This window comes from Paramacrobiotus metropolitanus, unplaced genomic scaffold (genome assembly GCF_019649055.1).
Source record: "Paramacrobiotus metropolitanus isolate TYO unplaced genomic scaffold, Prichtersi_v1.0 Parri_scaffold0000091, whole genome shotgun sequence".
Classification (NCBI taxonomy): Eukaryota; Metazoa; Tardigrada; class Eutardigrada; order Parachela; family Macrobiotidae; genus Paramacrobiotus; species Paramacrobiotus metropolitanus.
This window is the reverse complement of record NW_026570311.1, coordinates 82,238-150,130: the sequence shown is the minus strand read 5'-3', so window position 1 is coordinate 150,130 and position 67,893 is coordinate 82,238. Positions and strand designations below refer to the sequence as shown.

At 44.9% G+C, this 67,893-nt stretch overlaps 12 protein-coding genes and 1 long non-coding RNA gene across 13 annotated transcripts; 8 read left to right on the top strand and 5 right to left on the bottom strand.

The window, feature by feature from the left end:
* Positions 1-11,806: 11,806 nt before the first annotated feature.
* On the top strand, positions 11,807-12,992 carry LOC129596543 (uncharacterized). Its single transcript, XM_055493852.1, has 4 exons — positions 11,807-11,891; positions 12,125-12,314; positions 12,422-12,651; positions 12,731-12,992. The coding sequence occupies exons 1-4, from the start codon at positions 11,807-11,809 to the stop codon at positions 12,964-12,966; spliced, it is 741 nt and encodes a 246-aa protein (XP_055349827.1). The 3' UTR covers positions 12,967-12,992.
* An 8,771-nt stretch (positions 12,993-21,763) lies between these two features.
* Positions 21,764-23,741, top strand: LOC129596525 (uncharacterized). Its single transcript, XM_055493834.1, has 4 exons — positions 21,764-22,018; positions 22,232-22,421; positions 22,558-22,796; positions 22,880-23,741. Exons 1-4 carry the CDS (start codon positions 21,934-21,936, stop codon positions 23,536-23,538), a joined length of 1,173 nt encoding a protein of 390 aa, XP_055349809.1. The 5' UTR covers positions 21,764-21,933; the 3' UTR covers positions 23,539-23,741.
* Positions 23,742-24,857: 1,116 nt separating this feature from the next.
* Positions 24,858-26,801, top strand: LOC129596485 (uncharacterized). The gene is made up of 5 exons (XM_055493784.1): positions 24,858-25,012; positions 25,215-25,407; positions 25,484-25,728; positions 25,791-26,024; positions 26,179-26,801. Exons 1-5 carry the CDS (start codon positions 24,925-24,927, stop codon positions 26,280-26,282), a joined length of 864 nt encoding a protein of 287 aa, XP_055349759.1. The 5' UTR covers positions 24,858-24,924; the 3' UTR covers positions 26,283-26,801.
* Positions 26,802-29,969: 3,168 nt separating this feature from the next.
* Positions 29,970-33,987, top strand: LOC129596501 (uncharacterized). The gene is made up of 11 exons (XM_055493799.1): positions 29,970-30,230; positions 30,504-30,681; positions 30,793-31,052; positions 31,236-31,403; positions 31,532-31,765; positions 32,105-32,120; positions 32,262-32,434; positions 32,517-32,718; positions 32,837-33,072; positions 33,225-33,404; positions 33,470-33,987. Exons 1-11 carry the CDS (start codon positions 30,149-30,151, stop codon positions 33,649-33,651), a joined length of 1,911 nt encoding a protein of 636 aa, XP_055349774.1. The 5' UTR covers positions 29,970-30,148; the 3' UTR covers positions 33,652-33,987.
* A 639-nt stretch (positions 33,988-34,626) lies between these two features.
* On the top strand, positions 34,627-35,277 carry LOC129596500 (uncharacterized). The gene has a single exon (XM_055493798.1). The coding sequence runs from the start codon at positions 34,627-34,629 to the stop codon at positions 35,275-35,277; it is 651 nt and encodes a 216-aa protein (XP_055349773.1).
* Positions 35,278-39,268: 3,991 nt separating this feature from the next.
* On the bottom strand, positions 39,269-43,266 carry LOC129596475 (uncharacterized). Its single transcript, XR_008691437.1, has 3 exons — positions 42,872-43,266; positions 39,551-39,739; positions 39,269-39,494 (listed from the first exon to the last, which is right to left on the bottom strand). It is a non-coding gene; the product is annotated as an uncharacterized LOC129596475 (long non-coding RNA).
* Positions 40,935-42,872, top strand: LOC129596474 (uncharacterized). The gene is made up of 2 exons (XM_055493766.1): positions 40,935-41,493; positions 41,701-42,872. Exons 1-2 carry the CDS (start codon positions 41,373-41,375, stop codon positions 42,486-42,488), a joined length of 909 nt encoding a protein of 302 aa, XP_055349741.1. The 5' UTR covers positions 40,935-41,372; the 3' UTR covers positions 42,489-42,872.
* Positions 43,267-43,584: 318 nt separating the features above from the next.
* LOC129596529 (uncharacterized) lies at positions 43,585-44,959 on the top strand. Its single transcript, XM_055493840.1, has 5 exons — positions 43,585-43,816; positions 43,885-44,062; positions 44,120-44,355; positions 44,433-44,591; positions 44,668-44,959. The coding sequence occupies exons 1-5, from the start codon at positions 43,717-43,719 to the stop codon at positions 44,766-44,768; spliced, it is 774 nt and encodes a 257-aa protein (XP_055349815.1). The 5' UTR covers positions 43,585-43,716; the 3' UTR covers positions 44,769-44,959.
* Positions 44,960-45,911: 952 nt separating this feature from the next.
* Positions 45,912-46,598, bottom strand: LOC129596542 (uncharacterized). Its single transcript, XM_055493851.1, has 2 exons — positions 46,501-46,598; positions 45,912-46,354 (listed from the first exon to the last, which is right to left on the bottom strand). The coding sequence occupies exons 1-2, from the start codon at positions 46,544-46,546 to the stop codon at positions 46,092-46,094; spliced, it is 309 nt and encodes a 102-aa protein (XP_055349826.1). The 5' UTR covers positions 46,547-46,598; the 3' UTR covers positions 45,912-46,091.
* Positions 46,599-47,518: 920 nt separating this feature from the next.
* LOC129596539 (uncharacterized) lies at positions 47,519-48,167 on the bottom strand. Its single transcript, XM_055493849.1, has 2 exons — positions 47,895-48,167; positions 47,519-47,801 (listed from the first exon to the last, which is right to left on the bottom strand). Exons 1-2 carry the CDS (start codon positions 47,935-47,937, stop codon positions 47,521-47,523), a joined length of 324 nt encoding a protein of 107 aa, XP_055349824.1. The 5' UTR covers positions 47,938-48,167; the 3' UTR covers positions 47,519-47,520.
* A 397-nt stretch (positions 48,168-48,564) lies between these two features.
* On the top strand, positions 48,565-49,042 carry LOC129596538 (uncharacterized). Its single transcript, XM_055493847.1, has 2 exons — positions 48,565-48,650; positions 48,730-49,042. Exons 1-2 carry the CDS (start codon positions 48,602-48,604, stop codon positions 49,029-49,031), a joined length of 351 nt encoding a protein of 116 aa, XP_055349822.1. The 5' UTR covers positions 48,565-48,601; the 3' UTR covers positions 49,032-49,042.
* A 12,689-nt stretch (positions 49,043-61,731) lies between these two features.
* LOC129596499 (rhodopsin-like) lies at positions 61,732-62,742 on the bottom strand. Its single transcript, XM_055493797.1, has one exon. The coding sequence runs from the start codon at positions 62,740-62,742 to the stop codon at positions 61,732-61,734; it is 1,011 nt and encodes a 336-aa protein (XP_055349772.1).
* An 852-nt stretch (positions 62,743-63,594) lies between these two features.
* LOC129596497 (uncharacterized) lies at positions 63,595-64,523 on the bottom strand. The gene is made up of 2 exons (XM_055493796.1): positions 63,939-64,523; positions 63,595-63,774 (listed from the first exon to the last, which is right to left on the bottom strand). Exons 1-2 carry the CDS (start codon positions 64,521-64,523, stop codon positions 63,595-63,597), a joined length of 765 nt encoding a protein of 254 aa, XP_055349771.1.
* Positions 64,524-67,893: the final 3,370 nt, after the last annotated feature.

The window sequence follows — 67,893 nt, the reverse complement described above, 5'->3', positions numbered from 1 at the left end:
AATTTTAGGGGTGGTCTTCCGAGGGGCGTTTATTACAAGGGGGGGGGGCTCTTATTGCGGTGGAGCCACAAATTCGATAATTACGGTATATATTATAACGCGGGGCCGTATGGGCGCCACGCGTATCCTCGACAGCGAACAGCGGTGAACCCGGATGAGGCTTTATTGCCGAAACTAATGCGCACCGTGGCGCAGCAACACCAGACTAATGAGGAAGGATCCTGCAGCCAGTGCAACTGTGCTGCAGGTCCGTCAAAAACAGCGCAGCAATGTGCGGGGTTGAAATCCCCAGAAACAGCGAATAGCTTCGCAGGAGGGCGGGGCGTCCCGCCCTTACAATATGACAACAAAAGCAATAAGGACAATATACAGTATTGTTTAATTGGTTTCCTTCATGTTTAACAACAACGATTATACTACGGTTACAAATTCCAAAAACAACCAAAATCCTCAAATTTACTTCTGCCCGGCAAAGTGCCCAACACAGCGGCAGCATTTCCCTTCATTATCGCTAAACTAATGCGTTGTTTCAAGAAGGCGGTCGATCGGCTTTCTCCAGTTTTTCCCCGAATCAGGCGTCCAATGAAGCTTACCATGTCTTTTGCGGCTTCTCCGAGCACTCCCAGCGTTTCCACCGCGAAAGGGTGGAACAGATACTGTTCTCCGAGGTAGCGGTACTTTTGTCGCTTCCGATTTTCTGCTTGCCTAGCTGCTTCACCAGCTACTTTGGCTGTCCCTTTGAGGTATGACTGTGCCAAAGTGTCTGCGCATGTGGCATCCCATGCCAGCTGTTTCCCGTCACGGACGGGAACCAGAGTAACTCCATCCGGCCGTATGCCACTATCTCCTGACATTCCCTTTGGCTCTAGTTCACTAGGAATACCGGCCACGAGAAATCCCCGGTGAAGGATGCTGTTTACTTCGGAATGCAAACCCCATCTACCTTTGTTGTACAAACAGGCCAAGCCGTGGTGACCATCCGGGGTCACTGGAAACGAGCATGCCTGACAATCATGACGAGGACAATGGAAAATGTTGTGAACTGAATGCATTGGCATGTGGCTAGACGGTCTCATTTTGTGGTAGTGTGCTTCTGGCGGAAATGATGGAATCATTCTGTCTTGACGATCTGTGCAGAATACAGCTTACGGTATTAAACGACTAAACATCGTTGTTGCGGAATATCGTAAAGGTCATAGACGTAGCCGTGTAAAGATACGGGTAACAAACTGGTGCCGAAACCAGTTCAGGAAACGTACGGAGTTTGGGATTTTTATAATTGCCATTAATTCCTGATACGCGGTACGTCTGTTTTTGCTGTGTATACGATACGCAGCAGCGGAAATTTTCAGTCTAATAAATTGCGGTATATTCTAGTGATTGTGTTCCTGTGTGTTGTGACACACTGTGGATTATCATCAGGCTGATTTTGTGGTTTTATCTGCCCTTTGTTCCCAACGTTGTCCACAGTCCGGAACGAAACGTGAGTAAATACCTTGCCGTTTCCCTGCTAATTACATGTAGGTTGCCGCAATGTCCACCAGTGGAACCACTCCATTTACCCACACGCCCACCTACACCAGCCAGCCAATAACGACGGCAACGCATACATCATCAAGCACGGGAACCGCGCAACTGCTCAGTCCTCGTGAGCTGGCGGCGGAACTCGACACGTTACACCTGGCGGACCAGCACGGACATTGGAGCTGTTCCAGGGACTCGCGAAGGACGATGTTGTGGCGTGGCTGCGACGCTTCGAGACGATGGCGCTGGCGCAGCGCTAGGACGACGAGCGGAAGATAACGCAAGCGTCCATCCTACTGGCGTCAACTGCCGCTATCTGGTGGGACAGAGTCACCGATGACGGCACCAGACAGCCATACAACACCTGGCGGGAATTCAAGACGGCAATAACCACGCGCTTCCAAACCGAGGATTACAAGAACCAGCTGAAAATCCAAATTGCGCAACGGAAGCAAAAACGGGATGAAGCGCTGGAGGATTACTATAACGATATTGTGACTTTATGTTACAGATATGACCGCGCCATGGAAGATGACACACTCATTTCTAAGCTGCGTAACGGGCTGCTGCCGGAGTATCTGTCACGTGTCGCGCTGTCCAAAGCGAAGACGCCGATGTCATTCCTGTCCGACCTTCAGTGCGTTTCGGAGGCTATCCGCTTGGAGCGGAAGAATCGCGGAAATGACGGTCGTGGTGGATCGTCTCACTCCGAATCAAGTGGCGCAGGCGGCGCACAGCACGGTGGCAACCGCTTCAACAAATGGAAGCGGCACGGCAGAAGCGGACGGAAGTGCAGACACAAGCGGCGCCGGAAACAGCGACCACAGTGGTGGCAGCAGTGGCAGCGGATGGCGCGGCGGCAGCGGCGGCAGGTTCAGAGGCGGCCGCGGAGGTCACGGCGGTAACGGCGGCGCAGGCGGAAGAGGCGGCGCTAAGCCGGTCAGTGGTAAGGACCGGCACAGGCACGGTCAATGATCGTGACCGAAGCAGCGGAAGTTGGCACTACGGAACGGTGCGCAACAGGAAGAAACACCACGATCGGAGCCACAGCCGGCACAGTTGACAGATGTCTTGAAAGAGAGGCGTTGTCAGCAATGTCGCCGGCTGCCGGCGGGTCACCTGGGGGTGGTAAGGATACGGCAAGTATCGGATTTTACGGATGGAATAGTTTACCGCTTCATGGTAATGAAACATACATGTATAACACCATACATGTTCAAAGCAGTGCAGCGCCACGAGCGTATGTGCGCGCGTGTATGGATGGCGGACGACAACGGGCTGAGGAGGGAGCCGCGCAAGGAGGCGCACGTGGAGGCGCGCATGGAGGCGCACGTGGAGGAGGCGCGATGCGGGCCAACACCCGGTGGGAGCAGCACGTCCAATGCATGCTGGGACCGGCAGCAGCTCAGCTCAGGGGAGGTCGTCGAAGCGTCCCAAGGGACACCGCATCCAAGGTCACGGGACATACAGCAGAGATGTTGGTCACCAGCCGAGTGGCCACCGCGTGGTCCATGTGGTACACGTCACAATTGGAGAGCAACGTCGCAGTGTATTTAAGCGTCTGGGCTCAGTGGATTGGCAGCGTCACCAAGTCCCGCGACCACGGAGGACGCTGAAGCGACTGCAGGACCACGATGTTGTTGTTCGGGTACGCAACAGACATGTGGTGGATCGGAGTGGTCCCAGTGGATCTGGAAATCGGCGCCGAAGCGCGTGGCGCAGCGAACGGTCAGCACAGGGGACAGCACAGGTATCACGACAAGGGAGAGCGCGACCAGTGTCCAGCCGGATCGGACCAACCGGCGTATTCAGTTTCAATGATCGGAAGCTACGTATGCTGATCGGTATCAGCAAGGACTACGTATGCAGCGTCAAAGAGGGCGTCGGCAGAATCCATGGCAGACATTTGCAATGATGACCGTGAAGCACCACAGGGCGGAGATGCAGTCGGACACAAAGGCGTTTGGACCGGCACAAGAACCGCTACAGATGTCAGGGTCAGTACCCATAATGCCCATTCGCATAAACGGACGACCTGCTACTGCACTGGTCGATACCGGTGCCAGCTTGTCTGTGGTCAACATGAGCTTTGTGCGTGGCATGGGATGCGAAGTGATGCCGGACAGCGTCGAGGTCACGATGGCTGACAACCGCGTAGTGCGCACAACTGGCCGTGTCTTCCTGGAAGTGGAGGTATGTGGGTTGAAGGGAACCATACCATTCCAGGTATTCGATGGGTTCAACAGTGGCAAATATGACGCAATGATTGGGTGCAATGTGACCGGTATACCCGGCATATTAGTTGATGTTGCAAACAACTGGTTGCTGGGACCAAGCGACTACGTGTTGACGAAGGGGCTCACCGAAGTGCAACGATCAACGCTCGGACTGTCCAAGGAGGAGCAGCTGAAGCGGATGTCCACACTGAAGAGCAGCAGCGGTGCCAGACAGCCCACGTCTAGCCGTGGTCAACCAGCAGTGGCAAAGGTCACCGGCAAGTTCGGCAGCACCGCTGTGGGCCGCAACGGACAGTCACAGGGGCAACCCAAGGGGCAAGTCACCAGTGCCGCAGCAACAGTCCCAGCCCAGCGGGAAGCGGCAAGGCTGCAGCCAAGAGTGAAGGCATTCATGATGGCACTTCTTCATCAGCAGACTGGTGGTGGACAAGTCCTTCAGCAGCGCAGACTGGCCGTCGCAATGGACGGTGCCCATGAGTTGGATATGGACAACTGGGACTATTCTTGGCCTAAAGTCCCGATTACCCAATTCTATATTGGTGACGCTCGTACACAGGATAAAGTGGAGGAGTTTTCAGCCTTCCTGGAACAGTTTGCCGAGCTGTTCCATACAGATGACAAGATGATGGGAATGGCCAAAGTGGAGCCATTCAAGATTGTACTGCAACCCGGCACGAAGCCACGCTACCAAGGTCAGCACCGCCGAACTCCGAAAGAATTCGAAGAGATGGAGCGGCAGATAAAGGACATGTTGGCGAAAGGGGTGATAAGGCGGTCAAAGAGCAGCTGGTGCTCGCCCTCAATGCTGGTCTACAAGGACCACGGCACAGCCAAGCGGATGTGCTCTGATATGCGAGGGGTCAACGCGGTCACGGTTGCCGACCGGTACCCACTCCCCAACGTGGATGACTGTCTGCAGGTGCTCTCCAAGGCGAAGTATATTACCACAATGGATCTGCAGTCAGGTTTTTGGCAGATGCCATTAGCGGAAGAGTCGAAGCCCATTACAGCATTTCAAGCAGCCGGTGGTTTGTACGAGTACAACGTGGTATGTTTCGGTTTGCGCAACGCCCCGGCACATTTTCAGCGGACGATGAATGATGTCCTGCACGGAATGCTGTTCAAAAATATGTTTTGTTTCCTCGACGACGTTGTGTGTGGGCACGAAACACTGAAGGAACACAAAGAAGTCGTCGGTGAGATTTGCATTCGGTTCCGTCGTTACGGATTGATTCTGAAGCCCAGTAAGTGTCACTTTTTAAAGTCACGCTGCAAAGTTCTCGGGTTTATTGTCACACCAGAAGGCATTGAACCGGATCCCGAGAAGGTCACAGCGGTCCAGAATTTCCCACGACCGGTGACATTGAAAGCGTGCCGTTCCTTCTTGGGCCTCTCCGGTTACTATCGCCGCTTCATCAAGGGATTCTCGGCGATAGTGGAGCCGCTAACCCGGCTGACAAAGAAAGATGTTCCGTTCGAGTGGTCCCAAGAACAGCAAGAGGCGTTCGACTCGATGCGGCAGGCTTTGTGCACTGCCCCTGTGCTGGTCCACTTCGATGCTGACCGTGACATTGAAGTCCATCCAGATGCGTCAGCCTACGCAATCGGAGTTGTCGTAGTGCAGAGAGATGAAGAGGACCGGGAGCGTGTGGTGGCCTACGGAAGCCGCAGACTCAACAAGGCGGAGTGCAACTACACCATCACCGAACGCGAGTGTCTTGCGATTGTGTACACCTGTGAAAAGTTTCGGTATTATTTACTGGGGCGTCTGGTGACTGTGGTAACGGACCACCACAGTCTGTGCTGGCTCATCAATGTCCAGGGACCCAGCTCCCGCCTTGTACGATGGGCACTGAAGCTGCAAGAATTCGACCTACGAATTATCCACAAAGCGGGAAAAATTCACGCCGACGGAGACTGCCTGTCCCGCTACCCTGTGGAGCCGCTGCAGTTTAATGCTATTATTGCGGATGAAATTGGTATGGACATTGACATTGCAGCCGAGCAAAAAGAAGATGCGTTTTGCAGCGATATTGTACAGCGGATGCCACACGAGAAGAATGTGCGGAAGACATACGTACTCCAGGAAGGCATACTGTACATATGGTGGAAGACACAGGGGACGAGGCGCATGTTGCTGGTGCTGCCAAAGAAGTTGCGGTTTGAAGTCCTGGCCTTCCTACATGATGACCCGCTGTCTGGTCATCTGGGATTTGACCGAACTTGGGAAAAGGTCAGTAAACGCGTGACCTTTCCAGACATGCTGAGTTTCGTGAAGACATACGTTGAGTCATGCGTCAAATGTCAAGCCACAAACCGTCCTACTGTGAAATCTGCTGGTCCAGTCCAGAGCTTTTGTCCGGATGTGCCGTTCCACACGGTGGCGACGGATATCCTCGGACCACTGCCCCGGACCCGTGCTGGATACAAGTTCATAATTGTTGCCACTGACTTGTTCAGCAAGTGGACATGTGCAAAGGCGCTGACCGAGCAGAATGCGACCAATGTTGCAAAGTTCCTCCTTTACGAAGTCTTTTTGAAGTTTTCGATGCCCGAAAAGTCCTGAGCGACAGGGGAACGCCGTTCCTGGACAACTTCAGCGCTGAACTGTACGAGTTGCTCAGCATTCACCGTACGACTACGTCAGGATATCGGCCACAGTGCAACGGCACTACCGAACGCTTCAACCAGACTTTAGCTCACATGCTTGCGAAGTATGTGACGCCTACGCAAAAGAATTGGGATGAACTGCTACCTTTTGTTGTTTTTGGATACAACACGAGCCGCCATGACAGCACTGGTTATTCCCCGTTTTACATGCTGTATGGGCGCGAGCCGACTCTCCCGGTGGCCCTGGCACTCCCAACGGTAAAAGAGCCGTTTGTCCGTAATGTGGCAGACCGGCTAAGGGACGTTCATGCAGAGGCCAATGCCCGGATTGAAGCAAGCCACAACCAGACATGGGCGCGAGACGATCACCCGGAAGTAGAGTATTTCCCCGGTGACATAGTCTGGTGTATTGCCCCGCGGGAGAAGTCGGTAGGGCAACGAAACTGCTGAGCAGATGGACCGGTCCGTACCTGGTCTTACGGCGTACAGGACCAGTGAACTACAAAGTGCACACTCAAGGCCGGAAGCGTCGCAAAACGTTTGTGGTACATGTGTCAAAGTTGAAATTGTTCAAGGACAGAAACGCCATGTACGATGACCCGGATGACGATATTCCGACCAAGAAAGCCACCTTCTACATCGGCGACGGAAATGAGTCATCTGATGCAGAAGACGTCGATGGTCAAGAAAACGTTGGCAGTACGCATGGAGGCTGGGAAGAGCCGGCCGGAGGTAATGCGGAAATGGACCATGACAATGGTGGCTACCATGAAGTTAGTGGTCAATCAGTTTCCGACGATGAGGAGCTGAGCGATACATTGGTCAAAGATGAAGAGGACATTGTGGTCGTGAACGGCGATCGTGTTGGTAACGAGACCATCGATCACCGGGAGTTGGAAGATGACATTAATGATGAAACGCGGTACTTTTCGAACGATGAGGAGTTTGGCAGTGACGCCGGCGACGAGATGGACGGTGCAAACACTGTGGATACCTACCCGGTTGAAGCCACAGGGGAAGTCCAAGGGGAACCGGCAGGCGGGGTGGACATGTATGGCCAACCGTACAACAATGTTGGACCGGTGCCGGTGGTCGAGACACGCCGCTCAGGCCGTCCAAACAAAGGCGAACGCACCACGAAGCGCTACATTGAAGAGTACGGTACGTCCTTGGCGTATTACATGAATGGTCATCAGCAACAGCCGGCCGGTAACCACAACACGTCAACGGTGTTTAACTCGCGCATTGAGCCGCAAGCGACGATGTCCCGACTGCTGTTTATGTCGATGTTGGTGCTCAGCATCGCCAGCGGAAGTTTGGTAATGAAAGTGGACGTCTGCAACTGCAACCAGCCGCTGTATGTGGGAGTGGCCAGTTTCCAGCAACTGTTCAACTGCAAGGCACAGAATACGAGCCTGAAGTCTATGCCAGTGAATTTCGACTTGTGGACTCGGAAGCTGGATGGGAAAACCTTCAAAGGTTATGTATGCCGGCGGTGGGACAACCAACTACACATTGCGGAAAGCTTTTTGTGGCAGACGGATACCACAAGAGACGTGGCGCATGTGCCCACCAGTGCACAGGACTGCTGGACGATGGTGCAGACCATGAAATGCGGTAACTCACCTATGGTTAAAGCAGGACGCGTATGGAGTTACACAGCTACGCCAACTGGCGAAGGAAGTTGGAATAGCGTAAAAGATTTCACAACCAGAAACTGTGAAATGGAAGAAGTAACGTTGGAACAGAATTGTGACAGCTGCCCGGTGGTAAGCGTGATTGGAGAAATCAGCCATAAACGTTCGGATGGATACTCAGTTCAAGGGCAGCGTACGTTCGTATGGAGAGAAGTGGAAGCAGTAAGGAAGCCATGTGAAGTGAAGAAAATGGCACAGTGGCAGGGAAGCCTTCACGCTGAAGCGGATGGACTGCGATTACGCGACTCAGTTCATCAGCTGGATTTCATCCTGGGAAATGTCACAGCGGTGTGCGGTACAGTACGTTATCAGTTGATTACTATAGCGCAACAACCGGACTTGTTTGTTACACTGTACACTGAAGACAGGAAACCGCTGAATGTCAGTCAAGCACGGGATCAGCTGAACGGAGTAAAGAAACCGGCGCCCAGCAAGTTCAAGAGAAGGAGGCCACTGCGCCGCGGCAGACGGGATGTTGGTGGTGACAACTTTACACTTGACCTGGACCAGATCCTGCAGCCGCATCTGCAGTTCGAACAAGACATGCAAACCGAATACCTGAATGCTGTGGGCGACGCGGTGAACACTCTCGACTGCCAAGTAGCCCGTGCGCGCCTGAGTAATGTTTACGCGCTGTCGCGGTTGTCCGGTGTCCTGGCGGCGCGCGAAATGCAACTTCGGAAATGCCAGTCACTGGAGAGCATGGGAACGTTTGGTATTATACGCCAGTGTCGAGCAGCGGTAATGGATTTTGAAGTACACAACGGCTCCAAATGTGGACCACAGCCTAGGAGCGGAAACTTCACAATTGCTACCGACGGTTACACCCTTGCCAGTTACACCGAGTGCTACTGGAAATCTGCGGTTGTGAATTTCAACGGTAAACCGTATGAAGCAAGAAACGGACAGTGGGTGTTGGTGAAATCGGTCAGTAGTGTCAATCACCTGCTCCTGGCGGCACATTTCAAAGAGTCCACAGACTTGTCTGGATCGGCACTGCAAGCGGTGGTTGAAAAAGATCACTCATTCCAGTTCAGCCTGCTTGGTCAACTTGCCGGCACGATGGATCAGCATGGGATCGCTGATGTTGGCCAGATTGTGCAAAGTGTGTCCACGGTTTCGGCACCAGTTTGTTACCCGTATCTTTACACGGCTACGTCTATGACCTTTACGATATTCCGCAACAACGATGTTTAGTCGTTTAATACCGTAAGCTGTATTCTGCACAGATCGTCAAGACAGAATGATTCCATCATTTCCGCCAGAAGCACACTACCACAAAATGAGACCGTCTAGCCACATGCCAATGCATTCAGTTCACAACATTTCCAAGGACATTCCTCTCCGTTATCACACTTTCCAACATACCACCCAAGACTATCGATACACTTCCCATGACAAATGAAAGTTAGTTATGCAACAGCATGAACAACAGGTGCACGCGCCGGTCATGCGCATCCATGCATCCACACGCGACTGGCAGCGCGTTGTTAGTATTATGCGGTTCCCCTTGGGAAGCGTTATCAGCGTTATGCGGCTAGCACCCTGGCTCGCAGTTGCGGGCAACCAGATGACTGGTTTCGATTTTGTTTCGACATCCGGTACTGACTGACTTGCTGATTTTATATGAGGTTTTCTTTGCCGTAGCCTGTCAAATCTCTGTAGCGTATCCATTCAGTACATTTACTGAAATGTTTTCCAGAAAATTCTACCTTCCCACAAATGACTATCTCAAAATCTACGATATATCTTAAAACGGATTGGAATCCCCGCGAAAGCATTTAACCGGTAGTCAACCCGCGCAATCAAACCCTGCATCCGTGGCACAAACAACGGCAGCGTACTACAGACAACCATCCGTCAAATTCGAGTACTTTCGCAGCTCGTCGCAGGTTATCAACTCCCATGATGCGCTTATCGATTTCGTTATCTTGGAAGGTAAATGAAGGCATTCGTCTTTTGTAATTACAGCTGACAATAGCCACTAATTGTGAAATGCTTTTAGCGTACGTTTGTACGGCTAGGAGACACAATACTTACTGCGCTGCATTATCGGGTTTATTTATTTGCGATACGCAAGGATCATTGGATCGTGTGAACTGCCCGTCCAGTTTTTATAATACAATATATGAACTCGACCCGGCAGTCGGGCGACAATGCCAAAACCAGCCAACGACACCGGCATGGGTTTGGAATACGACGACCTTCCGACCATTCCCAACGGCCGCTCCAGTGAACACGACCATGTTTCAGCCTCCCTTCACTGCTCCTCCAGCTGAGCTCCCAGCATACCTCGTTAATCCGCTGAACATTACGTGCCGCCTCGGCCGCGTGAACCTTCCCGAACCGGATCTGGATCTGGCAGACGCGGTGACGACCGTGTTTGACGGCGATAATACCTTAAACTGCCGCGTGATTCTCCACGATCTGCACTCGTGGATTGTGGCGAAAACCGGTGAGACGCGACAGAAGCGAGCATCGTTCTACGAACCCATTAAAGTGGAATGTACACGCGGAAATTTAACCGCGTCCAACGTGGATCCCGGTACATCGGAATCAACAGGGTTGGTCTTCCGCACCGGCGGATCAAAGAAATGTATCGAGATTTATAGAGATTTTCTGGACTATGTAACGGGGTTTGCGGCAAACTGAGTTAAATAATCTTCCCATATTTTTGTTTTCCATTGTCCGATGTGTTCGCAGTTCCTTTTATCGATAAACGAATGTAAACACGTCGATGACATAATATGTACTAATGCTGATTGTGAACAAACGCCGGGCGCGCAAGTGCCGGGCGCTTGACTGCTCCTGTACCCGTTTTGAGCTCTGCATTTTAGTCTGACGATGTCATTACATTTTGGGGTTTCATGTGCGCGTGAGTGTTTAGTTCTTGACCACCCGCCACACCCTTCTGGTTTTCTGCTGTTATTTTGCGTTTGCTCGATAAAGGCCTTAGGTTACGCAGGGCACCGGCCGCTCTTTTCCACCGATCCCCGGTCGGCCACCTTCTCGCTGACCAACCGTCACCGCACACAGGCAATCGCCGAGAGTACCAGCTTTCCAGCAGATGGAATTCCAGCGTAAACAGTGGACTTCGGAAGCGGTGACATTACCCAAGGAGATTTAATTCGCCGACACCGGCTGCCAATACGCATCAGCTGTATTCTGAATTTTTACACCTTTACGTTAGTACTTAGATTCTAGATAAAAAGTAAAGCGTAGGTGCCAGTTTTATAATTCGCCATCCTGCACTGCTTCGGCAAACAATGCAAAATGTTTGTTTTTGCTTAAATGATTGTTAATTCAATGATATTTATTGGGCAATGAAAACTGCGGGACATTTATCTTCTCCGTTCATTTTCGTAAATAACAATGCAAAATAATGCCGTGCAAGGTGCACCGAGTTTGCAATATAAAACCGTATTGAACATTGCCTCTGTACTACAATAACCGCATGAAACGACAAAACTGATAATGACAAAAATAATTGTGGTTGCATTATGCGATGCTGAAAGAATATCCAACGTGCATATTTCAGCAGGTATACAAAACACCTTGGTGATACGTTATCTTAGTGAAAACCTCTTTTCTCCCAAGACAACCATTGTTTTTGCATGTTATCTGAATGACAAAAGCACTCGAACCGTTTAAGGCGATCATTACATGAAACTTTTAGCAGTTTTGCTTGCGCAGTGCTACGAGATTCTTACGCTAGTGCTACGAACTTACACAGATACAATGGGTTACGGATATGTCCTTCTTTTTGCCCTTGGATGGGGAATAATCTCTCTCTCTAAGAGTTCATCGGCTCCATACTATCAATGTAAGCAGAAATACGTTATATAATAATTCCTAAAGTGAATAATTTAGAAAAGTTGTAAGAAAATTTAGCGGAAAATTGCATCCAATACCGGTAGTGAAACTGTTCTATCAACTAAAATGTTTTTTGTCCCAGCATATTCAAATTGTAAATCTGAGTTTAAAAAGGATAAAGAAACTTTATTTACCGTAGCGAACTTCCTAAACTGGCTGGTTTAAGCGCTTCTTGGATTGCAGACGTGGATTTAGAAAAGTCATGCAATAGTAGCGTGATCTTAGAATGCCCAGTCCCGGAAACCGGGAGAGCCGGTACATTCCGTTATTTTTTGATCTATATGTTGCCACTTGGGCTGTGCTCCTTCGAGGCCACGCTGGCCCACAACTGCGGGGGCTGGACGGACCGGTATAAATTTTATTTAAACATCCGGTAAGGAAAAAAGTCAGAAAAGAAAAGATAAAGCCGTTCCATGTGCTTGTGTCTTTTATTCGCTGAATTCTCTAGTTTTCGATAACTGTTCGGTAAATGGTTTTTAGAAAACTCGACTTACCTGCCAATGACTATCTCAAGATTTACGACGCCGGTCTTACCTACAACTTTATAAAGCATTTAACCGGCAATCACACCGCAGCCGTTAACCCCGCATCGGTGGCACAAGCTGTGACAGAGTACTTCCCAATACCATCCGTCAAGTTTGAATACTTTCGCAGCTCATCGACCGCTACAAATTTTCATGATGCGCTTATCGACTTCGTTGTCGTTGAAGGTAATGGAAGACATTGCATCTGTGCTATTATAAAAGACAACCAATAGTCGTGTTCAAATGCATGCTATGTTTGTTTCAGAACGACCCGGCTCACACAGTGGATACTGCAATGCGGTATCTGGATACGTGAACAGTAACTTTCTTTGTGATACGGCCGGATGGGTGGATCGTGTGAACTGCCCGTCTAGCTATATTGATTCCACGGTAACTGGACTCAACCGGCTAGCGGGCGACAATGCGATATCCAGCCGGCGACACCGACATCGGCTTGGAGTACAACGGCCTTCCGACCAACCACTACCGCCGTTCCAGTAATTACCGGTACGACCACTTTTCAGCCTCCCGTCACTGCACCTCCAGCTGAGCTTCCATCGTATCTCGTTAACCCGTTGAACATTACGTGCCGTCTTGGTCGCGGGAACCTTCCGGAACCAGATTTGGATCTGGCGGATGCGGTGACGACCGTGTTTGACGGCGACAATACCATAAACTGCCGCGTGATTCTCCATGATCTCCATTCGTGGATTGTGGCGAAAGCCGGCGAGACGCGACAGAAACGAGCATCGTTCTACGAACCGATTAAAGTAGAATGTGCACGCGGAAAGTTAATCGTATCGAATGTTGATCCCGGCACATCGGAATCAACAGGTTTGGTCTTCCGCACTGGTGGATCAAAGAGATGTATCGAGACATATAGAGATTTTCTGGACTATGTGACGGGTTTTGCGGGAAATCTATTTGGATAGCCTGCCGATATTTTTGTTTTTTTTACTGTCCAATGCGATCGCGCGGAATACTTTTATCGATAATAAACATGTAGACGACCTACCTCTCTGTTCAGAGCAATTATATGGACCTTTAGAAAGCTAAGAACGGTTAGTGCTGATAAGTTGCCAACACTGCTGGAACACCTTTAGCAAAGTTGAAAACATTAATAAATTTTGTACCGAAAACGTTAAATTGCTTGTGTTTACGTTCACATGATATCTAAAGTGCAAAAAGCATGAAAATTTATGACTAGTTCATAATCTTTATGTTTACCTTGCCTGAACAATTACTTGCCTATATATTTTCATCTTAGTACCATATTACGAGTGATTGTAGATTTTTTAGGTGGATAACGGGAAAATTGTGATTTGCCGAAGCTCGCTGCTAATTTACACCAAGTTATTCTGCATTTTGTAGGCTAACAATCAAAAGGTTTGTTTTAAAACAAATTAGTCAAAAATTTAAAAACGTCAATACCTGTATTTTTCTATTTTCTGTATTTTTCCATTTTTAGAATTTAATAACTTAATTTCTTATGAATTAATATTATGAATGCCACACCTCAATTTTTGGTTAGCATCACTGGACTAAAAGGTTGTTTCTCGCGTAATTCTCGTGTCAGCGGCCGAAAGCCAACATCGAATCAATAAAAGAATTTTAATAAGTAAAAGAATTCTAGTCACAGCTTTTCATTGTCTTGTATGCCGCAGACATGGCAGTCTAGCTGCTAACTTTCATCTGCTTGGCATAAGACCACCATAAACAATTAAGGGAATGCAAAGTACAGCGTGCGTAATAATATCGCACTGTATATTTTCTCTATATCACAACAACTACCTATAACAACAGTAGTGATAAATTTAATATTGTACATGTTGTAGCTGCATTATGCGATGCTGGAACAAAATCTATTGTGCATCCATTAGCAGGTATTCGGAACACCAAACCGATTTAAAGCTATCTACTGCAAATCGCTTTTCTCTAAAGGCAATTACAGTTTTGTCTCGTATCTGCATGACAAAAGCTTCCACATGCCAGGACCGCGGTGTATAAAACGATCTTGTTTGCTCAGTGGTCCGGGATTATTTGTATTACGCTAGTGCTACAAACTTATGCAGATACAATGGGCTACGGCAGAGTTCTTCTTTTTACCCTTGCACTGGGAATCGTCTACTTTGCTAAGACTTCGTCCGCTCAGGATTATCAATGTAAGCCGAGACACCCTAAATTACTCGTATTAATTTTTTAGTCTAATAACATAAAGAGGTTAAAATAATAGCCAGCGGAAAATTACCGGCAACATCGACATAAAAGAGTTCTATTAACCATCATTTAATGTTGCAACATATTCCAGTTTTCAGAGGTTCCATAAGGAGAAATCTGAGTTCAGAAGTAGATCAAGAAATTTGATTTACCTGTAAAACACTGGCAGAAATTGGCTAATTTGATCACTCTTTATACTGTAGACTCGGATCTGGAAGACTCGTGCCCTGGTATTTTGACACTGGAGTGTCCCCGTCCTGACACCGGGAGAGCCGGTACATTTCGTTACTACCACATCAGTCGGCTGCCAGCGGGACTGTGCACCTGTGCCATTGCATTAAATCCAGAGTGTGGATTCTTTTCCCCTTGGACAAAGGAATACTACTCACTTTATCTAAACATCCGGTAGGGAGAAAACTCAAAAATAGTTGAGAAAGTTTGTCCAAGTGTTCGGGTCTTGTATTCAATGAGTTATGACGTCTAATGTTGTGTCCTGGATTCCCTTGGCTAATTGTTCGCTAAAATATGTCTTAGGAAATTCAACTTGCCCTCCGGTGACTATCTCGAAATCTACGACACGTCTGACGGACAGTACTACCGTCTAAAGAGTTTATCTGGCAGGCACCCAGCCATCAACCAACCCTAAATCGGTGGCACAAGCACAGACAGCATTTTACGGATAACCATCCATCACGTTCGAGTGCTTTCGCAGTTCGTCGCCGGCTACGAGCTACCATGATGCGCTTATCGATTTCGTTATCGTGGAATGTAAATGAAGACATTAGAGACACTTCAGTACTGTAGAGTTTTGTTATATACTGTATAACAATATCCAGTGACTGTGAGTCTGTCTAATGCCTTTGTCTTGTGCTTATTATAGCAAAAGCCCAACCGTACAATACAGAATGCAGTGCGCTATCGGGCTACGTGAACAACATCTATGTTTATGATACGGACGGATCGGTGGATCGGGTGAACTGCCCATCTCGCTTTGTTAATCATAACGAAACGGGAGTCAACCCGGCAACCGGGCGACAGTGCAGCAACCAGTCAACGACGACACCGACTTGGGCTTGGAATACGACCACCTTTCGACCAACCCCGACGACCGTTGTAGCGAATACGTCAACCTTTTCGCCCCCCATTACTAGTACTTTTGCTCCCGTTGTGATCCCGCAGTATCTGGTAAATCCGTTGAATCTTACGTGCCGCCTTGGACGGGTTAACCTTCCGGAACCTGAGTTGGATCTGGCGGATGCGGTGACAATCGTGTTTTACGGCGACAATACCTTAAACTGCCGCGTAATTCTCCACGATCTCCATTCGTGGATTGTGGCAAAAACCGGCAAGACGTGACAGAAACGGTCGTCGTTCTACGAGCCGATTGACGTAGAATGTACACGCGGAAATTTGACCGTATCCAATGTGGATCCCGGCAAATCGGAGTCCACGAGTTTGGTCTTCCGTACCGGTGCATCCAAATATTGCATTGACACTTACAGAGAATTTTTGGACTATGTGACTGGCTTTGCGAAAAATCGTACTGGCTAGCTTTTTTTCAATGGAAGCCATATTACCTATGTGCCTGTGCCGATGCGCCCTAATTGAATTGATTTTTCAAATTGACTGCTTATTTCGATTTTTCTTGACGGTAGATCTATCATCTCTGTAATTGTAATTGTGATTCGCTTGTGCCTTTGGAGAGTTGGAGGAAATGCTCGAAATTCTGAAAAAATAACAGTTCCTGTAGACAGTGCAAGGCAATGTGGATGCAAAATTGCACAAACCTTTGCAATGTTTAACGAGTGCAAATCGCTTTTCCTTAATGAAAGTCATGTTTCTAATGACAAACGCTTCCACAGCGCATAAACCGATTCTGTTTGCGCAGTCCGGGATTATACGATAGTACTACAAACTTTTGTAGGTACTGCCACAAGGTGAAATGATAAATACGGAAAATGACGGAAAACCTTACTGCAAAATCGTGATCACTGACAAATACCACCCTATTTGGACCGTATCTACACGGAAATCGCTAAGAAATACTCGCGAAGTCCCAGATCCCGATTTTCCAAATAAAGTGAAGCTTTATTCAAAACGCGAGAAAAAATACGAAAATGCTCCGGTCTGGCACAGACGCATAACACGCAAATACAGCGCTAATGAACAGAAATGAACTACCAGTCTACCACTGAAAAGAATCAACCATCTCTAAACAACACTGAAGGCGCATTCTATGCTACAATAACCGTGTTGCGGCGATCCTTAAAAGTTACATATCACAGAACGGCCGTCATATCACAACCGCCGCTGCATGATATGAAAAAGCATCACTGGCCTTCTTTTTACCAGATCGTTGCGAAAAGAAATTATACACATCAGCACCATCACATACACAAAAGGTAGTAAAATAAAGGAAAGTAGACTGTCCCGTTCATGTGGTGATTTAGACCATATGCATCTTGACCAGTTTGACGAAATCTGCCCTGTCCTGTGTCTTTTTATAGGAAGTGGATAGGTTTGCAGGTGACCAAGACCTATCGGTTCAAAAAGGCGAGTTGGGCAGGGATGCAGAGCAAACAGCGAACGGTTATCGCACACGAATGGGTCTGATTCGCTTGCCATTTTTATACATGTATTGCCATTTTTATAGCGCTTGCCATTTTTATAGCGCTTGCGATGATAAGCATCGGTGATATGTGGCGGTTTGATAGTCATCGCAACACGGTTAATAGAATGTGTTACGGAAGCGCCTTTTTGCCTTGGGACTAGCAATCATCTACCTCGTTACGAGTTCATCCACTCAATATTCCGCGATGTTGCGCATACGCACACATACGTTTTTGCTTTGTCTCGGAAAGACCGACATGCGGTAAAGTGGGGTGTTATGTGGGATTTTACCAGTGAAAAGAGACGGGCCACGTTAATTGCATCTTTATTGATCTTGTCATGCTCTTCTATTAACAGGAATCACATATCCCGCGGTGAAGCTGTGCTTTTCAGTTGGATACTGAGATTCTCCTCCTTCCGGCTGCCGCACCCTAGCTTTGCTAAGAAAATTTTCCTCGTCGCCGGAGCACAGAAGACAAATACCGTCGCGTCCAGTACACAGTTCAGGTTGCCAAATAATCGACCGATATCCGTCAGAAGCAGCCAGTTGGGGTAGATATTCACCGTAATAAACAGGAAAGTCCAGACAACAAAAGTGATGGCTGTTGAGGCCAAGAACACAGTGTTTGTGCCGGCTGTCAGTGTTCTGCCTGTCCTCCCCGGTTCCGGTTCTGCATTTCAGAATAGCTTATTGAGTAAACTTCAGCGCTTTTAGTTGTTCTCGATTCCGTATATGTACATACATCTATTGGAAGGAACTATCTGCTGCAATGTAGGCAAAAGATAAAAGCCATATTGTTTGAGTTCATTTTAAATCAAGGCTGGTACACCCTACACATCCGACTGAAACCGTTTCTGTTGCCAGGCCTTAGGAAACTAATATAGGGTAAGACAAAATAAAGTGAACAAAAGGTTTAAGTGCAGTTGCTTTGGCGTTCGAGCTTCCGTAAAACAGGTATGGTTTAAAGACAGATAGGAATCTAGAGAATCTAGAACCGTCTTACAATTTGCAATGAGCGAAGGCTTTCAAGCCTTAGAAACATAAGGCCTTATAAAGGAACATAAAGGTCTTAAAAACCGCATCATAACTAACCAGGTAAGCGAAGAGTAATTAGCTATGCCGCCAAATAACTTGTAGAGGTCCTATTACACAACGCACCGTGGTCGAAAGGAACGACTTGTTGTCGCCTAATAGCGCGCATGACGAAGACGTATGGTACTGCTCCAAATACGATCACAGCCCCGACAACAAGGGTTTCCCGTTACCTCCGACGCGTTCGCTGATGGTCAAGATAAAATGCGGCAGGCGCGTGCCATACAGAACCGCATGCTGAACAATGCAGGCGATAATCGCCACCCGTTTGGTGTGATGAGCGCGATAGTGAACAGGAAAGGTCACAGCCCAGATTCGGTTGAGTGACAGCAGATAGTGCCCCGAGGCGCCCAGCGGGTCACCAATCCACAGGTAGTAAATCCGCGTTGCACACCATGCTGCACTGGTTCCTGTCGAGCGTCCGTTAATCTGTAAGTTGACAAGGGTGGCGCATTTCAACATGAACGATGCTATCCAGCACAGGCACATGTTGATTTGGTAAATGTTGAAGGGCGTTTGCAGCCGTTTATTTGACAGAAAGACGCTAACTATCACGATGAGATAGATGGTTGCCAGCGGAACCAGTGTGGTCAGAATATGATTAAGCCATCCGATAGAGGCCATCCCATAGGCAGCGGTCACATTAGAGGAGTTCAGTGCAGTTATGTTAGACATTATAGACTATTTATTAGCAGAAATCAAAGACTGCTATTTGTAATAACTTTATCCCGGAGCCAGCGCGCAGAATAACCGGTTCAGTTGACTGTCAGGAGCCACGGGAGCCCCAGCTATATCGGCTGGCAACTGGCATGGTATTTTGGTAGATGGGTGTAAGATGCAACTAACAATCAGATGATGCCAGCGCCACGGGCTGCACTAATGAGATCTTCACGTGAATGAATTATTTTCCATGGCATTGTGCACAAACCATCCGGAAGTTATTAATACCAGGAAGACTGCAGCGGCAAACATACTGCATCGCTGAACAGCATTATTCTCCATATAGTCCCTGACGATAAATTATAATCACCTGGCATTGGCAAACGATCACCTGGCCTGATACTGCAGCATCCTGTGAGATCGAAATTAATCTACAACTCCACACAACAGCACAAATTAGCAAGCATTGATTACTTCCTAATTTTCGGTGTTTTGCGAATAACTGTGATACTTTCTTCGTATGTCCATGAATGATTGTGGAGGCAACAGTAAATGACATTTTGTGCGCTATTTACTGAACGTTTCAATCCTTTTGCTTACGAAATTTTTACAGAATTGTATCAACATAATTTTACAAGTGTCTTCAACAGAATCAATATAATTTTACAATCAATATAATGTCTTTAGTGAATGGTAGGTAGCTCAAAAAATTCACTTCTTCGTGCATTGAATAGACTGGAGCGCAGCTCGGATCAAGAAATACGATTTTTTGCATTCGTAGGAATTTTATTTTGATCTCGCAGGCAACCGGCAAGAATTAATGCAGAAACCAGTATTCGTTAACGTTTAACATGGTTAAGTGTATGCAGCGTTGTACATTTTAAACAGTTCAGCAGCTGTTCTTCTTTAATACGTTCAATAGCGGTTTTTTTTTTAATGCTAGTGAGTGAGTATTGAGAACGGGAATGTTGGTTCTAAAACCTAACCATTCCAAGGCTTGATTCGGGATTAGGGCAATGTAGATCAGTCCGAAGGCGAATTCGCGGGGTCCAGGATGGACAACAGCGTTAACACAAGTGCTGCCTAGGACCTTATGAACAGTTATCGCCTACGAGAGGGCTAATGGAAATTGGGTGTGCGCACACGTTGTTCAATCTCGATCCACTCGGAAGTTAGCTGACAGATAGGGAGACAGTTATTAGCAGAGGTTGACCCTTTGTGCTTGTCCAGCTCGACAAGGACAGCCAAAGGCACCGCGTCCTCGGGCGATGTTCCTGGCGCATGAAAAGTTTCATGCACAGATAGTCAGATACCAAGGATCCGTTTACGAGTCCCGCATCAGTCCACAAGTTTCGTTTAAGCATAACCATTGAACCGCTTGACAAATACAGTGCCGCCTCCATGCCGATCGCCTGCTGGTCATTTATCGAATAAAAGTTAAATTTTGCAGAAACACGTCAGATTGTGTTGTAATATGGTGCTTTCATACCTCTGGCGGCTGTCTGGTTATTAAGTTGCTTTGATCTTTTGCAACTGGCATCCGCAAATCCGTCAGACTTGATTTTATATTTTCCCGTGAGCACAATTAATGGATTTAAAGGAAATGCCGAAAAGGTGGTGAACGGAATCAAAGCTAATGCCAAAAGGTAGAACTCGGAGTGAATCGCTATACGGAAGGTTGTGAACCGAGTGAAAGAGTGTGACAGAATGGTCATCTTTAATTTAACCGTGATTGTCCGCCAGATGTTTGACAGAGTTAGGAAGCACGCGAGACTATATTCTTTTCATGGAAACATTGCTAACCGTACGTCAAAATTTAGTTACACTAACATTAACATTGTTTGCACATTTTTGCGCTTGAAAACACTTGTAGCATGCAAGCAGAAGCCGGCATTAAGAAATTTAGTTTTTTTTTAACACGATCTTGAGCTGGGAAATAAGGGTCGAAATCTGGAAACCATATAAAAACAGAAACCTTACATTGAAGTGTCCGGAAAGGACGGCAGACAAATCTGATATGTTTCGCTTTTCAGATATTTGGCAATCCGGTTGCCACGCTGTGTTTCTCCACCGGGGTATCCCACTCTCACTGTGACAGGTCGCTGAAACGTTTGTGCTGTTCTTGAAAGCATATCATTGCGCAGGGCCATTCGAAAGCCGCGGAGCAGATGCAATAATAAGTATTGTTATGACGAGAACGTGTATTTGTACTTACGAATATCATTCTCATGTACTCTAACTTTACATTGACGTTAATGTTGTTCTAGCTTACAAGCAACTTGCTGTCCATAATGTACAATCAGTGTTGTACATTATGCACAATCCAATCAGTGAGTGAACATAAATAAAAAGAACACATCCAATCAGTATTGTACAATATGCATTTAAACTGTTTTTTTAACACGTGTTTAAGGGATGGTTTGGAAGAAAGAGTTGGAGCAGTATTCCGTAACATCCACTGGCGTTACTCTACCATTAAAGAACCCAGCTTTACACATTCACTACTTAACAGTCTAGCCGAAAGTATACTCCACAACGCAACAGCGAAAGATAAGGAGAGTTGGAGCAAACGCGGAGCAGTATGTGTTCATATCTAAACTATTGTACATGCAACAAAGGAAAAGATAAATGCTGGCATCGCTTTGTACTATATTGTATGAAAACCTGCTCAACAGAAAATGTAAACTGACACCAAGCGGCCAAGTATGTAATCTAAAACAGGAATGCGTTTCTTCGAAGACAACAGTATTAGTTTTTAGAGTAAATGCGCTTCTGGCAAACGACACATACCTGCTAAGACCCCGTTGAAGAATAATATTCTATTTCCGAAACAGCCTCGTCTGTGTAGTGCGGGAAGGAATATTGCGACACCAGCTTAGATAAAAACAATGGATTGTGGTAATGTCTTTTTCTGTGCCGTGGGATTCGGCTTACTTTTTTTGATCGACAATTCATGCGCTCAGTATTATCAGTGTAAGCATGGAGAACGGTTTGTTTAAAATAGCTTATCCTTTACTGGTGTAAAGCTATTTCTTAGCGGATTTAAACCAAAAGACTTAAATTTCACCAGCGGCATGAAACTGTTCTGTTAACATTTTCAGTTTTTTTAAGTTTAATGAGCATGGGGGCGAAAATAGTGACTGAAGGAGCAAAACAAATGAGCATAAACGGTATCGCGATTTGCAGATGCGGACTTGGAGAACTCCTGCAACGGCAGCTTGTTACTAGATTGTCCGTATCATGAAACCGGCAAAGCCGGTACATTCCGCTATTACTACATCACCTGGATGCAACCGGGGCTGTGTTTCTTCAATGTCACCCTGGTTCCCAGTTGTGGGACCGATCCGGATCTGTTTGCGTTTTATTTCAATATCCGGTAATGAGAAAACCATTTGAAAATAAGTTGCTGACAATTCGGAAACTTCTTTACCCCCGTTGAAGGTCCTTAACGTAAAACGACAATCGGAATGCTATTTATTGCGTTTGCTAACTGTTCGCTAAATAATATTTAGAAAACTGGACCTGCCCTCGGGTGATTATATAAAAATTCACCAAACCACCTCTAATGGACAGCAGTTTCTTCTCAAACACCTAACCGGTTCCCAGAACCCCTTCTCCAACCCGTCATCGGTGGCGCAAACAATGACATTCCCGTACGAGAAACGGCCAAAAATATCGTTCGAGTACTTTCGCAGCTCGTCTCCCGTCAGCAGTGCCCATGATGCGGTTATCGATTTTGTTATCGTTGAAAGTAAAGAAAGACATTCTTTTTTGCTCGTTATAAAAGGCGTCTGACAGTGGCTGTAATACGCTTTTGTGCCACGTTGGTTCTAGATAACGCCTATTCGCACAATACGCGCTGCGAAGCGTTCTCGGGTTATGTGAACAATATCTTCATTTGTGATACGGACGGATCTATGGATCGCGTCAATTGTCCATCCGGCTCTAATCCAGTTTTTGGGCTTGGCTTTAATCCGGCTCTCGGGCGACAATGTACAGACCAACCACCAACGTCCGCATGGATTTGGAATACAACAAACATTCTGCCAAATGCTACTTCCGCACCCGTCAGAACAACGACCTTCCAGCCGCCCGTAACTGCCGCACCAGGAGACGTTCCGTTGTATCTTCTCACTCCATTGAACATCACGTGCCGACTAGGACGTGTGACCCTCCCGGAACCTGATCTGGATCTGGCAGACTCACTGACAACCGTATTCGACGGCGACAACACCCTCAACTGTCGCGTGATACTCCACGATCTGCATTCGTGGATTGTAGCGAAAACTGGAGAAACAAGGCAGAAACGCGCGTCGTTTTACGAGCCGATTAAAGTAGAGTGTGCCCGAGGAAATTTGACCGTATCCAATGTGGACCCCGGCACATCAGAATCAACGGGTTTAGTCTTCCGTACCGGCGCCTCCAAGAAATGTATGGAGACGTATAGAGATTTCTTGACCTACGTCACTGGGTTTCTGCAAAATTTGAGTTGAATTAGTAATGGATGTGGAATATGCTAAAATTGTACTATGCGCGGGAGTACTGCATACATTTACCTTTTTGTGAATCTGGCTGCCATAAATATTACTTTCCTATGTATTGAGCAAACCGAGCAGCTGGTCACTGAGCGGCCAAAGCGAACTGTTGTACGAATTTTTGTTTATATACTTGCTGAACTGGACGTTAAATACTTAACAATTAAACACAGTCTATTATTTACCTGGGTGGCTATGGTGTAATACCTCGCCTGTACACGACAGTATGACAAGTTATTGACAACCATATTTCCAAAATCAGTATTAAGTTCATAAAATTGATGTTGATTGCTGTTGGACAGCAAATATTAAATCCCAGCCAACAGTTCGAAGTTTTACCGTCAAAAGGTCTCCATTGGCCTCGAACTGATGATAGATCCCAGAGATACGTGCCACTGCAGAGTTGAAATTACGGTGCGATCGCAATTGCACAGCCAAAAATTCGAAAACGCAGAATACGCAAATCGGCGCGAAGTTCTAAGCACACCTATGAAAATTCAGTTGAGTTTCTCAGCATAAGAAAGAAGAAACTGCAAAACAGTCCCGCTTTTTCAGTCATTGCGCAGATAAGCCGTTGCCATAAAGGTCACAGAGCTCCATGAAGCCGCCGAACTCCGTGCAAACGCATCTACAAACTTACAAAATATCGATCTTTAGCTGGTCGAAAAAACATCGTTGCTCCCGCTGCCGCATTGGTTCGAAAGCATTTACGAATGTACGGTGGAGCTTTTTCAGTGCACATGCCACTGTTTACCCATTTCTTAATAATTTTCTCTGGAGTTTGTGCGAGACTTGAATCCTTGGTGACCTTTGAATGTTAATGGTGGTGAATGTGAAAGCTGTATTGGCATGTGCTGTTACGAATAAACTGCCAGACACAACGGAATTATTTCCAGAAGTCTGGTTCAAATGATCCAAAAAATTCATAAAACTCATTAAAACAAGCTTTTCAAAATGTATGGTTGACTTTTGAATGTGCGTGGTCTGATCATTTAACGCACGAAAAATGCTCTCACACACATTTTACGTTGCACTGCACGCGACTGCTTTGTAATCTCGGCTTAATCGCCGATAAAGAACAATACTTGCTCCGTCGGTTTCGGATACGGTCCGATAACATAACATAGAATCGCGTCGTAGCCCAGCGATGAAATCATTGTAGCAGACGTTAGCGCGATACGCTATCTTTCGCTCTTTGTTTTGCTGCGCTTTTAATTGTCATCGTGATTACAATATACCTACCGTAATTATAAAAGTTGCTCTGCAATACAGAAAGTCGGAGCATATTGCGCTAGAATTTAAATCTGTTGCGATTAATTTAAGTCAGCACCTGATCACAGGAAAATGTGTGCTGGAAGAGTTGTTATTCTTATTTGTGGATTGGGATTTTTGTGTTTCGTTAAAAGCGCCACGGCTCAGTATTATGATTCATGTAAGTACCAGCAATTTAACTTTGGTTCCATTTAGTAAGTAAACACATCAGCCTGAAACAGCTATTTCGCAGTTCGCATACAAGTGTCACTATGGATAACGGAGTAAAACTAAAGGGCCTCTTCCAGCTATACTGCTGTTATATCCGTAGCGTGCATTATGGAAATAATTATTTTAAGTATTATAATTTCCGCTTTTTGCAGACCGGGATTTGGAGACAGCGTGCAACGAAAGCCTCACAGTAGTCTGCCCATATATGTACACCGGCAGAGCGGGAACCTTTCGTTACTACTATATCGGCAATCTGCCTGCCGGACGTTGCTCGTTTAACGTAACGTTAGACTCGAACTGCGGAACATCGGCGAGTAACCAGTTTGCGTTTTATTTCAATATCAGGTACGTGCGAAGATTCTGGAAGACCGCCTGCACAACTGAATCTACAACTGCAAATAACCTTTTTTATAAAATTAAGGAAATTTATTCTGCCATCCGAGGACACCCTGACAATTTACCAAACCCGTGATTCCGTAATGGGAAACTCGTCCACCATGATCAAGAAATTAACCGGCTACCTCGCCCAGTCATATAACCCTACGTCCGTCGCGCAAGCCAGGACAGCATTTTCTAGACAGCCGTCTTTCACGTTCGAGTACTTCCGCAGCTCATCTCCGTACAGCGGCCTTCATGAAGCGTACATTGACTTCGTTATCGTAGAAAGTACGCTGCTGGTATTGTTTGTCAAAAAGTTATCGATTTTCATTACTAACTCTTTGTTATAGGCACTTCTCACATACGCAACGCCTTTTGCGCTGCGCTTGGGGGATATGTGCACGATGACTTCATCTGTGATAAGGACGGTTTGACTGATCGTGTTAACTGTCCGTCCAGTTTCAGTCCCTCCATAACGGGACGGAATCCGGCGCTTTGGCGACAATGCCAGACCGCATCGACAACACCGTATTACTGGGATCGGTCGACGCGCTACTGGAACAACAATAATAATTATGATTACGGTAGGCACTAGGCACATACGGCTGCTTTGTATATTGGTTGTTGTTCCCTCCAGGGCAGACATGCATAACCTGTGAGGGAAGAGAACGTTTTATTACTTTTATAAATGCACCTGCACGTGAAAGACGGAACCTAGTTAACCAATTTGTTTTGTAGAAGATGACCTGAGTGCTGGAGCTATTACGGGCATCACTGTGGGAGTTGTCTTCTTTGTGATCCTGATCATATATAGCCTTTGCTTCCTCTGCCTGCTCTTCTAATCGAAGGACAGCCCCTAGCCGACCCATCGTTTTGACTTCAACAGGCGGCAACGTCAACACCAGCCGTCCGGTTGTGGTGGGCAACCAAACATTCGCTGAGTTGCATTCGTCGTATGTGGCAACCCCAGTACTTACTGGGCCGGCTCCACCCTTTATGGGTGCACCGCCGTCCTATGAGGAAGTCACTGCCTCGTCGCCCCAAGTTACTCTTACAATGCCACAGGCTACAGTGCCAAAATACTGACCCTCGCAATGCGGCTGCATGCCGATGCTTAATGAAGCGATCTCTCATAAAATTCCTCAGGTGCTATTTCAGCCTTAAATATCTTTTTGTTTATAAAAATTATGTCACAGTTTCATGTGAACATGTAGACTTGAACGTGGGCTTGCGGTGTACTGCAGTAATGCGCATGTTACTGCACGACAGCGGTGAAAACAAAGATTGCTAGTAAAGCCCGCGCAAACTGCGGAGAACCAACCAGCGATGGATTACTACAAACTTACAAAAAATAAAACCCGCATCTACAAGTACGCATTTATTGACTACCGAAACGCGGAAAAGTAATACTTTGGCTTTACTGGGAGATTTTGCACTCGCAGAAGACTTTATAAAGGTCCATTGCACATATCCATTACGCGAAATTATTAATTTTGTTGGTTACTGGAATGAAAAGTCTGGAGTATTCCCGGAAACATAGGATGACACCGCAGCTGCTGCTTAATTTCTGGCGATCGTGGAGATGAAGACACTGCTGTCTTGCGTGAAAACTGCCGCTGCATCTGCATAAGTCGCTGTTTAATATCCTTCTTCTGCTGCGGGCACCGGTACTTGAGGAATACCATCCAAGCGGACCAATTAAATTATCGATCTGCCGTGCATGTGTATGTTCGCATGATTATCAAGCAACTCAATCCGATACTACTGCAGTATCTTTAATACATGTATTGAATGTTTTTGTTTGCACAGTTGAGTTGTTTAATTCACGCTGTATTTACATTGCACACTTCCGGTGTACTTCTCATATCTCCTTGCACCGAGAACATTTACAGCATGCCCCACATTGTGCGCTTTATTAGCCGTGAAGTCGCAGAATCAGTTGTCTATTTGCACCAAAACCATGTGGCTACTTCTTGGAACGGCACAAATTAAAGAAGCTGTCACGCAGATCCTTCAAGCTGATCAGGAGAAAAATCGGATCCAGGAGTGTCTGAAAGCCGCTGACGAGATTGGCAATGGGATATGCCGTGAGGATATACCTCTCCCCGCCGGCCATCTGCGTCACGATGATCACTTGTTCCGGCAGCCAGCAGACAATAGTGAACGCCGACAGCAGCGTGACAATGCGGAAGGTCCGGTTCTTATTGGCCGATGACTTGGTCAGGCCGCGTGTCGGTGCCCAGCTCTCCGAACGGGCATCCTGTAGCACCTTATTTCGGCCCTGCATATACTTGTAGAAAAGGTACGGATACGCGGCTACAATACACAACGGGAGGATGTAGAACATGATGTAGGCGATGCCGTTGATGGCCGAGTCGGATTGCACTTTGTACCAGCAGCCGTAGCGCTCGACTGGCCGCGGCCGGGTCTTCTCGTTGGCTAGAATCGCCGGGATACCAAAACCGTGGACGCTGACAGCTAGTGCCACGCACAGACCGCTAGCGAACCGCGGTCCGTGGTGTTCTTTGTAGCTGAGGGGAAAGGTCATAGCCCATGCACGGTTTAACGTAATCAACGCGTGGGAACACAGACATAAGCTGCGGATGATCGTTGTTCCGTATATGTTAGCGACGCAGCCGGTTTCGCTCAAGAAAAACCGGTTTTTCGGCGTTCCGAGATTGGCGATTATGGCAAAAGGGAAATATAAAACGGTTTCTAATAAATTGGAGATTAACAGTGCGATGAGATAAACGGAAAACGGCGTGCGCAGGTTTGGACGGATTAAGTAAATTGTCAAGACGTTGGTGTTGAAAAGGAAACTGCCGATGGCCACGATTAAGCGGGTGATGGCGAAAGCATTCCACTTAATATCAAAAGGAAATACTGGTGATGTGAAATTACTGTGGGAAGAATTCATATTAGAAAATGGTAAGGCGTTAAAAGCGTAAATGAAAAAAACTGTAGAGCGTAAAAAATGTGTCACATACAAAAATGTGCTACCGTATAAATATCCTGGCACTCAATAAAGAAGTCACAAAGATCGCCAGGCCAACCACAATGTGCTAATGCGCTGAATAGTGTACAGTTTCCATCATCGTCACATCCATTATGCGCTCTACTTCAGCGATACTGAAGGCGGCTGGGATGCGTAATTTATTGAATTTACGTTGAATAAATGATTACAAAAGGCATCTTAAACGGAGACTGTCACAGCGTTTCAATGCTAAAGCCCGTCAAGAGGCACTGGTAAAGGGAGACTGGGTGGAAACCGGGAAGAAGAGGAGTATTATGTTGGAGGTCGCGTTGCATTGTCGTGTGGCAGCAGCAGTTAACATCTGCGCAGTGTTGGTACATGTAGTGTATACAGTGGGTTTAGTAGGATTGTACTGTATCAACATTGTTACAAGAAAGTTCGTGTTGTTGGTGATGTTTATTTAGGGAATACGGGATCAATGGATGCAGAGGAAAACCCAATAAAGATGCTCAACAACTTGGAAGATAAAGTATTGTGTAGTGTGTACAGTGGACGTGAAAGGGATCGAACACAATCTGTAATACTTCTACATACAATATTATTCTGATACACTTGTCTTTCGCACATAAGTAATTCATTGATTGTTTTGAATTAATGTGGGAATAATATTGATTTTTATTTTACTGAATTTCAAGGAAGTGAATGGAGTTTAATTCCGTTAAGCCGACAAACCGCGTTTGAGTTTCTAACAGTTTAACTGAATATTTATATGTAATTACGCCTATCATACACATGTTCCGCTCAGAAAAAATACGTTTCATGGGCAACGATCCATACATACTGTACATTCATCATACGAACACTCGTATATTCATCATCATATATAATATGAATGGTAAACAAAAATTATATTAACAAGAATATGATGAATATATGATGCATGTAGGAATGAATATATATGATGATCTTATCATATATTCATCCTCATATACTAGTACATATATTGATTTATATTCATCATATACATGGCCCGTTAATGGGTTTGGCTCCTTAATAAACCATGAAAGCGTTACCAGATATTTTTGAAATGAAATTGCGAACACCTGCTGATACTGCAGTGAAAGACCGCACATCGGGTTGGCGAATCTCATGCTCAAAAATTGAATAAATATATAAATACGATGCCGCTTTTGATGACCTTTTAAAAAGATCATCAACACTACTCTATAGCAAAAATAATTATGACGGCTAATGTTTATGAAAGATGACAGCAAAACATAAAAACATGAGTGAAAAAAAGTTAGAAAGGTAATGCTTAAAGATTATGCACACCGGCAAGTTAAAAATATCGGAAATTAAAACTTACGATTTTTTATATCAAGTTATTGGTAATGTGTAATGCATCCGCTGTGCCGAGCCTACTTCAGTTACTACGATATGACAAACTTTACTTCCGTTATCGCTTGAAATTTTAACAGAGGACTTTGACCGGCTATTTATCGATTAGCTTGATTTCGCGGTCATGTTTATCAAGTAGCAGGTGTTAAATGTATGTGCAAGATCAGCATTTATAAAGTGTGTACAGAAAGACCGTGCATAAACGTTTGAATCGTGTGTGCAAGGTTAAACGGCATTTGTAAAGCAAGGCTTAGTGGCGGTATTTCCTCATCGCATGACTTCCTGTACACATTTAAATTACGACATTAATTTGAAATTTTGGGAACACCTTTGGAAATGGAAGCCTCTGCTATTCACGTCGGGATACTTTTAGTGGCGATAGGATGTCCCAGCGTTTTCGGTGTTTATTACCCAACAGGTAAACTTAGATTAGTACGGATAACTGGCACAGTTTCAAGCAGTCGAGCTTACATTCTGTCGATATTTGGCGGATTATTTTTTGAAAATGTTTTTGTTCCATGATAGTTTGGACTACAGTATAACGTACAAAAGCAGGGAAGGTTTTAAAAAGCAGTATGACAAAAAAAATTTTTTCAAACGAGCATGTAAAAATATTCTATAAATAAGCCCAGTGTATTTTTACAGCTGAATTTTTGCTAGAAAATACAGGCATGATAAATTTTGTTTACAGTCGATCTGCAGATGTGGTGTGGGAAGAACTTTACCGTTTCCTGCCCATCGACCCTCAACGGCCGCGCGGGAACTCTCCGCTTGTCGCCCCCTCCGGATTATAACTGCCAGGTTAACTTCACGCTGGAAAGCAACTGCGGTTTCTCCTCTGACCGATATGCTATTTATTTCAATATCCGGTATATGCAGCTTCCGCTAATAAATTACATAGAAAACAGCGATATTCGGAAGTTTTTTTCGTGGTTTTGATGTTTGAAACTTTGAAATGAAGTCTTCTTTCTGTTTGGCAGCAAGTTTGATCTTCCGTCCAGCAGTGGTGTTAATCAAGATACCATGATGATCTATGAACAGCAGCTACCGTGGCCGTTCACTCCCACCCTGGTCAAGCAGTTAAGCGGTTACCAGACGGCGATGACCAATCCGGCATCCGTGGCCCAGCTGTTGTCTTCGTACTCTCGTAGACCTTCTTTAACCATTCAGTACCTGCGACAAGCGACGACGGCACCGGTCTACGGGCACGAACTGCTCATCGACTACGTTATCGTGGAAGGTGAGCGATAAGCAGCGGTGATAAGGATGACAGACATCAATTATGACAGAATCGAGTACTCTGTGGTATTCTGTACAATAATTTATAGCAGCCACATCGTGGTACGCTGACTTTAATGTATCGATTGCATTATAAGAACTAATACAATGTTATCACGAAAATGCTAATGCGGATCATTTCTAGAGTCTTCCACTGTCGGTAACACATACTGCAGCGCTCTATACGGCTACGTTAACGATGATTACATTTGTGACCATGACGGCGGGAATGACCGCTGCAACTGTCCGTACACGTACACTGCCAGTCTGGGCAGCAATCCAGCATACACCCGCGGCTCGAACTGTGGCACCCGTAAGAACTTATTTCAATAACTGCGAAACTATTTTAACTATTTTTATTCAAACCCGTTTTGATAAAAACTTTGGTCGTAATTTTACACGGTTTGTCGAACGTTGTACATAGGCGTGTATGTTTTGCAGACGGCGGCTCCATCGGCTTAATTGTCGGAGCCATTATGGGCAGCATTGGTTTCATCATTATCATTGTGGTGGTGGTTCTCCTGGCGCGCCGCCGACACCACCGCATCCTGGTGGCCCGCACCTGTGTCCACGAGCCGACGGTGGTGGGACCGTACCAGCAGATGCCGTCCTACCAGAACGCCCCGCCCGCTTACAATCAGCAGTGTTATACAGAGCCGCATTGCGGTGATAAATGCTGAACTGCTGTCTGAAAAATTAAAATTACGATGTGCAGATTACGGAAGAAATAACTAACGCAGTGCTGTTTGGTAAACTTTCGACAGACTGGAGTTGCTCATCTCAATCACGATTTCTGCTACAAATTTATCTAGTCTGATCGTATGCTGGTTATGATGGAGAAATTCTGTTTAGTCTGTGTTCTTTTTATAAAACAAAAACGTTTTACTAGAAAGCACTGGATATGGGAAATGATGTCATGCTGCTGCTATTAGTTTATTATCGCTGCGAATGTGCGCCGCAAGTACAGATTGATTGCATTTAACACCGATTACCGGCGATATATTGTATATACAGTTAGAATTCCACAAGCGTGACTATTTGCATGGCCATAATGCATTCCGCTGTTCATTATCGTGCAAGGCTTTGTCATGGCATTCGCTGATTAACCTGGTTGTTGTTCACATGCCCGCTGCGCATATATGACCAAAATCCACGACAGTTTGACTTGAAGCACCACTTTGAACGTTTCCAAATTTTATTGCGAGTACTTTAGTACGCAAAACGCTTTATTTTTTCTGCACACTTGGGACAAAATGGATGCTCTTCGATATGTTTATGTAGGAATTCTCTTGGCTGCCGCAACATTGACGAATGTTTCTGCGGCCTACGTATACTACTCCGAAAGTTAGTATGTATTTCATACCCACAGCCAACGTTTACTGAACAGCAGACAGAAATTCGTGTATTTTGCATTCTTTAATTGCAGTAAACCTTGATCTACCACGTCGATGTGGAGAACAGATCGTAATCCCATGCCCCTTCGATGATGCCGGGAGATTCGGTACACTGAGATGGACGCCACCCAGTAACAGCTGTACGATCCACCTGGCCCTGGAGGACAAATGCGGGTTCATTTTTGACAGCCGCGGCCAGAAAACGGATCGATATGCTATTTATCTAAATTTTCCGTACGGTTCGGACTTATTTGCTATATAAAAATACATCGGACTTCGTTCTTAACGGAACATGAGAAAGCGCTGTTCAAAGCAGCAGAACGGGATAATTAAAAGGCTGGTTTATTTACAGGAAACTGGAATCCAGGCATCATGTTGTGGAAGTGTATGAAGACAGAAATGACGTTCGAACCCTCGTCAAACACCTGATCGGAGGCATGGCGGGCTTCAAGAATCCGCGCTCTGTCGCGCAGCTGCTGTCGCTGTATTCCAATCAGCCCAGTTTGACACTACAGTTCAGCAAACCCAGGAACCAAACGAACGTCTCAATGGCTCTACGTGAATCTATCGATTTTCGTATTATTGAAGGTCAGTTCTGTAGATGTTGTCGCTCTACTTTATTCGGTCCCACCTTTATGATTCGCTGCAGCGTACTCCTTACTAAGAAGTTCTCAGTACATATGCGTGCTGAAACGGACGATAGCACACGGTTGTTTGTGCCACTAAACGGTTCTTTGTAGAGTTTCCCAGTCCGGACCGAACGTACTGTGACGCGCTCGGCGGATACCTCATGGATAAGTACATGTGCGATCACGGCGGAGATGGCCGGGACGACCGCTGCAACTGTCCGTCCAACTACGTAGACAGCATTGCACGAAACCCGGCAACCGGCAGACAACGCTGTTCCTCAGCCAATACGTGTACGTGGAAATCGTTGGCTTGCTAGCATTGCGTAGTAAAAAATAGTATGGTGTTCTGTCTGCAGCCTGGATGATTGTCGGTGTCGTGCTGGGCTGTGTTGGTGCCATGATCGGTGTCGTCGTTCCACTGGCGATACTGATCCGACGCAGACGTGCGCAGAATTCCCTTCGTGCCACCGAGGCAGCAAAGGGCATTGTCGGACCGTATCAGTCGGTACCTTCTTACCAAGAATCCGCATCAACGTGAATGCAACCAGAACGCGCAGAATAGTCCACACCTAATTAGACGCCTAGCAAGTAGCAGATTCAATGTCAAAAGATTATTTGTGGAGTGCGATCACAATTGTGAAAGGGTTGATTTTGTACATTCTCCATAATTTAAACGTGCTTAGTGCCGTGAAACTGTCGCCTGGTCTCCTAGAGTATTTGTACTGTAGTAAAATTAATTATGATGTTGATGTCTTTCCATGTACACTGTATAGTGTCTACATGTGCGCCCTCAGCTGATGAACAAATGAACACGAATTTCATCTAGCCTCTTGCCGATACTTGGACGAAATTTCATATACGGGCTAGCTTGTAACTAGACGCTAACTTCCCGCATTTAGAGGGTAATAACTTATCATAGTTTTCTCTGTGCGAAAATAAGCAATGAAATTTTCTGCGCACCTTGTACGTACTTCGAAGGATCTGACTTTAGTTTCTAAATATGAATTAAACCACTCACTTGTGAGAAAAAGACCGTGTCATTAAATAGTACGTGTGCTGCGGCAAATGTTTCCAGTGTACAGTAGTCGGGTATTGTAAGTGTTGTGTGAAAAGCAGATCCTAATATCCGATAAAATTTTTAATCGGAAGAAGCGACTAATTAGGCTGCAAAAACTACTGACGACTCATTAAGACTGGAATATGCATATACATACACCGAAAATGACTCACCAGCACCGCTTAATACTGGAAATGGATGGATACCATCAGCGGCTTTTGAGAAGCGCCGTTCATTCCACTGTTCTTTCCGCCATCTGATAGCACGCCGCCAGGGTACCGGCGCGGTCGGTGGAAGTATTTAAACACCGCGTTGCCTCACAGCCACCATAACTAACTGCATCGTTCAGAGCTACCGTATACGGACGCCGCTATCAGCGTATTTTGTTATAGTTGCTGCCAGTCTTTTCAAGAGCCTTATTTTAATCTGCTGGTGGAAATGTACTCATCAGTGGTCATGTTACTGGCGTTGGCGAGTGGGACGTTCGCTGCTAGTCTCGCACGACAACCGATCCTGCAGACGCAGATCCACCGTCACCTGGAAATGGTCTGGACCGATAAAGGCAGTGGTGCCACGCGGGACGGTTCCTTCTGGCAACCCGTCGGCCTTCCTCTAGGATACTTTTACCTCGGTCACTACGCCAAGCAAGGACATGTCATCAACTCCGGCCACGACTACGCCGTCCTCGTCAAAGCGTTGCCGGGACACGAGGATGCCCTGCGCCCACCCAGTCGTCTGGAATGGGTGTATGACGACGAGAAAACCGGGGCGGATTTGGATGTGACCATCTACAACCCGGTGCCCACTGCCGGGTACACCTGCCTGGGACATGTGGCGCTGCGCTCGCGTCGCCGGGATGCCTCGCCCAACGAGTTCCCGGAACTGCGCTGTGTGAAGACCGAATACGTACTGGCAGCCGTCGCCGGGGAGGAAGCCTGGAATGATAAGAAGTCCGGTGGAAAGCACGATTTCTCGGCGTGGCGCAATGTACCCGGGACCGGTGCGGATGGGCTGGATGTGCACACGTTTGTGGGGCACCGCTCCTACGACCGGCCTCACAGTTTACCGAGTCAGAATGTTTTGAACCGGGCATATGTAAAAGAATAATTTACTGGGTGCATGGCGGTTTCTGATATTTGGTGGACAAAAAAACTGTAGTTTTTAGGAAGACCGTGCTTCCACCTGCAAGCAATAATAGTCAACTACCAAATACTGTAGTTGCCACTTGCCGGCAAATGCTTTTACAACGCTCCTTTATATGCTTGTATAATTTCGCTTGCCAATAAAAATTAAAACTGATTAAGTTAAACATAATGCAGTATAAAGTACTCCCTTCCCGCACTTTATTGGTCAAATCGAAAACGTAATACACAAATATACTGTATGTAAAAAAAGCATGCTGAATCGTAACAGAAAAATTTCGTTTAGCTAATCCAGCCCTTCCATCATGCCGAGCACTGACGCCGAATTTCCCCGTTGAATTTCTATGAACAAACGCTGCCGCAGATATTCATGCGAGCGTGCTTCTCCGGTATGCTGCTGCAGTCCTTTTCCCAGCTATCAGGTTTCAAGTGCATACTCGCATGTATTTTAATCACGTATTTGTATAAACTTGCCCTATTTGATTTCCAGAATTTGCTTCCAACCTCATTTAAATACGCTTATATTAAGACCATATAATTATTCGGCAATATTTTATCGTTAACATAGCTGAATAGCTGCTGATAAATACATAAGTTAGATAAATGTATAAGTTCTGCGTACCAGTACAGTATAAATGTGCATTTTCAAAATATTGTCGAATTTCCATTTTGCTAATTACATACTTTATCTCACTACTTGGTGCGGTCAGTACCAGGCTGGTGATTACCGTGTTTTTATAGTTTTTCCGTGTGCTCATATTTTCAGTAAAACTATCAACGGCGAAACGCAGTATTCAGCATAAAACAAGAATCCTGCAGGTGAACATTGCAGCGACACCGACACCGGAAGCTGAGCGGCTGATTCGGTAAATCAATAACGATGTTAAGCACACACAGTGAAAGCACCAAATTGCTCGCACTGCTTTTATATGTCGCGTGATTGCACGCGTATTAAGGGATTTGGCCCGGTACATAACACTAAAATCGTGTACATTGACGGGAATATTCGCTTTCGCGCACTTTCAAACACTTTTTTGGGTTGCTTTTTGACATTGTGTAGCCAAATAATTGGTGTACATAGGCGTGAAATCCGTTTTTGCGCGCAACATCCGGTTGCGGAGTTATGAGAGTAACAAAATTCCAAAAAGTTTAAATGCATTCAGGTGTACCAAAAGTCTCACTATGGACCGATCCCTTTCAAACTTTGCACTTAAATGCACATAACCATGAAGATCGTTTTGACACGGATCCACTGTTCTAGCATGTTTTTCAAATTTTAAAATGAATTTCAAAAATTTTAAATTTCATTTTAAGATTCGAAAAAAATCGTAGAGCATTGGAAAAACATTAATAGATCATTGGAAATATTTACAGTAATGTTAAGTTATTGAATCACAGTCTAGCACATAGAGCTGATTAAATTCATCAAGACAATTCTGTACAACATTTTTATTATTTATTGTGTTTCACCTTGAGGTTATTACTGAATGTATCATGTAAATTATAGGATAAAACGATTAATAAATCATTATAAACTGTATGTTAAAGAAATTACCGTTGAAGGAAATATTAAGGAGGTATCTTGTATTACGTGTGTATCAAAGGATAAGATTAGTAAGTAAAGTTTTCGCAGATGTTGCACCTACTCCGCTTGTGTAACGACGTCTTAACATGGTCTCCCTCCTTTGTTTTCATTATACGGTATATATCTAACACTTTACTAACAGCGTTCTTAAAGTGAAAAGGTGAAATCCCTCGCATTATGTCCACGGATGTCAAGATTGCAGCGGCGTAAATAATAAATGCGTGTAAAGTACCGCTGAGCGGCAGAAGCGCTGCCGAGGATGCTTGTCCCGCAGCGCTTAAGCCGACCAAATACCGGAAAAGCATACGTGGTCCCGTCAGCTTTTCATCCAGCTGATATTCCATTCAGCTTGTTATGTACGCACTCTTCATGGAACAGTCCCAGTGGAATTCAATAATTCACGCCTCGTTTCCTGCCCTAGTCCGGTAAAATTAACTTTCCAGCCTACTCCTGTTAAATCCCCGATCGTGATCACGGCACCGTTTACCTGACAAGAGGCTGCAAAATTTCATCTGGCTTTTCTTGGTATTTATTGATACCAGCACTGCCATACAATTGAATCATCACATCCACGACCATCACGCTGCTCTTCTTTTGCTGCGTTGGGTTGCAATAAATAAAAACGATTAGCTGCGGCATGATTATCTGAATTCAAAGTCAGCGGTCGTGCTAAATCCATACCAGCGCCATGCCTGTGATTAATGGATCCAGCGAATCGACTCGCATCTCTTCTGTGTAACTGTCTGCGTAGCGAGAAGCAGACAGATAAAGCAAAAAAACCTCTTCCTAGCGCCATTCAATAAACCAGGCACGACAGTCTGTGTAGTTTGCTTTTTCTTCGCGGACAATTCATTTCTGTTTTTACCAGTATGAAAAACATGGCGACTTTTTGCCAAGAAATCCTAGACGGTTTGCTCGTCAGGTGTACTAACGTCAGTGGATTATATTATGAAAGGAAAAATCTCGGCGTTTATCTGATTCAGTATGCTGCATACCTTGCAGCAGGTTGCATTACTGTATTTTTATTTTTTTTGTATAAAATGGATAATCTGACTGACTCCGCTAGATTACCTGCCAACATCGCTGACTGTTGTCGATGTTTATGTAAGATTGATATGTCGTCATTAATGTGGACCATTGTCGCCGCCATTGTGATCGCAGTTCTAATTCTTGTTCCCGTACTATTTTTAATTTGGTTAATTTTTAAAATAATTTTTGCGAGAAAGTTTTTTGGGAAAGGGTGGTACCGGCGCGAGGAAATCTGGGCCAGAATTCTGGAATTTTACCCGTTGAAGTTATTACGACAACGGGCGGTTGTTTATCTTCCTCCACAACAGCTCTTGCATGTTAACGGAAATCCTCATGGGGCACAATTATGATAATTTTAATGCGACGTGACCGGCAAATACGTAATACAGTATTTGCACGTATTTGTCAGTGAATTGTTATCTTGTCAAATACATTATTAAATTGTTATTTTGCGCAAACTTTATTAAATGTGTTCGAGTCCGCTGATCGTAACTGTTCCAATGATCGTAATGCCATTTCAACTGCATTGCGAAATCCGCGAATGATGCACGTATACTTCTAAGTTCTAGTATTGTTATGAAAAGTATAATCGCTTTCTTTCTTAAATACCAGATTTATTCGTTGTGACCTTTGAGGTTCCTAAAATAAATTCTGGTTTGCCAACCGGATTATTCATTCAGTTCACCCTGTTGGTTGAGACCGAAGTTCTGGCCATGCACCGGATACATTTACGTGCAATATTTGATCTTTGGCCATTTGGAATTCGTACTGTATTATAGGACCAGTGGATATTGCTAATGATTAATTGGACAATTAATTTCTCCGTGGACATCATGTACAGTAAGTAAAATTGCCCAATGATTATTTTTAATGGTATACAAACCGTTTTATCTCCGTAACAGTTTATTCTCTTGCCTGTAAGTTGCCAGTTGGCACTTATCTGAGATGCGTGCATGATTGCATTAAATAAGGTCATGCTGAAAGTTCGAAACCGTGTTATAGGTGTTTGTTAGCATTTTCAATTGAGAAATACGATAAAAGCCTTGAGGTGATTTTGAGATGGGTTTAATATGCAGCGAAATTTGACTGGAAACTTTGCCTGCATTCGGCAGTTGAATATTTTCGGGCTAAACGTCCCAACATTAATAATTAATTATTCAGTCTATGGATTTGCATACATACCTACTTACTACATTTGCACTGGCTTAAACGCAGCACCAGCAATCGGGCACACATAATCGCGTATAACTTTGTACAACCCTATACTAATTTTTGCGTTTTTAAGTAGATTCAATATTAATATTGTGCAGATTCGGCAAGGAAATACCATCATAATCCCAGACGACGATTAAATACACAACGTCTCAATCCCAGTTTGGTTTGCCATGTACCGCTACTTCATACCACCCGAGTCTGACCTTGACATTATTGCCTCGTACGACGAGATTGTGCCTCCGGTCGCCCAACTGGTGCGACTACGATCGGCAGTTCCATGCGCACATAACCTGCCATCCGCACGACATGGAGCAGCTAGCATGCCAACACCAATACGCTGATGGAGATATCGCCTACGTTCAAAGCCGGCTGCGTAACACATATGAAACGGCTGAAATCATCGACAAACCTGCAAAACTCGACAACTCCTGCCGCAACTGCTGAGACATTACCGCCACAGCGTCGGATGGATAACGGATATTGATCCTGAACCTCCGTGACCACGCAAAAATCACCTTTTCACCGTTCCGCAAGATTCTTGCTTGAGGGCAGGAGGATGAAAATGTTATGCCCAAAATTCGAAGTCGTTAGGTCATACCTGCACCAGTTTAAATTTAACGCAACCCGCACATCTGCCGATTTGTCACAAAACCGCAACACACGACTCTCCGCTACGAAGCGCCTAAAGTACAGTACAGCAAGCGATACCGATTAATTTCTAGGCCAATAATTATTTCGTGTATAAGCAGTGAGAAGAAGTTGCATTTTCGGTATAGGCTCCTGTTCTTGATCTTTTAACTGCACATGGCTTTAGCCACTGTCTAATTTGTCTGTAAACGTTTTGGTCATTGGTTTTGCTTCTTCGATTGTGTACATTTCGGCATGGAACCTTACACGGTTTTGAATAAGCACTTAGTAGATGCAATTCTCCCACGCTGATCTTTGTCCCGAATATTTTTATTTGTTCGTCTGACAGCGGTTTCTCTCGCTAAAATTAATTTGTGAATAAAACGGTAAGCAGACTGGTGCTTCGTAATTCGTATTTCGACAAACAAGATTACTATTGAATTTTTTGTTCGTAATCCTACCCATAGACTTACAATTTTAAATTCGTGATTTTAGTATCTTATACTGCATTATCGAAAGCCAAAATACTTAAAATTCCGAATTAGGTCTCCTAAATTCCGAGTTTCTACGGCATAAACGCGCCCTCCCATCGAGCAGCGGTGACTAAGCTATGTGTGTCAAATTTCCTGCTCACCGACGCCCCGTGATTTCACTAAGGATTCCTCTTTGCGTAAACCGGCTGGAAGAGCACGGGGCCAGACATCGATTTTGCCATAACGACTATTTCATAACCGAAACTGATGTCTTGCCCTTTTTTAGCGTAGTGACCAAATAAAAACATCCAACAAGTTTAAGACAGGCAAAAACATGAGCAAGATAAGCCCTTTATATACACTTTCCGACAAAAAATACTTCAAAGAAAACAAATTGCACTGTCAAAATGCCTTATGCCGAACCATCCTATGCCAAAAACGTCGTACAGGAAGGGTACATCCGCCAGTTCAACAGGATAATTATGGTAACACTTAGTTCACGTGAAAGACGATTGCTAAAATGCTAAAATTGCTAAAGTGCTAAAAAAATTGAGGGTGATTGCTAAATTGGCGAGGGCTCCCTAGCAACCTGCAAAACGTACATCCAACAATCAGAGTTAGGGCCGGTGATACGTATAGCGTCATCGTTCGGTTAAGATTCACTGGCATCATCATTCTGCAGTTTCTGCACCTACATGCCGTGCTACAAGTTAAGCATAAACTGATACAACGAAAAATACAAAATCACGGCTCTCCCCAAACTATAATGCAGTAGCCATCATTTTAGGCGCTGACACTGCGCTAATCTCACTGTGCTTGTACAATTGTTTTGTAGCTTAGCTTGTACATGACCTGGGACCGACAGCAACAATTTATCTGAAGTAAATAATTCAGTAATTTAACTGCCTCTCTCACGTATCATCATAATTACACATTTTTCTGGCATTACTGTCATTGTATTTAATTATTGCTCGCAATATGCCACCTGATTACCAGGAAGGCTCGCGCGCTGTTCCGAGGCATAAAAATAAGTCAAATTGCAGCTGTGCTTAATAAATAACTGGAGAGAATGCAGTCGCGATTTTTATTAAGCCAATGGAACCTGCCTAATCCCGCAGCCTTCATGCACCCATGCACATTACGCTGGTTTTTTACCGCCTGCTATTCTACTGTCTGTGGCGTTATTATCTTCCCAATCATTGCAGCGCCTGTACGGTGCATAAGACAGGGGATTCTTACTCCGAAAAATTTCGTAAGTTTTATGCTAATTAGTATGGAGTTTTGACCATTAGTTGCTCCTGCCCTAACAAATGCAACCTACGAGTAACAATGTTTATCCTGGCTTGTAAAGTTACAGTATAATCCGCATAGTTTCTGATCAGAATAATCAGCCAGTTAGCCGTATATTCGTCACTATAGAATCACGACCGAGTTCGACGTCACAGCTGCCTTTTTGCAGTGGGGGATATAATGGACCGGGCGTTGCGCACTAAAGAAGACGATATGGTCACACTTCAATTTCCAGGACCTACCACCTTGGCGCAACCGCTTGTTATCGACGGCGTCAAGCGTGCGCGCCTTGGACAAAACGCTTCCTTCAGTTGTGATATACCGTTGGACGGCTCACCTGACAGCTTGACGTGGACCGTCCTGGGCCGCACCGTATTCGAAGACGGACGAGCGCTCAGCGTGTCCCAAGTACAGTACGATGTTGTACAGCTAGACGGCGTCAGTGTCTTGCGCGTCATCAATGTATCTCTGCTGTCCACCGGTCAGATTGTATGCTTCAAGGACTCTACCAAGGCAACTGTCCTGAAGCGCTACTCCCTGATACCCCGAGTGACGCGGGCGGAGGAGGTTTTTGTCGGAAGTTGGTCGCCGTTACAACCAATAATTGTCAACCAAGGTATAAGCACACTGATAACCTGCACAGTGCGATTGCCGCTGTCGCCGGATGTCGTGGACAATGTGCGCAATCAGTACATGTGGCGCCATAACGGCCGATTGATTACCGTGCCACGGGAAGAGCCCTATATGAGCTTTCTCCCGCCGGAGTGGAGCTACCAGACCGCCACCGGTCTGGGCCCCACCGCGAATATACCGGGAGCGTCGTTTACGCTGAATCTGCATTTTCCCCGGACGAGTGCGAAGGATACGGGCCCGGTTGAGTTCTGGTTTCGCCCGCATCGCCACCTCCATGAATGGGTTATACAATCGACTCGCCTCATTGTCAAGACAGAATCTTAAAATTAATAGGTTTTCCTGTCAGTGCATTCTTTACTAATAAGCGGTCAAAGTGATATTATCATGTTATTGTCGGGCCGTCGGCAACAGAAAGTGACGCCAGAAACCGAATAACATTAAATTTAAATGGTTCAAGTTGTTAGTTAAAAACTTAAAATGGCATCTGTGTTCCTTAAAACCGAGAGACATACAAATCAGCAATTTTAGATAAATTATAAATTCTTCCCAGCAGTTATATATGTTTTGCGGTTGTTAATAGGTCCAAGCGTAGTAAATTGCGAGACTAGGTTTATCATAGTGGGAAACAAAGTCGCATATGTCACTAGCGGGATTGTTTTGTAAATTGGTTCTTTAACATTTTAACGGGAAATCGTATGTACACTTACATGTGCCGCCCGTTGGTACTAGGTTTCCGCGTTTCTGGCGTTCTTATTGATTTTGCTTAATGGTGCCCGGACCTCATGTACAACAGGCCACGGATGTCCTTAGCCGTTGGGGTACGCAATCCCCACCGTCCTTCACTTGCAAATAGATAACCATCTGCTTCTTATATCGTTCGTCTTATGTTTTATTATCACTGGCCACGGCTAATGGATAAGCTAAGGTATACATAGCAGTACATCGATCGATTAATTGTCGATACGGTGGTTATCACTTATCGTCACGCGCTACTGGGAATAACAGAAACGATAATTCTGTTTCAAGGCCTATGCCGAAAAACTACTGGAATTCTTCGCTCAAAAAATTTTCCTGCGGTTGAATTATTATGAGGTCTTAGACGTTGTCAGTGCACTTACAAAATAATGTTAACGTTTGCGTACTAGTGCATGGCGGATCGCTTTAATACTGCGGCAAAAGACAAGGATACTACCGATACTTGTAGTATTCCGGCATTACGAAACTGACAAACAGTTAAGATAATATTGCTAGCTCGTGAAAGTTTGGTTATTGTGAAGTCATTTTCGACGATTTTTCGACGATTTAGAGCCCGACAGTGTTATCGAGTTATAACAACTAACAAGCATATCTTATCAGCAGCCATTCTCTTTAGGCATGATGGTGACTGGTATAATAAAACATCCTATCCGTTCGGCACAACGTGTCTGCAAATGCTGCCGGTGGTTAAAGTTAATAATCTCGCCAAATTTTCTGCAATCCCCTGCGCCATATCCAGATTGGATTCGCCAGGAACGGCAAATTGTGAAGAGGAGGATTGCATATCATTCCAAAAATGGGGAACTCAGTGCTGTTTCATAACTTGGTTGCAATTGCGTTTTCGTTATTTCTAGTATACCCTGCCGGCACAAACGCTCTGGAATATCAGAAAGTCTGTGCGTAAGCCTTAAGTTACTTGTTAAGAGGCATAGCAACATCGCTCATGTTTTTGATCATTTTTCAGCTCCCTTGAAAGCGAAATGTGACCATTCTGTGTATCTGCAATGTCCAAACAAGCACCAGACCAGCGCGGGAACGCTCAACCATTCGCCATTACCTAATGAATTTTGCGAGATCACGTTGAAAACTAATGGGTTCTGTGGAAAATACGGGACGGAGTATGCCATATACGTAAACATTCGGTATGATTGCAGCCTTATTCTGGCAATTAATCCCAGTGAGAACAAAATGGTTAATAGGAAGTCCAATCTTCCGGAAAATGCAATAATGGAAATCTACGATTTACGGCCAGAAAAGTCCCTGGCGAAATCATGGGGTGGTGGTGAGCTGAGCAGCGAGACCGGCAGCGGCTCCGTGGGTCAAGTGCGATCATCGTACGCTCGCCAACCTGAACTGTCCATCGAGTATACTCCGCCTAGGACGAACGCGATTAGCCCCGAATACGGAGTGACCTTTGATTACATCCTTGTCGACCGTATGCCCATTTCTTTGCATTAACATACTAATATCCTTTTTTTTAAAAAAAGATTAATCCTGTCTGTTAACTTACAGGACAGAACAACTCGTATGTCTCACCGTGCTACGCCTTGGATGGCTACATTCACAGCGAGTACCTCTGTGACAACACTGATAATCGGATAAACTGTCCGGCAAATTATAAGGATGCTGTTCATGCTATGAAACCGGCCAGTGGGCCACAAGACAACTGCGGTACAGACAATCTCATTACTGACAATCTAAGCGTGACTTGCAGGTCCTTAACTCATGTTTGAATTTGTTGTTACAGTCTCAGCTTCAATGGATGGAGGTGTCATAGCCGGGATTGTCATTGGATGTGTGTTTTTTGTCTTCATAGTCGTTGGTATTGCTATGGTCATCCTGCGTTAATTATCCTGTCACTTTTAACCGGCGATAATGCAGCATCAGCATTCATGCTTGAAAATACCAAACTTTTGAAATTAAAATTTTTGCAGTGTTTCATATCCTGTTCGCCAAAACATGCAACGTTAGCTGTTTTTCGGTTTAATGGGAGTTCAGTGTTGATGTACAGTATTCATGATCATCATAAATGCCCTTGATTTTAAGCTTCTATGACGCAGCGTCGTTCATCATGAACCAACGCTTAAATCGTGTATTATTTGTATCTAACGGCGCAGTCAGGTAATTTGACGAGTGCAGTGAATTCTGTACGTGTACCGTAGTCACGAAGCGATTGCCAGCCAAATGGACAGAGCATGTTTCTAGATTTCATACTTATGATCAGCAACAGTCCATCCGGCAGATCAACAAAAGCGTGTTTGTCCAAAATCGAATTTCAATATTTTGGAAAAATATGCCTTTTAGCTGTAGCGAATAGCGAACACCTTCGACACTGAGCACATACAGATATGACATATGAATCACTAGGTCGTAGCAGTCAGTAGTCACCAAAAGCCAGAGGTTGGTGAATCGCTTTTCGCGCCGCTGTCTGTGCAATTTTTCAGTGAATAATATCGACTTTAATAGAATGTTTTTGCGAACCAGACCGAAATACAATGTAATTATTGTTAACGCGGCAATAACGCCTGAAACGATTGCGCTGATATTCACAAATTTAATTTGCAGCGGAGGAATGGGCATTTGCGACAATGCGTAATGCAGGGTTGCCGTTTAATTTATATCTGTAGACTGTACATCAGATTTGGTGAACAGATATAATTAAACAGCATCCCTGCATCATGCATCATAGATCTCACAATGGTATAAGTTTCACATTTAATGTGAAACTTATACCATTCTGAGGTCTATGAACCGTCAGATGCTTCTACATATTTCCGCTGCTCCAGCTGGAATCCATCTGGTAAGAACCGACCGGCAAAGAATGCACGACATACGAACAATTTTATAACAGTTTTAGTTACACATGTATGCTGATGTAAGGAGAACTGCTCTTGTTGTACAACAAACGCCTTTGTATCGACTTTTGAAAGCCAGTACGCACAAGGATAAGAAATGGTTTATCTCACGATATCAGCAGTGCTTGTAGCCACCTCAATGGCGCAAAGCGATTCTTAACACACATTGGAATGCATTTCTATGCTAAACTTTAGTTATTGTATCGTAAACATAAAAAATATACATTGAAATCGAGAAAAAGTTCTGTTTTCACAAACGGATGGCTCCTTAGCAGGTTGCGTCCCGTATGCCGGAATGTGGTTCGGATGCACAGGTTTAGGATTTGCCAGCTGCGGTGAGAGCGCCACCGATACCGTTCAGAATACCTCCGGCCAAGGATAATCCGTTGAAAGCGCGACCGCTGAGTTTGGTATTGGACTGAACGAGGGCGTCGCCGATGTTGGCCACGGCCGTCATAATGTCGCCCATATCTGTGTACACCGCGTTAGTGTTGCCGGATTCGCCCTGGATCTTCGTCGCCGACGCCACGATGGCCTGCGCTTGCGCCACGATGACACTGTTGGCCGCTTGGCCATACACTGTAAAACAAACATATGTATACAATAGTCTAAAGTAATCGCTTCGTTCGTCTTAAAATAGCGGACGGCTGTGCCGATATTTGAACGGATAGGCGTTGCATATTAGGTGTTACTGATGGTACATCTTCAGGTATCGTGCGACTTACCGCAAGCCAGAACGACGGCAAAGGTCGCCACGAAAAGGAGCTGCATTGTGAAAAGTTATTTTTGCTGTAGTGAAAGCGTTCTCGCACCGATGAATTTTCTATCTGAATGGACCAAAAGGTAAGAGATGGCAAATGATGAATATGACCAACAGACACCCGCATATACAGTCAACCGCCGGGAGCATAAATTCGCGGTTTATGGTCAGCGACCTGCAAACATTAGCAGGCGGCAAGAGGGTGCCACGGGGTAAATTATAGTCAGCTTCTGTGCTTAATTATTGCCAGCCAGCACTTTTGCCTAATCAGCAGGCTTGCCTAATTAAATAACGATTCATTTGTACACATATACACAAATTTTTGATTTAATCAGATAATGAGGTGATTGCGCGTTTCCGCCTTTTATTAGCTGTTTACTTAGCAATAAAATAACTAAAGTTGTCTAGGAACTCTGTAATTTTTAAAAATTGTTAAGAAAAACTGAAATCAAACTCATATGTTTTAGGATTCTTGTGGCGTAGAATAATAATAAATTATGTTGTGTGGTTTCCAGAGCGGCAGCCTGACAAAAACAACGATCAAAATGTTCAGGCTTTGTTATTTAGTACGTCGAATGATTTTGCCTTATGACCGATCACTCTGATACAGAGGGGTGACGCCTCTTCGAAACACTGAATAAGCACGCAACCAGATACGTATACTTACTTACTAATGACACCCAGTAAAGCAAAGTACCTGCGCCACTTTATTTCGTAGAATGTTGTTATCCTTATCATCATCAACATAAAGTAACATCACTCAATCCAATGTAAAACATTCCTAGATATATTTCAACTGCAGATATATCACGTGACGATTAAGTCAACCAGAGAAGGTTATTCGACAACTTGGTGCTGACATCGAAATTATTTCCCTTACGCATCATAAATGGAATCTACCGGCAAAGAAACTGCCAACCAGTCGACATTTCAATTTTCTGCTCAGTGAAATCAAATCAGTGTAGAGAACAAGGTCACCGGTATCTTAATTGAATAGCTTGCCGAAGCTGGAGAGCGCCCCTCCGATACCGCTAACGATACCGCCGGCCAGGGTCAGTCCGTTGCTGGCGCGGTTGGAGGCCTTGGTGCCGGTTGCCTGGCCGTCGGTGTCGGTGTTGTTGACGATGATAGACACCTGCGCCACAATGTCCGCCATGTGCTGGTAGGATTTCCCCTTGCTGTTGATGTCGGCCTGCATCTGCTGGGCAAGCGCCACGATTTGCTTGGCTCGGTCGATGGTTACTTGGGTGTCAGTTTGCACATAACCTGTAACGATTTATTATAGATCGACGGCACATTACGTAATCACCGATTTTACGTACATACAATGAAAGTAAGGCTAATGGGTGTTGTACATACTGATGCATGCAACGATAAAGAGTAATACCACGAGCTTCTCCATGGCGATAATGTGCCGGTAAAGGTTTTAACGTTAACGGAAATAAACAGGAAAAAACAGCGTAAAAAGTTCAAACGAATTTGCGACGAGCCTCTTCACTAAACACCTATTTGATGTGGGCATAGCGGAATGTCTGCTAATGGGCGCGCAATAAGCAGCAGTTCAGTGGCACAATAATTACCGCTGATTACTCTGTACCATTAACCGGCAGCCATCGCTACGACCAGGTTACGGCTTCGGTGTGTGGCCGACAACGCAGCGAGTTTGTAAAGTGCAGTGAAAGCCACAGAGGTGTGGCATGCGAATCTACTGCTCCAGGTTATTAGTACACATCGATTCGTGAAACTTTGCATCAAGGTTCTTGCAATAGGCAGCACTGGTCCCGTCTAGACGATTGAACTTGAGTTGAGTTGAACTTGAGACGAGCTGAGTGATGGCGCTGCCAAAGCGTAAACATATATGTCGCCGACACCTAAGTGGACATCCTGTAATAATTATTACTTCGTAATGCTCATAGTGGAACAACCCTGCCTAAGGACAGCAGTATGCGCTTTTGATGTACACACTCTTCGTTACGCTAGTTTATCGTAATCTTGTGAAGAAGTTATTCGATTGTCGGGTTTAGACTATTCGCAGCTTATACACGCGACAGTTGCAATTACAAAAAATGACACCCTTAACAGTTTTGGCGCTTTTCCTCTGCGTAGCCGTATTAGGTAAGTGTGAGCATGACGTTTTCTGTTCACTGCATGCTCCGTTGTTTCAAAATGTTTCTAATGGGGTTGCAATTTTCAGTGGAATGCCAGGTCACCGTGCCACCGGGACCGGACGGCGGTCTGCAGGCCGCTAAGGCCATCGAAGCGGCCGGCATGGCGATGCAGGCCAACCCCGGCGACATGAACCAGGTGCATAAATCCATAGGCGACATCATGGACAACATACAGGCCGTCATTCTGGTCAACTCCCCGTCGCGATCAGGTGGTTACTACGGCGCACCCGGTCCCGTCAATCTGCACACCGATGAAGATCTGGGCGCGGCCATGTTCCAGGGTGTCGGCAATGGCATTAAGAATGCCGGCACTCCCGGTGGCCGCTAATTAAGCGTTCGGAAAATCACCTATATTGTATAGTGTTGTAGACTTGGCCTTTATTGTATAGTGTTGAAGACCGTGTAGCGCTATCCAACAGTGTAATTGATGTTGTGATGAATAGTGTGAATTGTGGTGACATGAGCAACCGTTCTTTGTCGGTGTGAAGGGCCTAATGTTACATTCGAAAACCATAATATATAAGTACGACAGTAGATTATCTGCGTATCCATGAACTGAGAGATAAAGTAATCGATTATTAAGAAATTTCCAAGTACTCCGACTAAAACAATCCCACGAGCTTCTTCATGGCAAACGTTTCCAGCCATAACGTGTCAAGTCAATCCGAAAACAAAATCATGACAAAAACAAGTCAACGCGCTGTTTACAAGCCTCATAAGATGTCTGTTACGTGATGATATAGCTGCTCGTATGTATTTATGTATAATAATAATTATACAATAGTCGTATGTACTACTTGTATACACAGTAGTACGTAATCCAGTGGACTTGCACAATATGGACAGCACCGACAAGCAAAGGTTCAAGGCAGAGAAATTCTAACGTGTAGTTAGAAACCGACAAACCGCAGGCGCAGTTTGCAGCAGCAAAACTGTCGCTATCAAAACACATTAGCGGTAATCTGTACTGACTGTCGTTCGAAGAGGAATAACCCGCACCTAGGGGCAATAGTAAACGCCGTTAATTTTTAGCGTCTCGGTATACATGCGCTTACAATAGTTGGTTAATTCGCGGTTTCGCTTGATCTGTTTGATTTGAGACGGTTAATATATTACATTGAACTTTTATTTTGCGATTGCAGCGAACCCTAAATGGCTTTCGTGGTAGCTTTCTTGCCCCTCCTCTGCCTCATCATACTAGGTAAACCATGATTTTTAGAATTTATTGATTTTGTAGAATTTGTATCAATCATATTTTCGGTATTGAAATCTGAATAATTTTTTATTGTATCAGTCACTTTCGGCTTGATTTGCAGCGGAATGTCAGCCTCCTGCTCCTCCGGGACGTAAAAGCGCTTTTCAAGCCGCCATAGCCATTGAAGCTGCCGGGAGGACACTGCTGGCAAAAGCCAGCGACAGGAACCAAGTGTATGTATCCCTGGGCGACATCTTTGACAATATCGGGGCCGTCATGTTGGCCAACTCTCCGTCGGCCTTTGACGGTCCCTACGGCGGACCCGGCCCTATCAATTTGCATAGCGACGAAGACTGGGCCGCGACCGTTGTCCAATTCGTCGGCAAAGTTTTCATGATCAAGGCTTCCGTTGGCCGCTAAGACCCATGACAAGAACACTGCCAGCGTTGAAGCTGTGCTGATTGTGACTGCCTGGCGGGTTATGAAACATTAAAACGGATATATATGTGTCCGTACATACATGACAGTAGATTCCCGTAGACAGTAAATCATGTATCCATGGAAAGGAAAACTGTTTTAATTGAAACTACCACGCGTACGAATATAAGTGTGTACAAGCTTGTCCGGTAATTTCCTACGTAAAGGTACAGATAGCGCGAAGTTTGCGCTTGTAGCGATGGCCACTTTACTACGTTCATCAAACTGCGTAAATGCGCTTCGCATTTAGGTTGTCGCTTACTACACCGACCATTTTTTAGCCACCTTCCGCCAGATTCTACGAGCTGACGACTTATGAGCTATCGACTGTACCAGATAACGTTACTTACGAGCTGTTCTAATTACTTACGAGCTGTGCTAATAAATTGCCTACGATAGCTTGTGACCTTTCCTTGTCCTACAACAACCACCTACTTAACGTAACCTTGCTCGCTTCCTGGAGCGGCACATCGCTACCCTAGTTTGAGTTAGTTAAGCTAACGTTACAATACCTACGTGAGATACCAGCACTATTTGGTAAAACATTATTAGTATCGGTTGCAAGTGTTATGGTTACATCGAAAGCAAGAACCCTTTCACGAGTAGCGTCTTCTTAGCGCCCATTAAAAATACAGAAATTTTGAAGGTGCGATAATACGGTTTCCCACAAAGAAAAAAAAGAATATCACCCAAAACGGCAAAGGAAAAATTCAGAAACAGGAGAAAAGGGTGCAGTGAGCTAATTACGTATTTTCATAGGAATGCATGAATTCTTTGTGTGGGTGGGTAGCTGCATGCTTTCAACGTAAAGCAGGCAGCACGACAATATATCAATATAATCCCGTGAACGGATTTGATAGTTCTGGACTTCTGCTTAGTGAGCATGCCTCACGGATACATCACTGTGCAGGTAAATTGAAAATTAAATTTTGCAAGAACTAGCGTGAATCTAATAGCGACGGTTTAGAAAGAAGGACTTTTTATCCGCGCCCGCCTCGCCGGGTCTCAAATTTTTATTAAGTTTCTAACCAGGGCAGATTTTCCGCCTCCCGATTCAGAAAAACCTCCTATTTAGCAGAAATGTTATATATTTACTCTGTATTTATAAAACAATAGTTTCGTGTGCCATGGCCAAAAGTATTACAAATTCCTAAAATACTTTACGCTCTACATGCTCCAGTAAATCGGCTTTATGTTTGCACTTTGTTCTTTTTTGATTTTATAAGCGACCATATCATGTAAGGTTGTTGGTACATGAGTTTTGACAACGTAACTCTTGTCACGTACCTTTCAGCTGCAATGCAAGAATCCGTTCCTTCTCGGCAACGGGACATTTGATACGTTCGCTGGTGCCATATATTCTCGTAAAACGTTGACGATGTTCCAAGGGTTAGCTATGGATTCCATGATATCAAACAATCCTCAACGTTCACACAACTTTCAAAGAAGGGAAATAACGAAAAAGCTCAGTCATCAAATAAAGATACAATGGCAATACGAGTACAATGGTAATACAAATACAATGGCAATACACATACTCGTAGCAATGCAGTACTAACTAAATTAATGCTGAAGTGCAGTAATGTACTGCTGTGAAGGGTAGCTTTAAAAGTGTTTGTCAATGTGTCGTCTTGACCATGGCACTGGTAACTATTTTTTTATACAGTAAATACGGGGTAAGTATACAGTAAATACGTATCTTATACAGTAAGTACGTTTCTGCAGAATATGAGATTTCTCTGAATTTGAAGGCGGAAAATGTGCCTCGGTGACGGAATATAGATACGGTAGCCATGGGTACGTACGTAAAGTGACGGCTTTAATCGTACTTGCTGTTATTCTTATACTTTCTGGACGTTTCCCTTTTGTGTTCGGATATATTTTGGTTTCTATTAGGACTGTCAAATATCAGCAGCCCGCTTGTATCTGCGGCACGACTGCTGCGCACGTATCGGTTACTCATCTTTCCGCTATGACTAAGAGAAAAAAATTGAAACATGTTCCCCACCACTGATAACGGACACACTCGTAGAAATAAGCACCAAATCTGACAGCACCGTGAATTCTGCAATAAATCTGCCTTCAGTGCCATTCACTACCATGGACAACGCAACACAGCAAGCGCAAACTTATTAAGAAAAATAATTTCACATAGCTTAATGACATTGGAAGTTTGCGCTGGTGCGCTAACTTTGTTTAACGCGGTAAGAGAAACGCCGGCCAGCATGAATTCTCGTTAAAGCAGGACATTGATGGACAATTGTTGGACTTCGCACGGACGTGATGACTGCCTCCTCTCTATCTCCGTGGAATGCGGAATCGTCCTGTTTACTACCGGATTGCCTGCCTGCCCTTTGTCACCGCACCTACTCCCGCGCTTACCTGTCCCTCCTCTCATTGCCTCTCAGTCCCTTTCATCGGCAGCGGGAGTTAACCGTAGTGCATATGAAGCCCAGTATTACATACTTGTCTAAGTGCGGACAGAGCCATAAAACAATTAACCATGTGCGGGACCAGTGGTCGTGGCCTACCGCTTTGAACATGGAACAGCCGCTTCGTAAGTAAATAGAAGCCGACGAATCAGCAACCTGTTACCTTGCACAAGTGTAACAATGGTAACATTTGTCTGTAACAGCGGCATATTAGGGAAACTGTTACTGGTCGATACTAGCGTGTGCACATGCCATTAATAAAACCGTAACGACGAGTCGGTATTCAATATACATATACTCGTATATCTGTACTGGACTAATTCGTCGTTACTGTACAATATGGTTTCCATAAAAGTATGTCCATTACGCCATGCTTAACATTCTATCTAGTGTATTTACTCGTAGTGATCGTATTATTAATTGGGAAATTACTTATATGCTTTTGTATAATGAAATAATTTAGGTATTTATGCTGTTACCTAGTTACTCGATAGCATTGCGCGAAATTTGGCTGTGCGTTAAGTGATGGCTGTCATTTCATTTGGTTTTGCCGTAGTGCATATGAAGCCTCGTATTACATACTTGTCTAAGTGTGGACAGTAGAGGTATTTGAAAGGGAACAGACCAAGAATATGTGCGGGACTGGCCCTTTGACCGCTTCCTCGCCGCCGTACCGTTTGCTTGTTTACTTAGTCAGCTCCGTTCAATGCATTCAGAGCTAAAATAGGAAAGACAGTAACGTGAGTGGCAGGCGGCAGCTACTCCATCTTGCGTCTGCTGGTCACTGTTATGTATATTATATGTCCACTGGTAGCATTTAAGTGAACAATACTGAGCAGACGATTCTAATCTCTGTCTGGTGGTATTGTAACTACAATAATAGCACATTCTCGTATGCTATAGCTACTGGGTCACAAAAGTGATTACGTGTCTATGACTGCCATCATTACCATGCATTTGTTCATGAAATCGGTTTTGCCATTACACTGCAAATTAAAAGCTAGCAACGAAATAATTTTATGTTGTATGCAGTTTATTAATATATCGGGTCATAACAGCCATGCAAAATTTTGATTGATTTCATTTTTTGTGGTGGTGACGTTAAACATGGTGACGAAGTGTTTTGTGCTGAACTGTCCAAGCGAACAAGGTACGAGAACAAAGAAACAGTCGCTGGAAGTTGGGCAGTCGCCAAAGTTATCGTTTCATCATGTTCCTAAAGAAGGTTACCCTACTCGCAATTTATGGATCCAGTTTTGCGGTAACTTGCGTCTCCCATCAAAGCATGATATTGTGTGTCGTAATCATTTCACGGAAGAAGATTTTGTACACCAAAACCACAGCGATTTTGTTGCTGTTACCTAAAGCCGTTTTTCCATGGTCGGAATTTTTTGTTTTTTGTTTGTTTGTCAGTGTGGTCGTGGCTTATTAATTTTATAAATAAAGGTAGTAATGGTAATTATTATGCAGTGATTTCCATATTTACTTGAACCTAACAGCATAAATACCTAAATTATTTCATTATACAAAAGCATATAAGTAATTTCCCAATTAATAATACGATCACTACGAGTAAATACACTAGATAGAATGTTAAGCATGGCGTAATGGACATACTTTTATGGAAACCATATTGTACAGTAACGACGAATTAGTCCAGTACAGATATACGAGTATATGTATATTGAATACCGACTCGTCGTTACGGTTTTATTAATGGCATGTGCACACGCTAGTATCGACCAGTAACAGTTTCCCTAATATGCCGCTGTTACAGACAAATGTTACCATTGTTACACTTGTGCAAGGTAACAGGTTGCTGATTCGTCGGCTTCTATTTACTTACGAAGCGGCTGTTCCATGTTCAAAGCGGTAGGCCACGACCACTGGTCCCGCACATGGTTAATTGTTTTATGGCTCTGTCCGCACTTAGACAAGTATGTAATACTGGGCTTCATATGCACTACGGTTTTGCACGCGTGTCGGATCGAATATAATTTTTGCAACCGTTAAGGTTGAATGTGACCTTTCAACTGCTGGAAGTTACCCGCCTTCCCACCCCTCTTTAGCATCATGTTGTACTGTTTAAACTAACGCATGGGTACTTTGTAAAATATTGAATAAAGGCCAGTTCTCACTCGCGCAGCTTTCTCGCCATGGTACGCACAGAACCGCACCGGAAGGTGTACTCATACATCCTGACCACGAATCAGGATCCATCACCCTGGCCATGTATCAGGGCATCACCTGGCCACGAATCAGGTGCCGCAAAACCTCCCTGGCCACGTACCAGGAAGCAGCTATTCACCTGGCCACGCATCAGGTGTCCCACTCGACGCATACGCTCCTTCCGGTGGTCGAGCATGTTCTGACGTTTCCTCGAGACTCCGCGGCCGAGCTGAGGCTGGCCACATGCCCCAACACTATCACCGGCGTTTCTCTTATTATGTCGTTAAGTAATATTAATTTTTTCTTCATGTGTAATAAATTTGCTAATTAGGTGTTTAAAAAACCAGGTGCGAAATTACTAATTAGGGGCAGATTCGCTAATTAATTAGGTGCTAAATGTGCTAATTAGGCGTGAATGACTCTAGTTAGTTCATCAAATTTTCGCTCAGTTACTAATTATTAGTTTAATTAATTAAACCTTATTGTCTTAAAACTTAAGACGAACTACATTAAGTACAGCGTAATTACATACAGTTAATGCAGCCTGGATCATTACGAACGTTTATCAGCAGCGCAGGAACGAGTTGACAAGCGGTCATGAATGTAAGCGCGAATTATAAAACCGAGCTCCATAGCTCGGTTTCCTAATCCAGCAACCGATTCTCCATCTGACCAATGCGCGCGGCGGTATCAGTGAATCTGACTGACTCACAAATCAGTGCGTGAGTTGTTGCGCACTCGAGAGTGTTGACCTAGATACAATTCGCATCACAGTCCCAATACGTGGTATATTTGAGAGCAACTTATACAGATGCGTCGAGTCTATATAATGGCAGTACTTTGGCATCTCTGCGTTCTAATTCTGAGTTTTTGCAGTCTTCGTTTGCAGTCTGCAGTTTTTGCAGTCTTCTGAGTTTTTAGAATTAAATTATCGTTGGAGATGCAGTTCTTGTTCGCGTAGGTTATTAGGCGTAGCTGTACCGCATCGAGATTATCAGCTTATACTCTGTGGTCGAGTTGGTCATAGGATAGATTATTACGGAAATTATTCCTATCGTACTGATCTCTCCGTCACTGGTAAGTTTACACAGCTGAATTTAACCGGTCAAATACGTGAGGATAACACCCGTCAACTACGGTCAAATACGATAGGATAATACGCGTCTCAAACGAGCAGAATCCGGACCAGTTTTCTGGAAAGCCACGAAACTAATGTAAAGGCCAAAAGAATGCCAGCAAAAGGCAACTGCCCCCTGTAATGCAACTAAGATCATCTGCCCCAGGAGAATTACGACGACATGTCGATAATGCAGCGGCAATTATGGTAAACACCTTTCATAGCAGCTGATACTGAAGCGAAACGCATACGGCAGTGACACTATGCTATGGCAGTGCCGATACTATGGCAGAGAGAGATCCCGGTAGAGCATGCGAGGGATTCCCCAGAAAACTATGGAAAACAGCACTGAATTCCCAGCCTACTGGCTATTGTCACGAGCAGTCACGTTTTTGCAAAGAAAGATGGGATTCCTTGTCAGAAGCCCTGGCAGTAACCTTTCCTTTCCAAGAGAGCTCCACCTTCGTACCCGGGAAAGCATTGGGAGCAAACCTTATATGCAAATGGGAACTCGAGAAGGAGTTGCTGGTTTAAACCACTACTTAACGCTATAGTAATAGTGACTACGAAGGTCAATTCTATCCTAAGGTGATTCCGACATCTTATAATGTTAAGTACACCTCGCCATATTTGTTTTCTTCGCTGATACGCTGCAGAAACCACATTCTGAAGTTCTGCATTTCCATAGCTCGGGTTTGCGAAACGTTAGACAGACTTCGCAGTTTGTAGTAAAAAGCTCCTTAAAGGTGACAAAATGGTTTTACGCCCTTACAATCCTTTTGTTAGCGGGCATCGTATAAACTCATCATTGGGCAACGAGAGTTATCAAATGTATAACACGTCCAATGCAACCACGGATGTTGTGCCTGTAACACCAAATACCGTTTACATGGGTTATCTATACATGATTCTGGCTATAATCAGTTACTGTAGTAACAGTTTTCTTCTGGCAGTCTACATTAACTCTGCACAACTCTGGACGCCCTTTAACAGCTACATTGTGACCCTGTCGGCGTTCGACTTCATTAAATCTTGCACCAGTAACGTAGCGCATATCAGCAATTTCCTTAAACTGCGCTGGATTTTCGGCGAATACTGGTGTTTATTTGACCTATACTGCGCGCAGATTACCAGTGCGTGTGTCGTATGTATACATGTCCTGATTAGCGTCAACCGGCTCTGGGCGGTGACCTTTCCCTTTAGCTACAGAGTGCGGCACACGCGAAAACTAGCGGCTTGCCTGATTATTGCAGTTGTCGTCGTTATTAATGCGCTGTCGTTACCGGTATTTCTCGATCACGACTGTCGCGCGCGTGGACCCGTTCTCGGACATTTATGCATGTACAACTTCGGTTACACTCACGACTACTTCTATCGTGCTCTGTACGGATATATCACGCATCCGTTACCACAGGCGCTAGTCACCATTATTTATCCAGTAGTCTTTTGGAAAGTAAAAATCCTTCGCAAAACCAACGCTGTCACAATTAAACAGTCAGTGCAGAAAGCTGGCGGTTCTGTGACTCGAAACGGCAAATCGTCGGTGGAAGTGAGCACTCCCCGCAGAAAAGTACACATCCACGAAGGTAGCCGTGCACAGAATCGCAATCGGCATTTTGCGGTGCTGACCATCCTCTTCGTCAACTCTCTGCTGTTCTGGACGCCGGGTCACGTGGTATATTCTTTGGGGATGACAACAACACGATCTATGGATGTAAGGATGCTGGCTCTGGTTAATTTTTTATTTGCCCTGGATTGCACCCTGAGTCCGGTGTTGTGTATGGTGGCGTCAAAGCAATGGCGTCAGGCCGCTATGCAATGCATCCGCCGTTTGCAGATGGAAAAAAAGGAAAGCCGGCAAAGCGACGTCTAAAGACAGCGGCTACTGCCTATCTTTACCGTTAAATCATAGATCAGAATATTTTTGCAAAACGACTACGTTATTGGGAGCTTTCCTTTTCAGCGCAGAAACTTTTTGTTTTTAACTTCGTCAGTTCTGCAGCAGTTTGAATTGTGCTGTGCTGGTTGTGCTTTATCGTTTTGTTTCTGGCGGACTTGACGTTAACGTAATATTCTGCCACACGAAATTGTTATGCTGACTAGAAGAACAGATTTATTTTTTTTCAGTGAGCTCCTCTGAAGTTATTTGGTTATTAGGCGGAGGTTTAGATATTACACATCAAAAAAATTGTTATCACAGATTTATTATACTGTCGTCATTGGAACTTTCTATTTGTAGTCGTTCAATAATGGAAAGATCGAAGCCAACCCGGAAATGATTTCTGAAAAGGCATTTTAAAAATAATACTTAAGAGTACAGAGTGGTAGTTATGACGTCCACGGGATCCGTTAAATGCTAAGCCGCTTATTCGTTTTCATGCTAAATAAAGCCGCTTTTGGGGAGCGGTGCACGCAGCGAGCACTTTCAAAGGAAATAACAGGTACATGTACGGGCGGTACAACATACGTACCACGCCACAAAAGTCCATGCGATTACCCTGAGTCGTCCGACTGAAATGTCTGATTCGCCGTGCTGCTGGTGCACGCCAAACAATAACGGCAATTCAATCTCGATAAGCGAGATTCATCTAAAATCTTTCTAGGAAAACAGGAACGGTCAGGAGCAGAATGGGGATGGTAGTAAGAAAGGCATGGAAACACTGGCAACAGAAGCGATTACGAGTACTGCTTTTACTGGCAGTGCTGTTGCCGTACGCAACACAACCGGGTTTGCTGAAAATGTAGTGATTGTTGTTAGCGCCGAAACCATTAACAGGAATAAAAAGAAAGAATTCGATGACGTTCAGAGCTTTCACATTTGCAGTTAGTAATTGGTACACTGACAGTTACAGAGTATATAATGATAATTTGATCGAGATTGAAATAAAAAGGGAATAAATTCTAGTCGAATTATAAACTTAATAACATGATAATTACGACCGGTGTATTTGCCTGTTTACTAATGAACACTTCACTCAATTACGCAGAAGCACAGAGCCATCTGACATCTCTATTCGTATTGTTGTACAGGGTACAGTTACACTCGTGTTTTGGACGCTCGTTGTTTCCTTCTCGACAGGCCGACACATGATCCAATATTTGTTATTCAATTGCCGACAATGGAGGACTATGCAAGTGTAACATACCCGCATTATAGCTACTCGCAGATTATACGTGGTGGTCGCAATTCGGGTACTGCAGCTACTGTATATTTTCACGTTGCCAGGATCTCTTCTATTTAATCAACTCGATCATTGCGGGGGCTGCTCTGGGAACCACAGAAACCAGTGATATATCCGCGCATTACAAGGTGGCAAATCACATAAAAAGGGGCACATAGATAGCAGTTGGTACTTTTATTACACAACGAGCAAAAATTTCACAATAAAGAATAAACAAATAAATATTCATGAGTAAATATATCATATTAAATCGATAAATTAAACGAGTTATGAATGCAAATGTGACGCAGAGGGAAGTTGCGCATTTTATGGACCGGAAGAAAGTTAACGGAATGATATGATTAAAGAGCTTGGCTACTTGGTTCTACTGTAATCTAATTTTTAAGCAGTGATGCATGTTTTGTGCCATGAGAATCTTGAAGTAACGGTACGGGGAACACAAAAGAAGCGCCTTTGCAGCTGTTTTTAAACAAAGTTTCAGTTTGGGGGCTGTCAAGCGAAATGCCACAGCCAGTGAAGATTTAATTCTTTATTGTTTCGAAGTCCAAAACTCCAACAGTGCCGTGCTCTTATCCCGCTTGCAACATTATTCAACTACCAATACAGCAGCTATTTTGGGTTAGATCTGCAGAACAATATTTTCAACAGTAGCATTCGAAAGCGGCGAAACGACACGGCAAACAGAATGGGATCAAGGATCGCTTGCAACACAAACATTACGCTGGTGGTGTTTCGCAGACCGGGTTGATCGCCCACACCCCAAAAAATATCAACCGTCCACACGGCATAATCAGGGGTCCAGCAAATTGTCACACTAATTGTCAATAGTGTCAGAATCAGAAACGGTCGCGAAACTGAAAGTTTTCTTCTTGGAAGATGGGTGGCCTATAAGGTGCAACAATTTCAGCGCATTTCGTTAATTTTGATTTACAGTACTAGTGCGCATCTGCATTAATAGCTGTGTACGAAGCTCGATAAGATCACTACAAAGCCGCTGCTGGTATTACATGTTAGTGAAATCGTTATACATTCACAATATAACGAACAGAACGAGCCGGGTTAAAAATTCCGTGTTAAATGATTATCATCCTAGCCGGAAATGTGCTACCTCCTCTGATTCGGATTAAATTAAATTAATTCGGCCATTCCTGTTTTTAGCAGCAGCCACCTCCTGACAGCGGTATAAGCTGCTGGTACCTAGTGACTACCTACATCTGTATTAGTCCCCAGTCGAGACATCATTGTCATCAATCGTGACGCCTTCCCCAACCGTCTTTTTTTCCTCTGCAGTTCCTTGTACCACAGAAACGGATACGCCCCCACCACGACCACAATCGGGCCATCCCCGCTGATAATTGCCACGATGGCGCTGTACACAGTCTGCGCTTCGGTGTTAATAAAGCAGCCGTACTGTCGTTCCGGCAAATGGTAGTATATAAAATCCAGAACGATCACCGGCAAACACACCAGATGGACGTACACGGTCGTTAACACGCACAGGATGACAGCCACTTTCTTGGAATGCACCTGTTTGTAGGAGATAGGAAAGGCGCTGGCCCAGATGCGGTTCAGGCTGATCAGCACGTGCATGTGCATAGCCACCGGGGCGATGACCCACACGAGGTACATGTGCAGGCAGCACACGCTGTGTGGTAACCAGTAGCGGCCAGCGAAACCTTGTCGAATGACTTCCAGGGGATATTGTCCGCCGGTGTACACAATGTTGTAGGAGAAGAGGAACAGCAAGTACATTGTGAAGGATGTGCGTAGTTCCTTGTATAAGGCGAACGCAATGATCGCCGCCGCGTTCAGTAGTGTTGTAATTATGCAAGAAATCAACCTAGTCCGTGCCGGTACGTTCCACACGATTCCATCCGCAATAATGGAATGGTTTGTTGTACTAGAATCGTTCATGTTTACGGCTAACGATAGGGATCTCTCTTTAGGCGTTTCACTTTTTAAATCGTGGCGGAACTGACTTTGTGTTTGCTCCGCGAGCGACTGTACAAAAATGGCAGGATCGATGTACATGTATGAATCGGCATGGTAACTGCTTGAATACGCTTAGTTTACGTGCAAAAAGAACGGATATTGATGTCAAAAGGGTCGTTTATAAAATTTTAATGACTATCGAGTAGAGAGACATTGCTGGGCTGGATACCTAGATGACAGTCGGTATGCCTTATGCTACGGTATTTAACTTGTCAGCGTTACGTAATTTGCACTAGGAAATTCAAGACTGCACCGCACAAACCAAGCCAAGGGTAGCATTTTGCACTGCGGGTCGGTTAAGCCCGCTCGCGAAGCAAGCCAGCGTAAAAAAAGCATCTGTGCTACATGTGAGCACATGAATCTTGTACGCATGCACAATTTCAGTCGTCGAATCGAATCGGCTCGGCTGATAAAACGTGCTCAAGAACAAACCGTGCAACCGTTGGATAAGTTGAGAATAATTCTTAAGCATGCGACTGAATTGTGTAATTCCTTGTGTTGCTGCGCGCGGCGAACGTCACCAGGTTCAGCGTGGCCACCTCCTCCTGCATATACTTCCTACCGCAGACCATACTCAACAAGCCGTAACGCAGATCTTTGGAGCTGATGAGAAGAAACAACGGATCCAGCAAAACTTGAAAGGAGCTCAGCAAGCTGACGATGGGATACGCCCGCACACTGCCTTTACTCCACGTCGCCATCATCAAAAACGTGACCAGTTCTTCCGGCAACCAGCAGACAATGGTGCAGAATGATAACAGCGTCACAATCCCAAAGGTGCGGCTGGCCTTGTTCTCGCTGAGTACTCCCGTACGAGCATCCTGCGCCATAATACGCTTTTTGGTCTGAAGATATTTAAAAAACAAATACGGATACGAGGAGAGAATTATCAGCGGGAATATGTAGAATAAAACAATGCCGATGGAGCTGATTGTCGATTCGGCGTGCACTTGATACCAGCAGCCATATGTTTTGACGGGGCGTGGCCGAAACTTCTCGTTCAGAATCACGCCGGGCACCATTACCGAATGGACAGCGATAAGGACAAAAATGCACACACAAATGGCAAAGCGGAAACCGTGAATATTTTTGTAGGAAATCGGAAAGGTCATGGCCCAGATGCGGTTTAGTGTGATGAGGGCGTGTGAGCACAAACAACAGGAGCGGATTATGGCGATGCCGTAGCCGTACACCACGCAGCCAGGTTCACCAAAAATGAAATGGTTATCGCTGGTGCCGAGATTATTGGCGATCATAAAAGGGAAGAAGAGGATAACGTCCAGAATATTGCTCACTACCAGGGAGATTATATAAACGGAGAAAGGCGTGCGGATTTTCGATTGCGTTACGTACACAGTGAAAACGATGGAGTTGAGAATGAAGCTGGTAATTAGGATGAATATACGACAAATTCCGATAGCCGGCACCGATGCCGCCACGAATGCTGTAGAGGTGGTGGAATTGTTCCGGTTCATAATGAATATAGCGCTTTCTTAATTGCTGAGCAGTTTATGATTGGCACGGCTTCGTTAAAACTTGAATCAGTTGTTGTATATCGTGATATTTTCCTCAGAACCCAAATAGAAACAGGACTAACCAACCCCTTATACTTTTGTCAGCAAGGTAAAAAATACCAGTAGTTGAGCGTATTGCTTTGAGTCGTCCTCACTGGTGAATACTTGATTGAATTTCATAAAAGATATTTTGATATTATGGTACACATGTTTCTAGCATTGCTAAGTTTCTCGTAGACAGGCTGATAGTCCGATCCATTAGTTGTTATGCAAATTTCCAGCATGCGCGCGGTTGCACATTTCATGTACCCGCATCGCAGTGCGGGGAATAGGGTAATTCGAGCACTGCGGGTTACATTTGCAAGATACCTGAATCTTTCTTATTTATTCAGCGCGTTCATTTAAAAGGCTGGTCCCGAGAGAAACCAAACATGTGAGTGCGCTTACTAAGGTGATACGACAACAACAGGTGGAGCAAATATATCGTTATCTACAGTAAGTCGCTAATGCCATTATCGTATTACAAAGAAGCAAAACAAAAATTAAAGAAAATCGGAAATTAAAGAGAAGCATATGTACTCGTGCATTGGTATAAAATGCGTATCATGAAGGTGTGAGCGGCGGCGAAGCTGTAAGCGTAAGATAACCCACTTGCAAAGTATACAGATTTTATTTTTATCGTACCTATCTGAAAATAGTCAAATTCGCAACGCAGCTATTTGGGCTTTGCTCTGCAGCATATTATTCTCAAGATGTGCATTCGAAAGTTACGAAGCGAGAAAGCAAACAGAAGGGGATCGAGCACCGCCTGCATCACAAACATGACGCTGGTGGTGTGTCGGAGACCGGGTAAGTCACCAACACCTCCAGTAACAATATCAGTCGTCCATAGCACTTGATCAGGGTCCAGCAAATGGTCACACTAAATGTCAGTAATGTCAGAATCACAAAGGGCCGCGAAGTAGAGGGAGCTTTTCTTCGGAAAGTGTTCGCCTATAACGGGTGACAACTTGAACGATTTATGGGCTATTTAAAGATACTGTAGGCATGTGTAGCATTTTATGTACGGTAACTGCTTTAACTTGCTCAAATAATCACAACAGAAAGATGCCGCTTTTACTGCTCTATCAATTGGCACTGCAATAAGAAAAACTTACATCGGCAGGACCTCCTAGGTTAGTTTTTGTCGTCATCTCCGCCTTCATACCCAAACGGGTCTTTCGCCGCTGCTTCTCTTTGTACCACAATAACGGATACGCTCCCAAAACAACCACAACCGGCACGTCGGTACTGACAATGGCCACGACAGCGCTGTACACCACCTGTGCTTCGGTATTGACTATGCAGCCGTACTCACGTTCAGGCAGATGATAGTACAAGAAATCCAGTACAACCAACGGTAAACATAAAAGCTGTACGTATACGGCCATCAGCACGCACAGTGACGCAGCCACTTTCTTAGAATACACCTGCTTGTACGAGAGAGGAAACGTGGTGGCCCAGAGGCGGTTCAGAGTGATCAGTACATGCATGTGCATAGCAACCGGGGCGAAGGCATAATTTAAGTACATATGCAGACAACAGACGCTGTGCGGTAGCCAGTAGCCACCGGGAAAGCCCTGCCGGATGACCTCCAGCGGATACTGCCCGACGGCGTAGATTATGTTGGCGCAGAAGAGAAACAGTAAATAAATGGTGAAGGATGTACGTAGCTCCCTGTATACGATGAAGGCGATAACCATGGCGGAGTTGAGTGCTGTTTGAATAATGCAAGCGCCTAGTCTAGCACGCGCTGGTACGTTCCATACCATTCCATCCGAACTGGTAGAATGGATCGCGTCAGAGTTGTTCATTTTCGCTAGTGATGAAAAAGAGTGGGACTGACTTGGATGTCACTGTTTTCAAATCGTAGGTAGAGTGGTTTTGATGTTTCTTAAAAACGCCGGTACAAATAAACCAGTACGGATGTGCTGGGCTTCCGGTAGGTGTTTACAAGTCACAAACCGCTACGGTACAATGTACAGATATACAAATACATGTCAAGGAAATTTTACAAGTATGCCAGATATATATAGTTGTATAATTGGGTGGCTAGAGGAACCTTTTCCCGGCAGGTGTGATAGGTGACAGATTGTGCAGGATACTTTGGTCTTGTGAATGCGATGTACTTTGCAAGGTGGAACAGAAATGCCTGCTGTGCTAATCCATCAAACCGAAACATTTGCTAACAGCGAATGACTGACAGTAGTAGAAACCACTTTGATCCAGCCCGATTGTGATGGGATGTCGTAATAGTATACGCACATTACTCTAAAGTAATGGCTCTGCAGTATACTATTAGTGAGTTATTTTGCGAGCGCCTGCTTTAGTGTACAATTGTCCGTCTGGGCAACATCACTGTTTCGGGTCCGGTCTGCAAAACATCGCTTTCCATAATAGCAATCGGAATCCACGAAGCGACAAAGCAAAAAGAAGTGGATCGAGAGCGGCTTGCAGCACGAACATCACACTGGTAGTGTATCGAAGGCCGGGTAAGTCGTCATCGACACCTGTCAAGCAATCCAACGTCCACAACACTTGATCAGGGGTCCAGCAAATGGCCACGCTAGCTGTCAACAGTGTCAAAATTACAAACGGCTGCGAACCAAAAGGAACTCTTCTTGGGAGGGCGTTGACCTACAAGATTTAACAATCGGAACGGTCCTTTTTGTCCTATGAGTATCTGCTCTCGTTATTATTATGAAAATAATAGTCTAATAGCGTTTACTACGTTGTACAGTTTTCAGTTTTTCTGTATAACGGCGTCATTTTTAGAGTAGAATTTAGAGTAGAATGGATTTTTAGAGTAGAATGGTCTGATACACCTCGTCACTAAAATAAGACGAACTTACATCCGTAGCGGCTCCTTGCTGCGATGTTTTTGTTGTCCTTAGAGAACCTTTACTCAGCCGCGTCTTTCTCCTCTGAGATTCCTTGTACCAAAGAAACGGATACGCACCCACAACGACAAGAATCGGCAAATCCGTACTGACAATGGCTACGACGGTGCTGTGCACTTTCTGCGCTTCGGTATTAACGAAGCAACCGTACTGTCGTTCCGGTAAATGATAGTACATGAAATCCAGGACAATCACCGGCAAACACACCAGATGAATGTACACGGTCATCAGCACGCAAAACAGCACAGCTACTTTCTTGGAATGTACATTTTTGTAGGAGACGGGAAAGGTGCTGGCCCAGATGCGGTTGAGAGTGATCAACACATGCATATGCATGGGTACGGGAGCAAAGACCCAGTTGAGGTAACTATGCAAACAACACACGCTGTGCGGTAGCCAGTAGCGGCCAGCGAAGCCCTGTCGAATGACCTCCAGAGGATACTGTCCGACAGCGTAAATGATGTTGGCGCAAAAGAGAAACAGTAAGTAGATCGTGAAGGATGTGCGCAGTTCTCTGTACACGATGAAAGCTATGATCATGGCCCCATTTAAAATTGTTTGGATTATGCAAGCGCTCAATCGAGCGCGCGCGGGGACATTCCATACCATTCCATCCGCAGTGGATGAGTTCATTGTATTCGAGTAGTTCATTTTACTGCCCGCAAACAGCACCGCACTCAGAGACGTTTCGTTCTGTTACAATAAGTGGCCGAATTGCGCTTGATTCTGTGTGAAACTGGAAGAGCCTGGATGTGTGGGAAAGCGCCAGGACCCGAGTAATACTACGCATTGGTCCACGGATGGTTCTACACAACAACGTCACATGTCAAAGAACGGATATAAAATAGGTGGGGTTTAGGTGACCTATAGGTGGCGAGGAACATTTGCCTGGCAGGTGGGGAAATACCTTGGTGACAGAGAGTAAGTCAGAATCTGTCAACGTCACGTCAGTTGCGTACGTAGTTTGTGATGACGTAACTGACAGAAAGATTCTTCCAATCCGTCAGACAGGAAGTTGACGTATGTACTCGTATAAACCACTCCGGTGCGGATCCGTCGGATGGCCTTTTGTGCAACTCTTTTAATGTAAGAGCAAATAGAAGAAGACCGATACTGAAGTATATAAAAAGGAGAATAAATACTTGTTTTACCGTTTACAGCACCTCAGTTTCAAAAGCTAGGTAGCTGAACTCAATAAAGCAACAATCACTGCCACAAAAATATGTAACTGCTCGAGTTTGCGTTTAAAGCGTAAAATACAGCTACTGTAATAAGCAAAGTTCTCAAGTTCCAATTCAAATTTATCAAGACGTTAGGGAAGAGGCCCATCATTGGCCCGTACCCGGTATCAGTATTACCTGACTTAAGGACTTAAACACGAGAGTTCACGTTTGCCTGCTTTGTATTGCTATGTCCGACAGTCACCAGTTTCATGGTCCCATCTTGATTTGTCATACACTTCTTGCTGCAGAGGGTAGCCATCAAACCATAACGAAGTTCTTTGGAGCTGAGCAGAAGAAAAATTGGATCCAGCAGCACTAAAAACGAGCTGAGCAGGCTGACCGCCACATACGCCTTAATACTCCCCTGATTCCCAAGCGTGTTGAGGATGGTGACCAATTCCTCCGGAACCCAGCAGACAATGGTGCACAACGATAACGCGGACACAATTTTAAACGTTCGGCTGACCTTCCCTTCACCGGTTTTTCCATTTTGTCCGTCCGGCGCAGCAACCCGCTTCTTGGCTTGCAGATATTTATAAAACAAGTAGGGATAAGTGGCGATAATTAACAACGGCATAATGTAGAATATAAAGAAACCCATAGTACTTGAATCAAACTGCGGGCGCACTTGGTACCAACAGCCGTATGTTTCTACAGGACGTGGACGGGTTCGCTCACTGGAAACTATTCCGGGAATCATCAAGCCGTGAATAGTAATACACACGCCGACACACAACCCCATTGCGAAACGATAACTGTGGATATTTTTGTACGATACCGGAAAGGTCATGGCCCAGATGCGGTTGATGGTAATTAGCGCGTGCGACGACAGAGTGCAGCATGAACGCATTATCGCGATACCGTAAGCGTAGATTAGACAACCGGTTTCCCCGAAAACGAAATGATTAGCGCTGGTTCCCATGTTATTGGCGATCATAAACGGGAAGAAT

Excerpts from the sequence above, each read along its gene's own strand:
- LOC129596543 (XM_055493852.1), top strand. The coding sequence starts at position 11,807 with ATGGGTTACGGATATGTCCTTCTTTTTGCCCTTGGATGGGGAATAATC. Across the intron at positions 11,892-12,124 it reads ATCGGCTCCATACTATCAAT|ACGTGGATTTAGAAAAGTCA; the intron begins GTAAGCAGAAAT and ends CTTGGATTGCAG. Across the intron at positions 12,315-12,421 it reads AAATTTTATTTAAACATCCG|AAAACTCGACTTACCTGCCA; the intron begins GTAAGGAAAAAA and ends AATGGTTTTTAG.
- LOC129596525 (XM_055493834.1), top strand. The coding sequence starts at position 21,934 with ATGGATTGTGGTAATGTCTTTTTCTGTGCCGTGGGATTCGGCTTACTT. Across the intron at positions 22,019-22,231 it reads ATGCGCTCAGTATTATCAGT|ATGCGGACTTGGAGAACTCC; the intron begins GTAAGCATGGAG and ends CGCGATTTGCAG. Across the intron at positions 22,797-22,879 it reads CGATTTTGTTATCGTTGAAA|ATAACGCCTATTCGCACAAT; the intron begins GTAAAGAAAGAC and ends CGTTGGTTCTAG.
- LOC129596485 (XM_055493784.1), top strand. The coding sequence starts at position 24,925 with ATGTGTGCTGGAAGAGTTGTTATTCTTATTTGTGGATTGGGATTTTTG. Across the intron at positions 25,408-25,483 it reads GCGTTTTATTTCAATATCAG|GAAATTTATTCTGCCATCCG; the intron begins GTACGTGCGAAG and ends TATAAAATTAAG. Across the intron at positions 25,729-25,790 it reads TGACTTCGTTATCGTAGAAA|GCACTTCTCACATACGCAAC; the intron begins GTACGCTGCTGG and ends TCTTTGTTATAG.
- LOC129596501 (XM_055493799.1), top strand. The coding sequence starts at position 30,149 with ATGGAAGCCTCTGCTATTCACGTCGGGATACTTTTAGTGGCGATAGGA. Across the intron at positions 30,231-30,503 it reads CGGTGTTTATTACCCAACAG|TCGATCTGCAGATGTGGTGT; the intron begins GTAAACTTAGAT and ends TTTTGTTTACAG. Across the intron at positions 33,073-33,224 it reads CGATTTTCGTATTATTGAAG|AGTTTCCCAGTCCGGACCGA; the intron begins GTCAGTTCTGTA and ends GGTTCTTTGTAG.
- LOC129596500 (XM_055493798.1), top strand. The coding sequence starts at position 34,627 with ATGTTACTGGCGTTGGCGAGTGGGACGTTCGCTGCTAGTCTCGCACGA.
- LOC129596474 (XM_055493766.1), top strand. The coding sequence starts at position 41,373 with ATGCACATTACGCTGGTTTTTTACCGCCTGCTATTCTACTGTCTGTGG. Across the intron at positions 41,494-41,700 it reads TTCTTACTCCGAAAAATTTC|TGGGGGATATAATGGACCGG; the intron begins GTAAGTTTTATG and ends GCCTTTTTGCAG.
- LOC129596529 (XM_055493840.1), top strand. The coding sequence starts at position 43,717 with ATGGGGAACTCAGTGCTGTTTCATAACTTGGTTGCAATTGCGTTTTCG. Across the intron at positions 44,063-44,119 it reads GCCATATACGTAAACATTCG|GAAGTCCAATCTTCCGGAAA; the intron begins GTATGATTGCAG and ends AATGGTTAATAG. Across the intron at positions 44,592-44,667 it reads TGGGCCACAAGACAACTGCG|TCTCAGCTTCAATGGATGGA; the intron begins GTACAGACAATC and ends TTGTTGTTACAG.
- LOC129596542 (XM_055493851.1), bottom strand. The coding sequence starts at position 46,546 with ATGCAGCTCCTTTTCGTGGCGACCTTTGCCGTCGTTCTGGCTTGCG. Across the intron at positions 46,355-46,500 it reads TGCCGTCGTTCTGGCTTGCG|TGTATGGCCAAGCGGCCAAC; the intron begins GTAAGTCGCACG and ends TTTGTTTTACAG.
- LOC129596539 (XM_055493849.1), bottom strand. The coding sequence starts at position 47,937 with ATGGAGAAGCTCGTGGTATTACTCTTTATCGTTGCATGCATCA. Across the intron at positions 47,802-47,894 it reads CTTTATCGTTGCATGCATCA|GTTATGTGCAAACTGACACC; the intron begins GTATGTACAACA and ends AAATCGTTACAG.
- LOC129596538 (XM_055493847.1), top strand. The coding sequence starts at position 48,602 with ATGACACCCTTAACAGTTTTGGCGCTTTTCCTCTGCGTAGCCGTATTA. Across the intron at positions 48,651-48,729 it reads CCTCTGCGTAGCCGTATTAG|TGGAATGCCAGGTCACCGTG; the intron begins GTAAGTGTGAGC and ends TGCAATTTTCAG.
- LOC129596499 (XM_055493797.1), bottom strand. The coding sequence starts at position 62,742 with ATGAACCGGAACAATTCCACCACCTCTACAGCATTCGTGGCGGCATCG.
- LOC129596497 (XM_055493796.1), bottom strand. The coding sequence starts at position 64,523 with ATGGTTATCGCCTTCATCGTATACAGGGAGCTACGTACATCCTTCACC. Across the intron at positions 63,775-63,938 it reads ACCTAGGAGGTCCTGCCGAT|GCGAACACTTTCCGAAGAAA; the intron begins GTAAGTTTTTCT and ends CACCCGTTATAG.